The sequence below is a fragment of the Hibiscus syriacus genome, unplaced genomic scaffold (assembly GCF_006381635.1).
Source record: "Hibiscus syriacus cultivar Baekdansim isolate YM2019G1 unplaced genomic scaffold, ASM638163v2 tig00111128_pilon, whole genome shotgun sequence".
Taxonomy (NCBI): domain Eukaryota; kingdom Viridiplantae; phylum Streptophyta; class Magnoliopsida; order Malvales; family Malvaceae; genus Hibiscus; species Hibiscus syriacus.
The window spans coordinates 11,375-72,322 of record NW_024062989.1 but is presented as its reverse complement, the minus strand read 5'-3'; the positions used below and the strand labels follow the sequence as shown (position 1 = coordinate 72,322).

Here is a 60,948-nt window from a genome sequence, read left to right as displayed (position 1 = left end):
TAGTTTCGAAATCTCAAAAGATTGTCATATCCTAATTAGTAGTGTCCAACTCAAACTACAATACAATTTTTAACGAAAAAATATGAACTTAGAATACATGAATAGTCAAATGATTATTTTGTAATTTTTTATAATCGAAAAATTCAATAAAATAACTCTTTATAGGGGACTATTTTGTAATTTAGAGGTTGAACAAATCATTGCCCTATAATCAAGACCATCCGAGTACTTTATCCAATAAGTGCAAGAATAAGAATTAGGGATCAAAAGAACAATAATCGATAATAAAAATAAGAGAATAACAACAATAATAGCACATTATACAACGTTACCAGATCACTCGGGATCGGGGGGAAAAGTGGGTAAAGAAATTATAATCGGAAAAATAAATAATTTTTGGATTTCTCCTTTTGCTCGTAAACCCCTTTGCAACACACCATGAAAGAAACACTCGTACTCACAAAATATATAGGAATCGTTTTGGCAATCATTTGTTAGGGCAATCCCTTGCAAAATGGCCTTCATCTCCACAGCTAAAACATCGTCCCCCAGCTCCTCGGCCATCACCATTGCCGCTGCCGTATCCTCTACTTCCACCATCGTCTCCACGGCCACCTCGGTATCTCGATCTTCCACCACCTTGATAACAATCCCTCGCTAAATGTCCCGTCCTCCCACAATTATAACATGCGCCACTACCTCCGCCGTCGCCGTCGCCACCATAACCTCCTCTCCTGTAACCTCCACCACCACCCCTACCTCTGCCGCCAAAATGTTCTCCTCTTCCACCGCCACGACCACCACGGGGAGGGCGACGAGATCGGGACATAGGTGTTACTTCAACTGCCTTTGCTCGGCCATCTTCGCCGATATCAACGGAGAACTCAACGGGTTGATTATCAGAGAGTGTACGAAAGCCTTCGGAAAGAATAGAGGTTTGGTGGACGAAAAGGTCGTCGCCTCCGCCGTCCGGAGCAATGAAACCGAAACACTTCTGGGCACTGAACCATTTGACTGTGCCAGTGGATCTCTCGGTGGTGGTCGTCTCAGCCATCGCCTTCGAGAAGATTCTAGAAAATGGCTAAAGAAGTTTCTCCTCCGGGGCCTTCTCTCTTCTTTATTTTGTTGTGGTTTTTTGAGTGCGTCTATAATAACGAGGGGCGGGCCTTTTTCATGTGTTGTTGGATAATGATCGGAGGGTAGAGAAGATGGGCTGGATTGGATCTGACGGTTTGAATGTTTTGGTGGTTTATCCGTTTGGGGTGTTTGACTGGCTTCTCTTAAATATGAATGGATATGGATTAGCTTTTCATTTTGTGTATGGATGACAGAGAAAAGTTAAAATATAGCGTTTGAAGCAAAAACTTATTATAGATAATAACTTATTAATTAATAGTAATATTTTTATTAAAATTAGGATAATATCGTTATTTTTAAATTATTAGTTATGAAACTATATAGTGTATATGTTTTATCATTTTGGATAGTCAAGTCTAATGTTAATTTCTTGGTACCATAATACTAAATTCGATAAATAATGTTCCCTGGTCTCATGTGTATATTTGATAAGCATATGAATTATGCACTAATCTTACTAAATAAGGTGGAAGTTTGGCATGAATGTCCAATGTATTATAATGAAAGGAATAAAATGAAAACCAGTACAGTTCCATTTTAGTAATAAAATGAAAAGCTTGAGTTTGCTGAAAAAAGATTAGATAGTCCCATCCCATCCCAGTAGGTAAAATGCTGGTCCAACCATTGACCCTGACCCAACAGACACGAGCCGAGACATGTGGCTGGGTTCCACCAACTGCCAAAGTTCTCCTTTCTCTTTGTTTTGCCTTGTTGCTTGCTGCCTTCACTGCCCTTCTTTCCTTTTCCTCTCATGTCGCGTTGCTTTCTTTTCCTCTCAATCGTTTTTATTTTATTTTTTCACATGTAAAATGTAATAATATTAAACATAGTACGATTACATAACATGAACATGACATGTAAATACATGAATCATCATATGTAGAGTGCATGATGAAATGGGGCTTGAGCTTCAAGCATCTGTGACGTGGTATTGTTTCCTTTTTACTCTTCTCCTTCACTGTACAACTGATGAAAAAGCCTGAACAAAAGCTACACAAAGCATGCATATATGCCATGAGAGCCAGTACTTTACGCCTCTTTCTTTGGCGCCAAATCCGTAGTTAGTTTTGACCATTCATGCATGCAATACTATTTTTTGAGGGTGATAATAAACACAAAATATTCTAATTAAAATTTTGAGTTAATTTTTTTTGGAGGTAAAAAATACCATTAAAAAATTATTTTAATTATTGTTTTTGCACTGTCATCTCTAATATAACACAAAAAGTACCTCGCTGTACGGAAGGGGAAGATGGGAAAGAGGGTTGTTTTCTGCACTCAGGGTGATTTTGAATCAAGGATTTAACAGAAGTTGTGGAGACAAACCGCAAATCAGAAGCATCTTCAGTAATGTCTTCTTATATGCAGCAATAAAAACCCAAAATTTGTCTGGGGGTTTTATTTTATGTTTTGTATTATTCACGGTGGCTTGAACAACCTGATCAAGAGACCAGACATGTCAGGTCAGGCTCTGTTCAGTGTTCCAGATCTATGGAGAAGAGTTTTATTCCAAATTCCCAATTGTACTTCGTTTGGCGTTAGCAAATGGAATGGGAATCCGGACATTGATGTGACAAAAACAATGCCACTTGCTCACATAATTCTCTGTTCACTAAAAATTCTTTTAGCTTCTTCGATGATTGGAATTAAAAAACTGTCTGATTACATATTTTTTTCATTTGGATTTAAAAATAAGATATTTCAAACAATTTCAAGTTCAGTCAGCATTAATTCATCCAATGCGTTATAGAATTTTTCCATGTGCAAATAAAAAAAATTCCACCTGTTGGTATTAAACATTACATTTAAACATGCAAAATTCTAAAATCCTCTATAGATAACAACAAAACAAGGCAAAATAGCCCTAAGATTAAACACAAACAGCTCATACAAATCGGAGTAGACCCCAACATCACCGGCAACCGAGTCGCAATCCTCCATGTTACCGTCCATGTTCTTCTTCACTTTCCCAGCAATCACTCTACAAACGAGCATTGCCCTCTTCTCACAACCCTCATCTTCAACCCCAGTTGCCTTATCATGAGCTTTGCCACTGGTTGCTGTTGTTAAGATTCCTTCTCCATTGGTTTCTTGAGCCACCTTGAACCCATTCTTTATAATGCTACAGACATTGAACTTTGGAATCGCGTTGCACAAGTTGGTGGAACCGCTGACGCCGAGTGAACATGCGAAAGTGGTGCAGTGAAACCTTAGGAGCTCGTTACCGTCGGCTATGCAACGTGGGTGCTTCTTGGGGAGCTTGGTGGCTTTGGATTTGATGGAATCACGGTATTCTTCGAACCTGGAGATGGTTTTGGGGGTGTTATGGACCTTAAGGATGCGATCGATTTGGCAGATGGGTGTTTGTTTCTTCAACCAGCTTGACTGGAATATGATTTCCACTATGTTCTTGCTTGTGTCCTCATGACCCAGTTCAGATACTGTTTGATCATACACAAAAGATGAGCTTTAAGTGTTTTTCTAGTGCTAAATCAGGGTTTTCAGGGGAGTAAGTTTTACCTGCATGGCTAACAGCTTGATGAAGCTCCAAGTTTTCAGCTTTCAAGAAAATCTCACCACATTCAGGGCAGGAACAAATGGTGCCCCTAAAGGAGGGGTCTTTGGATATTCCGAGGAGAGGATCAACCACCATTTTGCACTCATAACAGCCGGATAATCTCCTAAACGGCGTTCCTCCAAAAGGACCGCCGACTGAGGAGGCTGGTGCGGCTGAGGATACTGAAAGCACTGAAGAATTAGAGGAAGAAACAGGCAGTCCGTTGAGTTCACGCAGAGGAGCTTTCATGGATCTGGTAGAAGCATCATTGGTTGTAGCGAATGATGCCCTTTCTTGTGAACTTCAGGGGAAGCTACTTCAGGCCTCTGAATGACCTTTGTGTTGCTACATATGGAACCTGAACACCTCAATTTCTTGCATTTCATGCCTGTTTCTTTTGCTTCTTCATCGTCTTCTTCTGCTGCTGTAATGGCTCTTGCTCTTCTTGTTGTTGTCGTCGTCTCTGTTTACCAAAGAAAAGGCCTTTGAGAACCGCCCAAGAGGGTGGTTTGTCAATCTTGTGAGGCCACCTGTTTTGGTTTTGGTTTTGGTAAGCTTCCATGATGGGTTTTATTTGGTGAGACAATCACTACAACCAAACGAGAAATCAAGAAAAATAAGACCGAATGACTACCACCAAACCTTAACCAACTTCTCTTGATTTGATAAGATCACACCTTCTCTTTGCTCAATTTGAAAATCATAAATCAAAGTAGAGTAACATTAAACCCTAAACCAACAACACTAAGCCTTCCCTAATTGCAAAGAAAACATGCACACCACTCAACGACTTGAGTAAAAAACCAACAATACAAAATAAGACAACAAATAAACTAAACCAACCAACATAATATTACACCCTCTCACGAATTCATAACAAACTGAAGCGACGCTCTTCATTAGCAACCAACCCCTTCATCAACACCAAATTTATAAATTTACCACCAAGCTCTAAATAAATCTAATTGCAACATTTACCTCACACCAACAGTAAGGTCAATTGATCCCTTCCCCCTCCAAGTCACGGTTCTTAAAAAATCTTTGAAGAAATTCTGCTTCTCTATTACACTTTTTACTACAATGCAAAATAAGACAACAAATAAACTAAACCAACCAACAGAATATTACACCCTCTCACGAATTCATAACACACTGAAGCAACCCTCTTCATTAGCAACCAACCCTTCATCAATACCAAATTTATAAATTTACCACCAAGCTCTAAATAAATCTAATTGTAACATTTACCTCACACCAATAGTAAGGTCAATTGATCCCTTCCCCCTCCAAGTCACGGTTCTTAAAAAATTATTTGAAGAAATTCTGCTTCTCTATTACACTTTTTACTATCAGGTCCTTTCAATAAAACATCCTACTAATTCTGAAAATTTAAAAATCACGATACTAGACTCCTTCGATTCTGTCATGACCCTCTAACACCCTCAACGCACCATTATTCCATGTATAGTAATCTTCCCTCACTACTTTCCTTTTATTGTCTATAATTTTAATCCCTAATTCCCCCCCCCCCAAATTCAACATATTCTCAGCCTCCTTAATCGAAGCTACCTCAAATCTGAATGGGATAATTATTCTATATCGAAGCTACCCACCTCACTTTCAAATCTAAATGGGTAGTTGTTCCATATCTAACACTACATATTTGATTACTATTAAAATAAAATTTCAAAATTTGAAATTTATATAAAATCAATCATGGAAGTCTTTTAGATTTTGTTTGGGGTGGGGGAGAAAATGAAGCTGGGCGAAATGATAGAAACGAATATAAATGGCGAGAAAAAAGGCTTTCATAAGTGGAGAGTTGATATGATATGAGCATAAAAAATGAAGAAAAAGGGGGAAACATGCAAATGGAGAGAAAAAAACGCTTTCATAAGTGAATAACAGATACTATTCACACCTCAAATCAAATAGTCAAGCGTTGATGGCGACACGTTAGAGGCCTCGACAGCTTCGACCGGTGACAAGCAGTACTAGTTTTGCATGGATATTTGGCTATTCCGACGGAGATGAGAAAGAGGAAAAGGGGATTGTGGGAACAGATGGAAAAAGGGAAAAGGATTCACACGATTAACATTATCAAATATTACGGCGTTTGTAAACACAAACACCACCATTTATCATTTAATAGCTGCGTTTTCTAAAAAATGGGTAAAGTACATGTTTTTTGCGGCATTTTCTTATAAAGCCACTGAAGTATTTATCTTTAGCGGCGTTTGTTGGAAAACACCATTAATGTTACCATTTAGTGGCGTTTTTAATATAAACGCCGCTAAATGTAAAAATGTCGTAGTGTTTTCTTTGGAAACACCGCTAAAAACGCCCTTAATTGCATTAAAATAACTTAAGGAAATCAACATAAAAGAAATCGTCCAAAAGAATATGTAACAAAAAACCCCTAACAACAACTAAAATTTTAAAATTAACCAAGTAAAAAGTAGGGATTTGAACTAGAAGAACACTAAATTTAAAGAGGGAAGAGAGTTGTACGAGATAGCGATGAAAAGTCGCTTGAACATTTTAACATTTACATTATTAACTCATTATATTTTGATCACATAAACCTTAATTCTAGTTAATTTGATAAGGTGACAAGTTAATAAAAAGAGTTAATTTTATCGAGTGATTTTGGTGGTAAAGAAATAGATCGCAGATTCAATTTTTGAATTGAACAAATTCAACTCTTTGACTCAAATTTTTAACGAGCTGAAGTGAGCTACTTGATATTTTACTCGAAAAATTCACATGCAACTCTGAAAATAATATATTAAATTTTTAGATATTTTAATATTATTAATATTAAAATTTATACGTTATTCTTTTAAAAAAATATACAACTATGTTATGATGTTTGTTGGAAAAACACCGCTAAAGCACTACACTGTTGCGGCATTCGTGAGAAAAAACCACTATAGGTGAACCCTATTATGACATTTGTATAAAAACGCCGCTAAAGTTCTAATCTGTTACGACATTTATTGAAAAAAAATGACACTATAGGTGAAACTATTATGGCGTTTGTATAAAACACCGCTATAGTACTAATCTGTTGCGGCGTTTATTGAAAAACACCACTATAGATGGACCTATTGTGGCGTTTGTATAAAAATACAACTAAAGTACTACTCTATTGCAGCTTTTGTCAAAGAAATGCCGCTAACGTTACCATTTTGTGGCGTTTGGAATGTAAACGCCGCTATATGTTTAAAGTGAGTGGTGTTTACTCTCAAAACGCCGTTAAAGAACGGTTTTGCAATAATGATTAGTTGTTAAGCTCCTTAAGCTTCATAGTTTGAACTTTAAAGTCTGCTTCATAGTTTGAACTTTAAAGTCTACTTTGTGTTCAATTTAACCAATACATTCACTGATATTTAAAATATAAAAAAGGAAAGAAAATGATAATCGGATAAATGAGCTTATAAATGAGTCGATAAACAAGCTTGTTCATGAATATAAACGAATTGAACACACCTATATTCATGTTTGTTTATTAAATGAGTATAAAAATTTTGTTCATACTCGTTTTTATTAGTTAATTAAACAAACATGAACAAACATTATACGAATGAATCACGAACAATTCATCAATCGTTCTGTTCATTTACACACAATAAACAAAATTTATTTGAGTAATAATTGTTTAAATTTATTTTATTTTAAATTTTATATTAACTATATTTTAAAATATATAAAAGTATATTCAATTATATATCAATAATTAGTTTTGATTTATCATATTTTTATTAGAGTCCAAAGAAAATTGGAACTACTTATTGCTAATTTGCTACTTTCTAAAGAGAATGACTCTTCAACGTATTAGCTTTGTTCAACCTGAAGCTCATGCGAGCTAGTTGGCTGTGGTATATGTATTAGGCTTTTTTGGCCTTGTTGGGATTTTTGAAAGCTCGAATCGACAACCGGAACAGTTTGCAAAGAGGGGTCGGAATAGTTTTATGTTTAGGGAGTAAGGAGATTGAAAGATAGAGAATTGCACATCGATTTATAGTGGTTCGACTTTCTCAACCAAAGTCTACATCCACTACTTTAGCTCCTCACCAAGGATTTTCCAACAAATTCACTAATTTGTTCTTTCTTTTGAGGATAAAGAGTAACCTTACAAACCCCCTAGTTTTTCCGGGCTAAACTATAACCTTTCCCTAGCTTTTACACAGGATTAGCTATAACCTTTCCCTTTTACAAAAGGATAAGAAATGTAAACAAGAAAACCTCTCTAAGGTAGGTGTTTACAAGAATTAAGCTCACAAGAACAAAATATTTAAAAGAGAAAGATGAAATAAGAATGAAAAACTCTTCTCTTGTGTTTGATTGCTTGGATGGTTGTTCTCTTACTTCTTCAAGTGTCATTATCTTGTATTTATAGCTTGGAATGTGTTTAATGTCGTATATAACCATTGGAGATGTTTTGGCGCCGTTTAGGGATGATTTTTCTACTAAAAAAGGCTGCCCATAACATGGTGCATCGGTGCACTATCAAGATGTATCGATACCCCTTCATTAAATTCAAATAAACTAGTCGTTACAGCCTTGGTGCATGGATGCACAGCAGGATGCATCGATGCACAACAGGATGCATCGATGCATAGCAGGATGCATCGATGCACTAATTGCATTCGAAATGGAGTTCATGGATGCACTACATGGTGCATCGATGCACTAGTGGCATGTTCATGGATGCACTGTAGGGGTGCATGGATGCCCTTTGACACCCTTTAGCATTTTTGCTCAAATCCGAATTTAATGGACTTTGAATTATTTTTGAAACCTTTTCAAAACTTTGAATAAATTCAATTCATGTCCAAAAACATTTTGCCTTTAAATTTGTTATATCGAAACATAATTTAACAATCTCCCCCTTTTTGATATAACAAAATACTTGAAAAATTATTTTTGGCAAAACTCCCCCTTAATAAAATGTTTAATGAAAAAATACCAATTGTTAACAAAATGATATCAATTGTTACCAATTGTTTGAAAATATATGAAAATGTTAAGCTCCCACTTTTTCATTAAGAAATTGAATTTTTCAAACCAAAACTTCTCCCCCTTTTTGTTATATAAAAAATAATTCAATCTTTGAAGTTCAAAATAACTTTGGAGAGTAAGTAGTAAATTTGAAATTTTAAAAATCATTTGAAAAATCAAAGCTCCTCATCACTAAATGCATTCCAAACAAAATTAAGCTTTTAGGATCATGACACTTAAACAAAATTGAATTTCAACAAAGAATAACAAACATGTTAGTAGAACATGAAATTCAATATATCCAAGTCTTAAATACTTTATGCAATTTTAATTATTGAAATTAAGTGCATATGCATAAAGTTTTCCAAAAATGTTATGCATTTGAAAATTTTGATACCAATTGTTAGAGAGATATCATTTTCATTTAAATCACATGCATAAACATTTAAATTTAGGTCAAAAAAATTAAAATTTGAGCAAATGTGAGAAGAAATGAAATTCTTACTTTAATGCTCTAAACGTAAATTACAATTTATAAGGAATAAATTCTCTAAGTTAGTAAATAATTCCTAAGATCAGGGAATTAAATTAGTTGACTATTTACATAAGGCAAACTCCTACAATTAAGAAAAAAGATATTGTTCCTTGATTCTAGGAATTCCAACACCCCCCCTCAAGCTGGTGTATAGATGTTCATCAAACCCAGCTTGCTAGTGAGATCTTCAAACATGTTATTGTTTAGGCTCTTGGTAAACAAGTCTGCAATTTGTTGTTTAGTTGGTAGGTAGGTTATGCATACTTCCCCTGATTTGATCTTTTCTTTGATAAAATGGCGATCTATTTCTACATGTTTGGTACGATCATGGTGAACCGGATTGTATGTTATGCTCAATACTGCTTGATTGTCACAGTACAGTTTCATAGGTATGGTGTGAGGCATTTTTAATTCCCTCATTAGTCGTTGTATCCAAATTCCCTCGCATATACCATGTGAAACAGCTCGATATTCAGCTTCAGCACAATTGCGGGCTACAACAGATTGTTTTTTACTTCTCCATATCACAAGGTTACCCCACACGTAACTGCAGTAACCACTTGTAGACCTTCTATCATTCACCAAACCTGCCCAATCAGCATATGTATAGATGTCTACATATCAGTTATTTGTTTTCTTGAAGTATAGACCCTTACCCGGGGTTCCCTTCAAGTATATCAACACCCTATGGACATCCTCTAGATGTTTCTCCCTTGGGTTATGCATATACTGACTGATAACACTCACACTGAAAGCAATGTCAGGACGAGTGTGGGATATAGATAAGTTTTCCCACAAGTCGTTGATATCTCCCCCTGTCTACTTCCTCTCCATCTTTATTATTTCCAAGTTTCAAATTGAATTCCATCGGGGTCTCTGCAGGTCTGCAACCTAACATGACAGTATCCTTCAGTAAATCTAGAACATATTTTCGTTGATAGATGGAGATACCTGTTCGAGACCTTGCTACTTCCATTCCAAGGAAGTATTTTAGATTTCCCAAATCCTTAAGCTCAAATTTAATGCTAAGGAACTCTTTTAGGCATCTGATTTCATTCGAATCATCTCCTGTTAGAATGATATCGTCAACATAGACTATAAGGATGGAGAATTTACATTGCTTTGAATGTTTGTAGAACATGGTATGGTCAACTTGTCCTTGGGTATATGCCCTGCTGGCCATAGCCTTGGCAAATCGACTAAACCAAGCTCTTGGGGACTGTTTCAACCCATATAGTGATTTCTTTAACCTGAATACCTGACCTTTTTCTTCTTCGAATCATGGTGGAAAGTCCATATACACTTCCTCGGCCAATTCACCATTTATGAAGGCGTTTTTGACATCCAACTGAGTCAAAGGCCAATAGAGATTTGCAGCAAGTGATAGAAGAACCTGAATAGTATTAAGTTTGGCAATAGGTTCAAAGGTCTCATCATAGTCGAGCCCATATGTCTAAGTAAATCCCTTTGCCACAAGTCGAGCCTTGTGCCTCTTAATAGTTCCATCAGTTTTGAATTTGGTGGTGAAAATCCATTTGCAGCCTACTGTTTTTTTCCCTTCAGGCAGATCTGAGATTTCCCATGTTCCATTGTTTTTTAGAGCATTCATTTCTTCCATTACAGTATGTTTCCATTCGGGTGATTCAAGAGCTTCCTTCACATCCATTAGAGTTTTTATATGGTCAATATTTGTCACAAAGTTTTTGTATGACTTGGATAGATTTCCATAAGACACAAACCGAGAGATATTGTGTTGGGTGCAGGCCTTTACACCTTTTCGAATAGCAATTGGAAGATCAATAGATGTAGAATCAGGGGTTACCTCAGTTGTAGAACAGTCCACGGTTGTAGATGAATTTGGCATTGCTATGTCAGTTTCAGGAGAGTAATGACGCCTTGAATAAACCCAGAGTTTAGGAGAACAGAGTTGCTGAGTTTTAGGAGCAAGCTGTTACTGTTTCTGCAGACTAGGATCATCATTGTGCTGCTAGGAAGAGGGCTGCTGTGAGGGGACTATGAGGATGTCATTAGGTGGCTGCTGTGAGGGGACTATGAGGATGTCATTAGGTGGCTGTTGTGAGGGGACTATGAGGATGTCATTTGTATGAAAATTTTATGGTAGATTAGGATCGGGTGGTGGAGTAATAAGAAGGGTATTGAGATTATCATCTTCATTGAGAATCTCCCCCTGAAGATGAGTTGCTGAAAAATATGGTTCTGTTTCAAAGAAAGTTACATCTCGGGAAACAAATGTATGATGAAAAGTAGGTGAGTAATATTTGAACCCTTTTTTGCGTAAGGGAGTAGCCAACAAAAACACAAGTATGAGCACGAGAGTTAAGTTTAGATAGGTTGGGTTGATGGTTATGGACAAAGGCTTAATACCCGAATAATTTAACCGGTAAGGTAGGAATATGGAAAAGAGGGAAAGCTTTTTTAAGGGTATTTAGAGGTGTTTGAAATTTAAGGACTTTGGATGGCATTTAATTAATTAGGTAGCATGAAGTTAGAACAACCTCTCCCCATAGGTATTTTGGGGTATTTTTGGTAAACATTAGGGCTCGAACAACATTTAATAGGTGCCGATTTTTCTTTTTCGAAATTCCATTTTGTTGTGGTGTGTCTGGATAGGAGCTTTGGTGTATGATGTCTTGTTCTGTAAGGTAAGGACTTAAAATTGAGTTGAAGTACTCTCTTCCATTATCGGTGCGGAGCGTTTGTATGGTGGAATTGAATTGGGTTATAATCATTGAATGAAAATTTTGGAATACTTTGGGTGTTTCAGACTTTTCTTTGAGGAGATAAACCCAACAAACTCTAGTATGGTCATCAATAAATGTTATAAACCATCTAGCCCTTGTAATATTTTTCACTCAGCTAGCCCCCCATAGATCATTGTGTATTAAGGAGAAAGGTTTGGATTGGATATAAAGTTTTAATGTATAAGGAACAGGAGTATGTTTTGAGACACACTTTAGGGAATTTGGATTTTTATTTCGAAATAACAGTGGAAATACATACTTCATGTACAAGAAGTTTGGGTGTCCTAGCCTTTGGTGCCACATCATAATTGTGTCCTCATGAGAAGTAGATAACGCCAAACTTCCTTTCTTATTGTCTTTATTCCATATGTAGAGTCCATCATCAACTTTAGCAGTGCCAATCATCTTCCCCGATTTCTGTTCCTGTACAACACAACCACGAGCAGAAAATTCAACAAGAGCATCATTATCCTCAATTAGTTTACTAACTAATAGTAAATTACAGGATAAACTTGGAACATGTAAAACTTTGTCAAGAGAGAGTTTTTCAGTGAGTTGAACTGCCCCAGTCCCAGCAACAGGCGAGTATGAACCATCAGCTATTCAGATACGAGATTGATTGTGACAGGGGATGTAGCTATAAAACAGGGATGAGTTACCTGTCATGTGGTCGGAGGCACCTGAATCCAGGATCCAAGCGGATTGATTAGTTGAATTCAAAGTAATATTAAAAGCAGTACCTTGAATAGCCAAGGATCCATGAGCAGTAGGTGTTTCAAGTATCTTGTGTAGAGATTCGAGTTGAGATTTGGTTAGGCGGACATCAAAGGTATTTTTTATAGAGGATGAAGTGTTAGATGATACAAGGGCTGAGGATTTAGATTCGAAAAGATTTTCTGGTTGTTCTGCCATAGGAAGAAAACAACGTAAGAACAATTTCTAGAGGAAGAGCAGAATAGGATCGAATGAGTCCTACAACTCTGATGCCATGAACAAATGTGAGAAGAAATGAAATTCTTACTTTATTGCTCTAAACATAAATTACAATTTATAAGGAAGAACTACTCTAAGTTAGGAAATAATTCCTAAGATCAGGGAATTAGATTAGTTGACTATTTTCATAAGGCAAACTCCTAGAATTAAGAAAAAAGATATTGTTCCTTGATTCTAGGAATTCCAACAAAATTTGTAAAATCAAAATTTTTGAAAAATTGATAACAATTGTTAGAGAGATATCATTTGCATTAAAACCAATTTTGACCAAAATTTTATTATGATGAACTACAAATATAAAAATATTAAAAATTTAAAATGTTCATCATAACCATTTTTTTTAAACATACATGAGATTAAAAACAATGCATAATCATTTAAAATCAAAACTCATGCATGCATAAATACTATGAGCAACCAAATAACTAAAATTAAAAACATTAAGCTTAGAGGTTACCCATTCCTTTTCATATGTGGCTAGAGCATCTTGAATATCATCATCTTCATCACCATTGCTCCCACACACCTACAAGAGACATTCATTTCGATTTTGGTATCCAAATTGCTTTGGATCCTTGGACGTTAGTTTCAATGCCCCTTGTTCCCTTAGGAACCCATACTTATCTAATTTTAAAATGTTTTCCTTTCTTTAAAGGACAAGTATGTTTCAAATGACCATAAAAATGACAATGTGGGCATTTTTCCATTTGTAAACATAATAGGTTATTTTTAAAAATTAATTCTTTTTTCTTTTGTGAAGCCTTCAAGCTTAACTCCTAACTCAAAATTTTCTTTTTCTAAATCATTTATTTTGATTTTTGAAAACTCTAAATTATTTTTCAAAATTTCATTTTGATATTCAAAATCAACTTTTGCTTTCAAAATCAAATTATCTTTAATTTTGAGTTTTAAAATTAATTTTGTATATTTGGAATTCATGGACTCAAATCCCAAATACAACCTATTATAAGCATCTTGTAACTCATCAAAAGTAAATGAATTAAATTCATTTGAGTTAGAAGATACCTCGAATTCTTCTTGAGTGGTCATGAGGCATATGTTGACTACTACGTCTTCATCATTGGAATCATCTTCATCACTCCAAGATGAAACAAATGTCTTCTTCCCCTTTTTATTTAGAAGAGGACGTTCATACTTGACATGCCCCTTTCTTTGACAATTGAAACATATCGGGGGACTCTTCTTCTTGGTTGATTCATGTTTCACTTCCTTGGAAATCATGACTCTCTTGAGTTCCTTCAAGAGCTTGACCATCTATTCTTCTTGTTCATCATCGTCTTCATCCACCTCATCACTTGAATCTTGATAGCTTTCATTGGTGGATTTGAAGGCAATGCCTACCTCATTCTTCTTCTTGTTTTTCTTCTCTTCTCTTTCTTAATCTTCCTTCACCATCATCTCATGAGTGAGAAGGGAACCAATTAGCTCATCGAGAGTGAGAGACTTCAAGTTTCTTGCTTCGATAATGGTCATCTTCTTCGATTGCCACTCCTTTGGAAGAGAGTAGATCATCTTCCTCACAAGCTTCTCATTAGGTATTACTTCTCCATATCCCTTTAGACTATTGACAATCACAGAAAATCTATCTGCCATAGCTTTGATGTCTTCATCGAGTTTCATCTTGAAGTTCTCGTAGTTATGGTTGAGAAGACTTTTCTTTGATTCCCTCACTTCGTCGGTTCCTTCATGAGTGACTTAGAGCTTATCCCAAATCTCTTTGGCACTGGAACAAGATGAGATTCTTCCATATTCATTTGGACCTAAAGCACATAATAGAATATGTATAGCCTTAGAGTTAAGCTGGAAATTTTTCTGCACTTCTCTACTCCAATCGTTGTACTTGCCAGGTGGAGAGGAGTAACCGTCCATGATTGGGTTCCAAGCTCCTAGATTGTAGGATTGAATAAAGTACATCATCTTATTCTTCCAATGTGCATAATTTGCTCCATTGAAGAAGGGTGGCTTGTTGACCGGTTGTGAATCCATAATGGGATATTCTTCAAGATAATAAGCACAGAAGGAAAAAGTCATTTCTTTGTCGGTTGAGTCGGAAATTGGTAGAACTTCTTCGAGGATCGTCTTAAGGTGGTTAAACCTTTTTAACGATTTAGGCTCTGATATCAATTGTTGGGATTTTTGGAAGCTCGAATCGACAACCGGAACAGTTTGTAAAGAGGGGTCAGAACGGTTTTATGTTTAGGGAGTAAGGAGATTGAAAGATAGAGAATTACACAGTGATTTATAGTGGTTCGACTTTCTCAACCAAAGTCTATGTCCACTACCATAGCTCCTCACCAAGGATTTTCCAATAAATTCACTAATTTATTCTTTCTTTTGAGGATAAAGAGTAACCTTACAAACCCCCTAGTTTTCCAGGCTAAACTATAACCTTTCCCTAGCTTTTACACGGGATTAGCTAGAACCTTTCCTCTTTACAAAAGGATAAGAAATGTAAACAAGAAAACCTCTCTAAGGTATGTGTTTACAAGAATTATGCTCACAAGAACAAAATATTTACAAGAGAAAGATGAAATAAGAATGAAAAACTCTTCTCTTGTGTTTGATTGCTTGGATGGTTGTTCTCTTACTTCTTCAAGTGTCCTTAGCTTGTATTTATAGCTTGGAATGTGTTTGATGTCGTATATAACCGTTAGGAATGTTTTGGAGCCGTTTGGGGATGATTTTTCTACTCAAAAAGGTTGCCCATAACATGGTGCATAGGTGCACTCAAGGTTCATCGATAACCCTTCATTAAATTCAAATAAACTAGCCGTTACTAGCCGTTGCAGCCTTCGTGCATGGATGCACAGCAGGATGCATCGATGCACAACAGGATGTATCGATGGACATCATGATGCATCGATGTACTAATTGCATTCGAAATAAAGTGCATGGATGCACTACATTGTGCATCGATACACTAGTGGCAGGTACATGGATACACTGCAGGGGTGCATGGATACACTTTGACACCCTTTAGCATTTTTGCTCAAATTCGAATTTAATGGACTTTGAATTATTTTTGAAACCTTTTTAAAACTTTGAATAAATTCAATTCAAGTCCAAAAACATTTTGCCTTTAAATTTGTTATACCGAAACATAATTCAACAGGCCTAATAGTGTGTTTAGAATAAAAAATTAGGGCTTTACACATCCTCAACTTTTTATTAGGGATCTACGATATTTACTACAGTGTTAAGTGAACTTGTTACCTCGAGGTGACGAGTTCCTTTAAGTATGAATTTTTAATCGACTCGGATAAGTGGGTTCCACGTGGGCCATTAATTTATTGTTTTGAAGCGAAATCGTCACGTCAAGGTGACGAGTCCATTAATTTTTTATTATTGAAAAAAATTAAAATTATAAATTAAAAAAATGGGAACTCGTCACCTCGAGGTGACTAGTTCCTTCAAATTTAAAAAACTAATTATTTTGTAGCAGTTGGGTAACAGACATCTGCTACGGTCACTTGGAACTCGAAAGCTCAAGGTGACGACTTCCACCATATTTTTGCATTATAACCATTGGAATTGGGGCTATAAATAGGGATTTGGGGTTTTGATTTTTTATCAAACGCTAAATCTATAAATATAACACCCAAACCCATATCTGACCTGGATCCGAGTCTGAGATGTCACATTGACTTTTTAAAACCTGTCTCTTATAAAAAAATCATGAAAATCAAAACTTTCATTAAATAAAATTTATTATTTTACATAAATTAAACCGTTTGGTTTTACAAAACCTATCAGAGCATATTCAACTCAATCTATTAGTACATGCCAACTATATTCAAATTAACAAAATACATCTAAAATATCTCTTTTCTAATCTGAACTTTGTAAGGGAGATGTTGACCTGTCTTGCTCCTCTTAGCTTCTCTTCTCGCTTTCCAAAACCTACATTTGAAACACTCACACGCAAAGTCGATGACTTAGTGAAGCGAATAAACATATAATGCATTTTATAACATTTAACAATACATGTATACTTTATTTTATCGTGCTATACAAACTTACTTCATTTCATCACATTATATAAAATCATATAGAATTACATATCAAGAAATAAATACATATATAGAGATCATCATTAACATTCTTATCTTTGAACCCCATACTCTTATACCTAACCTTCTTAATCAAGCACTATACACACACCATCATATTCTTTCTATAACATATTTCAAATCATAACATATATTTATCATTATCTCTTTATTAATTCACGTGCAAACGTGATTAAATACAAACAATAATAACCTGATAACATACAATCATGCAAACACTTTGCATATCTTTTATAGACCCATGTATATTACTGAGAACTAAAGATACATGAGTACATAGAGGTTGTGCACTATGTTGTCACCACAACTCGTATAATTGCCACTAGGGGAAAAATTTGTCACGAAAGACCACTATGTCCCGAAGGACCACTATTCATATGTCCCAAAGGCCATAGGTAATCATGTCCATATGTCCCGAAGGACATAGGTAAATTGTCCATATGTCCCGAAGGACATAGGTAAACCCTCGGCTCTTGGCATGCCAACTATACCTCTAGCTCTCATTACACATAACATGGGCATTGCCACTTATGCTATTTCACATATACACATTCATATCACATAGCTCATATCACTTTGCATGGTTTCACATATATTTTCCATATAACTCATATCATATGATTCATATCTTATTCTTATATCATCATATATATCATCTATGTTTATTCACTTAATCTCTTATGTTCATATATCACATATTCAGATCATTCATTATGTCAATATCATATAACTTAGGTAAACATATATATCACTTATATCGGTTTCTCTTTCTTATTACACTAGTATATATTCATACAAATCCTATTACACATACAATAATATATAACTTATACACTCATAACAAACACATGCTCATGTTCATGAATTCATGCATAATACTATAGGAAATAGACTTGTCGCAAGTCTTATTTCCATTACACATCATATACTTCTAATATACACTCACTTGGCCTTACTTGACTCGAATCAATTCTAGCACTTTATCTTTCTCTTCATCGTTTCTAATTATTTGATTGTTCCGGAACAAGGTTATGTTCAATATCTTTTGCTTTGGCTTCACGTATGAAGGAAGAATAAGAAGAAGAAAACTCTAGATACATTTCCCTTATTTCCCACGTTTTTATATCCCATAAAAAGAGATAAAAATATTTTTTTAGAAAAGACTATAATACCCTTATTACTTTCAAACTTTACTATTGAATCCAATTATCAAAATTCTCCAATTAAATCCTTGAACTTTTAACTTTCGAAATTGAGCACAAAATTCCCAATATTTACATTTTAGTCACTAGCTCTGATTTTTGGATCTTACAAATCTCCCCTCCTTTTAAGAAAATTTGTCCTCAAATTTTCATTGCACACACCGATAAGAACATATCTTTTAATGTTCTCATGTTGTTTTTTCTACTTTATTCCTTCGTAATTTATAATCAATGATTTGCCTTCAATTTCCAAAGAACCCAATCCATTTCTGTCTTTTCTCTCATTCGATTCTACATTTTTCTTTGGCCTTTTTAAAATCCATATAATGTCACTCATCATGTAGACATTAACATCCATTCTTATCACTCAACATCATAAATCCATCTCTAATTACCTTATAACAATAACCAAACTCTTATCCCATCATAATTTGACCAAGAACACAACCTTAAATCTTCTTCAAATGTGACTAAACATATACTTTACGGAATCAAATAATCGTTTCACATCACCTTGCACACTTTTCTTACTTCTATATCAAACTTATCATCTACACTTCCATATAACCTTTGTCATATTTAATCCTTTAAACTCAATCTTTTTATTTTCCTTATCCATTTATCCTTTCATAATCAAAATCTTCTTCTAACATAACTAAACCATATCTTTCGTCCATACTCTCATACTCTTTTCATATCACTTATACTTGTCTCAGATTACCCCTCTTTATTGCATCTTCGTAACTTTAATCATTAACTTCACTTATACAGAATCTCATTCTTCACCATCTCTATACTTGTATTTTTCTTCCTTAAATCCCCCTTTTAAACATACAAATATTTTTTTCATTATCTACATCATATCTATATGATCAGAATACACAACCACATCCAGATCCACATCATACTGGATTAACTTAACTTTATATTTTCTTCAAATCTTATAACTATATTAGTCAACATTGCTTCTTCCAATCTAAAGCATAACCTTCATCGAACCATTCATATACATTCTTTCCAATCAGAATTAACCTATCAATAACTTATTTAACTTATCAAATCCATATTCATTCTCATCACATAACTTTGTTAACTAACGCCAACTTTTTCAATTTATGATGCAAACCCATATCAGATTCACACTCTTACTTATACCCAATACTATCCATTTGTTTCAAATTCATAACTCTGGTTTCATTTATCTTATAAACTTGTCACTGATATATCTTGAACTCTTCTTCAAATTCTAACTACATCATTTGATCTTTTAACTTTCTTATGGTGACACTTGTTCACCATATTCTATCTTATCCATGAAATAATGAAACTACTCTTTATTACTTTTCCAATTCAACATAATAGAAATCCTCTAATACTATTCTAACATGATTTCAACTTTCTGAAATCCATCTTTAATCTTACAAGGTACTTCCTGAGGTGTCCATTCTTCATCCTGTCTGGCCAGGGCATGTGAATTACTAACACCATCAAGTTTATCATCTATCGACTCACTTCGACAATTCTTATAACCAATTTCTACTTTATCATACTAATCTTATTCTATTAGCAAGACAACATACTCCTTACACTATCAGATAAGAAATTATCCACTTTTAGTTGTCATGTACACATTCTAAAACTTCTTTGACTTCGGTTTAAGCCTAGAATCAGCTAAACTAAGCTCTGATACCATTAAATGTAGCCACCCAACCCGTATCTGACATGGATCTGAGTCTGAGGTGTCATATTGACTTTTCAAAACTTGTCTCTTATAAAAAAATCATGAAATTCGAAACTTTCATTAAATAAAATTCGTTATTTTACATAAATTAAACCGTTCGGTTTTACAAAACCTATCAGAGCATATTCAACTTAATCTATTAGTACATGCCAACTATATTCAAAATAACAAAATACATCTAAAATATCTCTTTTCTGATCTGAACTTTGTAAGGGAGATGATGACCTATCTTGCTCCTCTTAGCTTCTCTTCTCACTTTCCGGAACCTACATGTGAAACACTCACACGCTAAGTCGATGACTTAGTGAGGCGAATAAACATATAATGTATTTTATAACATTTAACAATGCATGCATACTTTATTCTATCATGTTATACAAACTCACTTCATTTCATCACATTATATAAAATCATATCATATTACATATCAAGAAATAAATACATATACAGAGATCATCATTAATATTCTTATCTTTTAACCCCATACTCTTATACCTAACCTTCTTAATCAAGCATTATACACACACCATCATATTCTTTCTATAACATATTTCAAATCATAACATATATTTATCATTATCTCTTTATTAATTCATGTGCAAACATGATTCAATACAAACAATAATAACCTGATAACATACAATCATGCAAACACTTTGCATATCTTTTTTAGGCCCATGTATATTACTAAGAACTAAAGATACGCGAGTACATAGAGGTTGTACACTATGCTATCATCACTGCTCGTATAATTCCCACTAGGGGAGTGTAGAATTTGTCCTGAAGGACCACTGTGTCCCAAAGGACCACTGTGTCCCGAAGGACCACTATGTCCCGAAGGACATAGGTAAACCCTCGACTCTTGGCATGCCAACTAAACCTCTAGCTCTTATTACACATAACATGGGCATTGTCACTTATGTTATTTCACATATACACATTCATATCATATATTCATATAAACTCATAACATCGTTCATATATACATGTAATCACGTAGCTTCTTTTCATGTAGTTCATGTTACTTCTTATATGATTTCATATTCATATATCACATGACTCATATCACTTTGCATGGTTTAACATATATTTTTCATATAACTCATATCATATGATTCATATCTTATTCTTATATCATCATATATATCATCTATGTTTATTCACTTAATATCTTATGTTCATGTATCACATATTCAGATCATTCATTATATCAATATCATATAACTTAGGTAAACATATATACCACTTATACCAATTTTTATTTCTTATCACACTAGTATATATTCATATAAATCCTATCACACATACAATAATATATAACTTATATACTCATAACAAACACATGCTCATATTCATGAATTCATGCCTAATACTATAGGAAATAAACTTGTCGCAAGTCTTATTTCCATTACACATCATATACTATCTAATATGCACTCACCTGGCCTCACTTGACTCGAATCAATTCTAGCACTTTATCTTCATCTTGATCGTTTCTAATTCTTTGATTGTTCCGGAACAAGCCTTATTACTTTCAAACTTTACTATTGAATCTAATCATCAAAATTCTCCAATTAAATCCCTAAACTTTTAACTTATTTCAAAATTGAGCACAAAGTTGCCAAAATTTACATTTTAGTCACTAACTCTGATTTTTGGATGTTACAAAAAAAATTGTGAAAAATCATACTTTATGTGAAAATCCCGAAAAATAGATTCCCGAGCAAGAATGTTGCGACTTAAAAACGTCCATATTTCGTCGATCATACTCCTGACGAAAGAAGAACGGAGTATTTATCAGCACGAGATGATTTTGAGAGATCCGCATAAGCGGATGCTGATATATCTTCAGAAATCTGGTCTATTTCCAGCCATATTTGTACGTGACTTCAAGGTGTACCCAGCTGTTGATTGAGGCTCTGATCAAACACTGGTGGCCCGAGACGCACACATTTCATTTCTCGAGTGGTGAAACAACGGTTACTTTGGAAGACGTTGCTTACCAACTTGGTGTTTCTGTGAATTGAACCTCCATGGTGAGGTGGAACAATTAAGACCCCAGGACGTTGGTCTATGAAGTTTTGGAAAGTTGTCACCATCCGAGTTCATCGATGGATATCGGGTATGAATGACGTGGTTGGAGTCCTAATTCCAAGTGACAGCCAACTCTGCCGATGAAGAGATTTTTTTTGCGTCTCGAGTATATCTTCTCCAACTCATCGGAGGGGTATTATTACTAAATAAATACGATAATTTGGCACACACTTAGTATATTCGAATATTAAATGACTTCGCTAAGTGCCGCAATACCAATTGGGGCTTAGTGATTTTAACATTTATGTATCGGGAGCTTTGCAAGGCTGCAATTATCGAACGAGGTCGAAAAGCCGATGTAGAAGGCTGTATAATATTGCTACAATCCTGGTTTTGGTTTCGGTTCCTATTTTTTACGCCGATTACAATAGCCCTAATCGAGTTTCCTCTTGCTGTAAGGTAATTTTTTAACATTTTTTAAAATTTGATTAACTTTTTTTATCCATTTCTAATCTTTTCTATTTTTAAATATTTTAGATGATGCCATAAAATAACCAAGACGAATTTGTCGGATGCCACTACAAAAGATATACAAATGAGGATCGACAATGCCAGTCGATATACGTTATATATTTGTTCTTTTATTATTATTTTTTTAAAAATTAAACTTTATATATATCAACTTTGATATTTAATATTTATAAATTTATTGGCTTCTGTACGCTAATGACGAGATCTACCGTTATTGCCACTGTAATTTTTGAAGGGTCCAATTTATGGTGTGTCGCGACGCCATTATTATATTTTTTAATTATTAAGTAGCACGCTGCTGCTAGAGTAATTTTTTATTGATAATATACGTTTCACCAATCAATTCATTCTCAAATCGTTGAGATGGACGCACTCCATAGAATTGATACGCATAGGAAACATACCGAAAATTGGTCGGCAAAACACGCTTACCAAATCGAGCTATGGAATTAGAGTCACCTATTGCTCCTCCCGCGTTACCAGATTACACCATTATACCTAGATTTCGACCATTCTCCCTATCTCTGAAATTACAAAGTAAACGGGAAACCATATCTCATGACACCACAACAGAGGGGAGAATGAGAACAAAATTAGGCCAAACTCCCCAAGTCCAAGAAAAAGTCATCGACATCTTCTTCTTTTGTTTCATCATCTGCAGCTGAAGTTTACTATTATGCATCTCATGCTAGTTTCGGTTTCTATCCTGCATATCATACTTCAACCGAGACTCAGCCGACTTGGGCTGGAAGTTCATGGGATGCAATGCAACACACTCAAACATCTTCGACAGAACATGCAGGTGAGGGTGAATGGGATCATATCGTATATGATTAATAACATAGCCTCCAAGTCGATTCAGTAACGACAATGATGACATCAAATACCATAAGCTCATCACCGTATTTCGAAAGTGGATCTCAGAGTGTGTTAAGTACACCTCCTCGGTAAGATGAATACAGCGACGATGATGATGGTGGGTTGTCGAATCCAACAAATAATAATACTTGCTTTGAGAAATATAAATTGTAGTAGCGATAAGCAAGGTCGAATACACAGGGATTGGGTAGACTTATTTTAATGAAAATTAAAGTAAATAAAGGGGGTTTTGAAATTGATAAAAATAAAAAGAAAAAGCAATTATAATCAACTAAGAATTTAGAGAAATCAATATCAAGCAAATATCCAACTAAAGGTATAATTTCAGAATTGGTTCAGAGAATTAATCATAGATGCAATGATAAAATCTTCTATTTTTCACTAAATTGGTTATGGTTATTGAGAAGCTCTAACAACTTGTCTCTCCTTAGTTTCTCAATAATCAAGAGAAGCTCTTTGACTATTTTCCTTGTCAATGAACAACCCTAGACAAGCGCTTAAGATTTAATCCACCAACAGTATTAACCACTAGAAAGACCACCAATTTTAGCCAACAAATACACAAGCTCGATTCATTTAGACTAGGTTATATACATTCATAACATAATCAAAATCAACTATGTTACTTTACCACTAGTATTAGAACGTTTAAACAATTATGAATTTAAAGTTCTAAATGGCAATTTATCAACCTGATAATTGAAAAAACGGATCCTTTGCACAATCAATCAAGACAATAATTCTTAATAAAACAGAAGATATATAAATAGCAAAAAAGTAAAAGAACAATGAAAATTATTTAGATCTCACAATCCTTGAAGAACCAAAACTTCAATTATCGTCCAATTGGAACAAAAGTATTTAGCTACTCATAATTGAAAGAAAACCAAAAGAAAATCTTAATGAAAACTTGATGTAAAACTAATGCCCTAGCTCCCATTTTATAAGGATTTTCCTACTCTAGATAAGGAAGTTTCCCTTAAAGAAAATCCCAAAAAATAAGAGTTTTAAATGCCTTCATCATTTTCTATAGATAAGAATAATTCAAAAGAGTCTCTCAACCGTCATTAAACTCTTTTTTCCTTGTAAATTTGTAACCCTAATTTATGGTTGTACATACTGGTAAGGCGCGCCCACGCCTTAACTGAAGACTCGCCCACGCCTTAACTGAAGACTTGCCCACGCCTTAATTGAAGACTTCTTCTGCGATAGCTCATGATGAATAAGTCGTGCCCACGCCTTATGCGAAAACCTCTTCTAGTCTTGCCAACTTCTTGAATTATGATTTTTCTTCATTAATTTGGGGATTTTGTGAAGATCATGTTAATCATTAGATTTTGAACTTGTTTTTATCTAAATCTTCAACCTAATCCACAAAATATGAAATATAATCAAAATCCATGATTTAAGCAATTTTAGTTATTCAATTATGAGGAAAATATCATATAATATATGTCTAATATGCATCTTATCAGATGATCAAGACTGATGACCCCTGCATACTCAACGAGCCCCGTGCCATTATCATTCGATCACTCCTCGACATTGTCAAGAAATTAGAAAATATAAATAAATTTTATTAGTTTGTAAACAATGTTATTTTAATAAAATTATTATTATTATTTAATTCATTTATTTTTTTTAAATTTAACCCGGGCGAACTCGTCACCTCGACATGACGAGTTTCATTGTGACCGTTACACAACTACCCATTGACCAACGATTACAAAACGACTAGTTTTTTGAATTTGAAGTAACTCGTCACCTCGAGGTGACGAGTTACCCTTTTTTAATTTCTAATTTTAAATTTTTTTCAATAATAATTTTTTTAATTGATTCGTCACCTCGACGTGATGAGTCTATCTAAAAATAATAAATTAATAGTCCACGTGAGACCTACTCATTCGATACTATGTTGTATATCCCTAATTAAAAATTTAGGATGGGTAAAAACCTAATTTTTTATTCTAAACGCCCTATTGGGAAAAAAAGCCTATGTTTTATGCCCTAGTTTAAAAGAGTAATTGGGCTGTTTCTCAGGGGATAAAACAGAACAGAACCGTCCTAGAACCAGAAGAAAGCAATGGCCCATCCAATGAAATATTTAATTTAATTTAATTTAATTTAATCTAATCAATAAATAAAAAAAATACTAATGAGAGCGGTAAATAGGCATTCAAACTTACAAAATTTTCACTCTTTCCATTTCTCATGGAAAACGAAAATACTACCATAACCCTAACCTGAGTCTTTTTCCTCCATTTCTGAGCTTTTACTTATCTCTTCATTCTTTCTACCGGAACTTCCCCTCCATAGACCGGAAATGCCGCTGAGATCCGCCCATGGAAAGGGAGGCTAAGCTTCCGCTCCCACCATCTTCCAATCTGGTGCGCTCGATCCCCAATCAGGACACGTCATCCTCCATCTCATCCTCTTCGTCCCCTCCTGGCTTCATCCGTGATGTTCAAGCCGCCTTCAAGCGCCATCGATCTCTCGGTACACCTCTCATCTCTCTTCAAATTTAGTGTTCTTCTACACCAGATCCCTATTTCTTGCTTAGTTAATATTTACAATTTAGTTTCTGTTAGTTTTTTTTTTCTGTTTGCCTATTGTTTGGGTAATTTCCTTTAGCTACATAGGGCTTCAAAGCTATTTTAATTCAGTCAAGGGAAGTAGAAATTTAGGTTCCTACTCATATTGATTTTACTGTTTATGTCTATTAAGACTGTCAAGATTTATTGGATAAATTTTGTTAACTAACGAGATTATTATGCGAGTGGTTTAGATTTAAGTTTATGTTGGATTTTTTGAGGAGTTTCCAGGTACAATACAGACGAAAGGTATAATGCCAAGACGAATGGTGGTTCCCCAGCGTGCCGCTTCTAGAAATATGGGTGTCAGTTGTGATACTAACAAGTCTAAGGATTGTGTTTTGTTGAGTAATGGTCAGTTAGTCAAGGAGAAAATTAACGCCGGGGAGTCTCAAGAAGATGAATTTATTACTGCACCTTCCATCAGGGGAACTACTACCAAAACCTTTGATGAAAAGTTCAACCCATTTGATGTGGATCGAGATCAACACAAGGTGGTTGATGCTAAGAAGGAGAATAATCTGATCCCTTTGCAGGATGTACAGTCTCTAAATGTCGATGGTCAGAAAAAGGTTCAGTTTTTACCTGAACACAATGCAGTTCCCCAGGGTAATATGTTTTACAATGCTTTTAAATTGCTAATTTATGTTTTTTGTGGGGTTTTCTTCTCTTCCATACAATGTGCCATTGTGACGGAAATGGTTGAATTGTAGCTGATTATCAGTAGCTTCTGAATTTGTCACTATGCCCTACGATGCATTTCTCTTCCTTTTAAATCTGCAGGGGCCGATGATGGAATGGCCTCTGGACTGGAGAATTTATCATCTTATTTGGATTCTCTTGCCTTGACAGAAATGGAGTGGAATGCAGTCAATCAAGTAGAGTCTTCAACAGTTGTCAATAATGAGTCAAAGCACCAACCCTTCCAAAACCCGGAATCTGAAATCAATTTGAAGTCTGATGGTGGGGTCTCTTCTTTGGCAAAAAGAGCTACTATTGTACAAGATCAGATACATCATTTAAGAAACTTTTTAGGGCAACCCGTCACTCAATCTTCAGTTGTGGGGTCATCGTGTGCTACCACAACATCTGTCCATTCTAGTTCAGCTCCAATGCTTAACCTGACAACTTATTGTTCTCGTTCCCATGAAGGAGTTTCTCACGTCTCAAAAGAACCCATGGGAGATTTTGATGTGAATCATCAAAATCTAAATCAAGGGAATGTGTTGCAGCAAGAATTTTCTTCAGGGAAGGAAATGAACAGAATGCTAGCTGATCAAGCAGCTCAGGCTTCTACTTCTGGTAATAATTCCCAACTGGAGGTCAATGAACTTGACTTGTCCAAAAGGCAAGATGGAAGCTTAGTGACCCGAAATGAACTTCCAAAAGATTCTTCTTCTTAGAATGATAAGTCAATCAAAGGGCAGGAATCTATAGGTGGTGTCCCTAATATAAGATCTCAGTCTCCATTATCGAAAGACTTGAATTCAGATGTAAAGTTAGAACCTTCTAAAGCAGAGAAGCAAGGGAAGGTTACAAATAGTAAAGGAACATCAGCACCTCGTAAACGGAATTATGATCCTGACTTATTTTTCAAAGTTAATGGAAAGCTGTATCAAAGGCTTGGAAAGATAGGCAGTGGAGGAAGCAGTGAGGTCCACAAAGTCATTTCATCAGATTGTACAATATATGCACTCAAGAAAATCAAGCTCAAAGGTCGTGACTATGCTAGTGCATATGGGTTTTGTCAGGAAATCGAATATTTAAACAGGTTGAAGGGAAAGAACAACATTATCAACTTAATAGACTATGAGGTACGTCCTTCCACCTGTAGTAGGGTTAAATTTTGATATACTAAATCTTTTTCCTTTTATTGTTCCAACTTATGCATCAACAGCACAAACTGTTAAACAATCATGCTGGTCAATGTTTCATGCTAAACTAAAATGTTCTTGTGAGGGACTTTATCTCTTTACTATATGGTGTAGTGGCTAGGGATATTGTGGGAAAAATTGAGTGGTTGATTTTGCAGACTAATTTCATATGTTATGGAACCTATCTGCCTTGTTTTCTACAGTTATGAATATTTGGAAAGTTTTATGGTCATTGATGCTGTTTGCTTATTATGTTCTCATAAGTCATAATGGTGGAACCCCAGGAGGGGGTCTGTCACCACTGAGATAAGTTTTAAGTTTTATAGCTCATAGGGTCAAGTGTTCCATAGTGACCATAGGAAAAATTTCTTATAGCACCCTTGCAAGTAAAAGTAGATCTTGTTTGGCAGGAATGATTATCATTTGTACTTTTTTTTTCTTTAATGATAAATGACTTGAACTTTGATGTTATATCTTGTCAGCTTTCTTGTTGATGGTAGTCTTTCTTGATATTAGGTGACAGATAAGAATTTGCTCCGAGAAGTGATGAATGGCTGCATGTCAAATAAAGATGGAAGAGTCAAGGATGATGGCTATATATACATGGTACTCGAATACGGAGAAATTGATTTGGCTCACATGCTATCCCAGAAATGGAAGGAAATGGATAGCTCTAATCAGACTATAGATGAGAACTGGCTTCGATTTTATTGGCAGGTTTTAAAGCTATCCCTTTGAATATGCGTTGGTCTTTGTTAATGATATTGATAACCTTTTCTAATTATATGCATTAATTCTAAAAGCATTTTAAAGCTAATTTGAAATTGTGTACCATTCATGAGTCTTAGCTTCATCTTATATAATTAATTTTATGTAAAAAGCTGAATATTCACTTTAGTTTGGTGAGCAATTTGCAGCAAATACTTCAAGCTGTCAACACTATACATGAGGAACGTATCGTGCACTCTGACTTAAAGCCTGCTAATTTTCTTCTTGTTAAAGGCTCTCTAAAGCTTATTGATTTCGGTATTGCCAAAGCCATAATGAGCGATACAACCAACATCCAAAGGGATTCACAGGTATTCATTACCCAATTGTTCTCATCAAATTTAGATTTATGGTCCTATCACTTTTATCAATCAGCATTCTATTTTGCATTTGTTTTTCATATTTACTATTCTGCATTCATTTTGATTTTAAAAGAGTATTTCACTAAACATGAAAGTTATATTTGATACATGGGCCAAACAAGTATTTTTTTATAAGAATTGGAGATATTTAATCGATTATTACATGCAAGACAATGGTAATTAATGCACTTCCATTTTCATTTATTGTCACTTTGGTACTGGTATTCATATATGATCTGGAGCATCAATTTCACAATTCCTCTTAAGTGGTTGATCATTTGATCAAAGAAAGTACTTCGTGAAATTAACATCAAAACCTTTCGTAAAACTATGAATGCAGGTGGGAACTCTGAGTTACATGTCGCCTGAGGCATTCATGTGCAATGAGAGTGATGCAAATGGAAATACAATAAAATGTGGCCGACCTTCTGATATATGGTCCCTTGGGTGCATACTTTATCAAATGGTTTATGGGAGGACACCTTTTGCGGATTACAAGACTTTCTGGTCTAAGTTCAAAGTTATAACCGACCCAAACCACACAATCATATATGAACCGGTTTCTAACCCATGGCTTCTTGACATCATGAAGAAATGTCTTGCATGGGACCGTAACAAGAGGTGGAGGATCCCTGAGCTACTTCAACACCCTTTTCTTGTTCCCCCAGTCCCTCCCCAACCATCTTTGTCTCAAGACCAAAGCTTTCAACTGATTGAACTTATAGCCAATTCATGTTCAAACAATCAAGATGCTTCGATGTTATGCTCTCAGCTCACTCGGCTACTCAGAGATCCAATGTCACAGGTAACGTCAGAATCACTAACATCACGAGAACAACAATGCAAATTGCTCTCTCAAATGTCAAAGCTATGTTTTCAGCTCCAACAAAATCTAAGCCAGTCAGGGTAAGAGTTTGTGAAAAAGTGATTGTTTGCCACAGCATTTTTTTTTAGTGTTGCGATTGTGGGATGCCAAAATTGAGCTTAATTTTGGTCTCTTTGTAATAATATGTAAAAATTTAACATTTGTGGTGCCCGTGATGAAACATTGACCTTAAGAGATTTCCATCAAACTTCCTGTTTTATAATTCTAAAATATGACCAACAGAGTGATATTTTTGTTAAGAGTGTATAAAAAATGAGGGACATAGTATCATTAAGAAAATGAAAAATATTTTTCAACCAATTAATATTTTAAAATCATAAAATAAAATAAAATAAATCTTACAATCTAAAGTTATTATGAAAAATAAAAGTGTAAACTACACAACTGGTTACTAATGTTTTAGTAAGATTTTGTTTTTCATATTGAAGTTTTAAAAGTAACAAATTGGTCACTAATATTATTGATTTATAATAAATTGGTCGCTTGATGTTAACAGTTGTTACTATTGGTGACGGAAAATTGTGACACGTTAGCTCCTAACTTGGTATCGAGTCTTTATTGTTGGTGACAGAAAACTATGACATGTTAACTCCTAACTTGACACCGTTTGATAACCATTTTGATTGATTTTTCTCTTCCATCTCCATTTTATCATCTCCACACTCTAAAGAAAAAACATTGCTAAAATATAAAGAAGAGGTTTCCTTTATTCTATATCGGGAAAGCAGAGGTGAAAAGGAAACCATGGTTCTAATCTTTCACCGCTTCCATCTTATGCTCTAGCGTCGCCGCCACTGTTTTGGTTACTCACCTAAAGTTTCGTCGTCGTCCCGGGATAGATATGCCATTACCTTCGCTGCTCTATTCGGATTGTTACAGGTAAAGCCATGTCAAGGAACCAATGTAGTATAATCTTTGTTTGTATTTTGTATAATATCCAATATGCCTGAAAGTAAACAAATAGAGAATGATGGTGATGAAAACATAACAAAATAAAACAAATGCTATTGTATTTCAATTTCCACAATAGTGAACTCACCCATAAGCTGAGTAAGGAATTGAATATTGACTGATAGGTTGTTGTTAGATATAAGCTGAGGGACCATGGTAGCCAGGTGGTTTCAATTTACGTGTCCTTCTCAATTAAAAAATTATATTTATTAAAAATAAAAAATATTTTAATCTCGTTATCATAAATTTCTAATTCCGCTCTTATAATGGAGATACAAATGCTTCCCTAATATAGAAAAAAAAACCTCTTCAGAAAGGATATAAATGGATTTTTTTTAACATTTGAAATACCACTACCAAGCTCAAACATATCACATGCTCTCGTTGGCTCGCCTTCCATCAATGATAGGTGAAGGATTTTGACATACTCTCGTAACTGCTTCTGGATCCTTAACTGTAACCTCGAGAAAAAAGATGAAGAAAAGTTACTTTTCATTGTCATAGCATGACTAACAAAGGAAAAAAAAATCAAGGCTTTTGATCAGTTGAAAGGGATCAACCAAGCATACAAAGCCATATCCTTGGGATTTCTAGGTATTTTTATCTGAAACAATCGGAATAGAGCAGCAAAGGCAATGATATATCTATTCCCGGACGACAACGAACTTTAGGTGAGTAACCAAAATGGTAGGTACCAAGGACGAATGCAGAATTTTATGTAAATCGAATGAACTTGAACTTATAAAATTTTAGTAGAAAAAAATAAATTTTCAATAAAAAAATATATAAAAAATTTAAAATATATGTAATTTTATATTTTTAGGGATAACCGCCTCACCCACCCCACCTAGGTCCATCTCTTACAACGACAACATTAGAGTATAAGATGGCAACCACGAAAGCTTAAAAATATAAATTTTTTTTCACCTCTGCTTTCTCGCGATATATAATAAAGAAACTTCTTTATATTTTAGCAATGTTTTTTCTTTAAAGTGTGGAAATAAAAGAGAAAGATCAGTCAAAATAATGGTTAAGTAGTGCCAAATCAACAGTTAATGCATTACGCCATTTTTCTTTCACTCACGATAACGGCAGTTAATATCGAGTAATCGATAAATTTATTATTTTTGAAACGTTAGTAGAGGAAAAGAAAAAGTATTTAAACAGTAATGATCATTTAAGTAGTTTTCCCAAAATAAAAACTAAAATTAACCCAACCTAACCATGTACCCCTCCTTTGCATTGTTTTCTCCGTCCGGGAGAACCTCTCGTCTCAACCGTCAAAAGTAAACTTCACTAAATACTCGTCTTTGACTTCACTTCGCCAGAAGCTGATTCTGGATGTTAGTACAAAGCAGCCGCTTTGGCTTCCTTTTCCCTGCCATTCAAAAACGTATTCCTTCAAGCCTTTCTATCTTTGTCGCTTCCTCAGCCATGGATACGGCCTCGCCTTCTGCGCTGTTTTTATGCGGAAAATCATCAGCCGAAACAGAAATTGCCAAATCATTGAAAATCAACGACGTTCTTAATCTCCCAAACGCCGGTAGAATTTTAACTCATTTACAACCGGAGATTAATAGTTCCCGATTTGGTGAAGATGCTTTTAATGTCCAATTGTTTTTTAATTTACTCTCAACTGAACGGTTCGGTCGGTTCCTTATTTGGTCTCCGTTTTTGCCTTCCACGCATGACATCGTTTCTCAGTAAGCAAACCATTCTTCTGCCTATTGAAAAAAAAACGAATTTATTAGAATTATGGATTTATTTTTTAATGATAGTGTCTAATATTTAGTTTTTGAACAGTAATTTTTGTGAACTTCCAGTTGGTGCAGTTTGTGTAGCTGATACTCAGTTTAAAGGGCGAGGTAAATACTATTTATGGATTATTAAAATTTGAATTTCTGTTTTTGTAAAATGTTTCGAGATTTTTTGCAGGTCGGTCCAAGAATTCGTGGGAGTCTCCGAGGGGATGCCTTATGTTTTCATTTACATTACAAATGGATGATGGAAAAATTGTGCCTCTGGTGCAATATGTGGTGTCTCTCGCTGTGACAGAGGCTATAAAAGATGTTTGTGATCGAAATGTAAGCCTCTCTTCTTTCTCTATTTTAACCCTTATGGATATGTTTTTTCTTACAATGCAATGGAGAGGTACCGGCTTTGTGCCAATTGTTGGGCTAAAGAAATTACTAGGTTAGCTTCTTAGAGTATGGAAAACAATCGTTAATGTTTGAATCTTTAAAATTCATTCCAGTAGGCAGAGCAAGTCCATAAAATTAAAAGATTAATTTCGCTGGAAAAGAAGGATATTTACTCCATTATTTTTTATAAGTACCTGTCAAAGCTAAATCATGGAACTTTAATTGCTCTTATCATGTGTTGCAACTTGCAACTAGGAAAATGTTAATTTTCTTTTTGGTTTATGTCACTGGTACTTAAACAATTCAGATTGTACACCATTGAATATATTTCAAATTATTCTATAGTGTAATTCTGAAGTTCAACTTCTTCACAAATGGTTTCAGGGATTTCCCTGTATTGATGTTAGGATCAAGTGGCCGAATGATCTGTACTTAAATGGCCTTAAAGTTGGAGGCATTCTTTGCACGTCAACTTACAAATCAAAGAAGTTCAATGTTAGTTCTGGTAAAAAGACACAATCCTTTTCGGTGACAATATTGCAAATTCAATCTGACAATGTATACTTCTCTCTGTTTGTTTAAAATTTAAATCCCCAGATTAAGTAGCTGCACCACTGACTACTTATAAGCTTGACTGTTGTGACCCTCAAAATTTCTTAAAAGTTAATTTCTGATTTTTGAATTTCTCTTATAATTTCAAAAGTACATTGATTTTGACCCCCAATAGTTCTTCTATGCCTTTGCACCTTTGAAGGCATTTCAATTAGGATCCTTACTTCTCCAACATGGCAAATTCTTGCTCCATTGGGGGGTATATTGCTGATCTGTTGAATCTTAACGTTCAATTGACAATAGCATGAAGGAGCTCTTTTCCTCCTTCCGCTGATTAAGGAGCTTTTTACGAGCTCCATTAATCATGAAGATGTTTTTTAACGAGGCCTCTATTCTTATAAAAAAAAATTGACAATAGCATATTGCTTTTCTTATTTTATTTATACAATTTATGTGCCTGATGATGCTTACAAATCAATTGATGACCATGCAGGTATAGGTCTGAATGTTGGTAACGAGAAACCAACAACATGTTTGAATACAGTATTAAAAGAGCTTTCTGCTAGTTCTAATGAATTTAGAAGAGAAGATGTCATGGCTGCCTTCTTTAATAAATTTGAGATGCTGTATGATATTTTTATAAATCAAGGTGAGTCAATCTTTTGGTGCTCTCTACAGTGTCCTGGTATGTAAAACTACTATATAGTATTTTCTCTGTTGAGTTGGTCATTCTTATAAATGTAGTACAATTTTCATACATGCTGAAACTATTTATATAAATTTCTGACATACTGAAATGCTAGAAAAGGTTTTTTTTTCTTCTTTTTACTATTTCCTTAATTATAGGCTTTGAAATTTGTGTGAGTTGCCTTTGGCGAATAAAGCAGTTTCATCTTCCTGACTCTTACCTCCGATAATTATGCATTACTGTCGTCATTCACATCCTCTGTCTCCCTTAGATGCTCTGATAGCTCATTATTTAGAATGTACTCTTCAGGAAATTTGTGTAAGCCCCAAAAGTTTGTCTTCTGTTATCAATACTCTGTCCACTGTTTTCTTTTATCCTTTTTTGTTTTCTGAAGAGGTTTCTTTAATTTTCTAAAATGTGAAACCAATTGTTTAGGGGTCTTCTTTTTTGACAAAACAGTGGTGTTTTATTTTTGCTATCTATTAATTATAGTCCATAGCTTTCAATACAATATTAAGTCCAAGTTTACTTTTGGATGGGGGGGCTATAACATGCAGGGTTTCAAACTCTTGAGGAACTTTACTATAGAACATGGCTTCACAGGTGAATTCTCTTTTACCACTTTCATCTTTCAATATATGCATTTGGTCTGTTATGGAACTTTGTGGATTTAATAATTTAAGAGAAGAGACTCTTAGTTACTTACCTGTTATGATTAAAGTGTGATCTAGGTATGAGTGGGCTTTGGTTGTGGCAGTTATGCACATAATTGCTTCTTTTTGAAGATTAAAGTTAGGTGTTAACTTATTGACCTCAATCTCTTTTTATTGCTAACATGTAACACCCCAACTTGTACTCGACCCGAATTCGAATCTGAGATGTCACATTAACTTTTTAAAACCATATTCTTATAAAATTTCAAAACATTTGAATTTATATTAAGAAAATACGATCATATATTGTTGAATTGTATTCGTTATAACCAATTTAAGAAAATATACGTTTTATGAGCAGTAAAATACGGTATGAACAGTACCGTGAACAGTGCATCGATGCATTGCTACAGTGATTTTCGTAAAATGTACATAAAACTCGTAAAAATTTAACCGTTCATTACTATACATTTACATTTACATAAATACGTTTAAAACATTAGAAAACTCATTCATATGATTTTACAAACCAATTAGAGCATATCGTATTCAAATCTTTATTACATGCCAACCACTATAATTATTACAAAATACATACTATTAACTTCTTTTCTGATATGATATTTGGAAAGGAGAAACTGACCCGTCTTGCATAACTTTTATCAATCTTTCGCTTCTCGAAACCTATGTGTGAAACAATCACACGTTAAGTCATAGACTTAGTGAGGCATATAAACATATAATGGAAACCGTTAAACATTTCATAAATAAATACACTTAACCTCATATAATTCATATCAAATGCATGAACATTTATTACGATCATATCATATATAACATATACCCACATGCACATATATCCTGATTAACACGTTTAACATTTCATATTCATTATCATTAATCCTTATAATTAACAATCTTATACATAACGTATCATGCATTAACCAAGCAATACACCGTTACATAAATCCTGTGATCTATTCCATATAACAAATCACATATACATATCATATTTCGTATACTTATTAAATCTCTTTATTAGCCCATGTATACTGTTGAGAACTGAAGGTATGTGAGTACATTGAGGTTGTGCACTAATGCTGTCACCACAACTCGTATAAATTCCCACTAGGGGCATTGAATATTTGTCCCAAAGGACCGCGTAGAAATGTCCTGGAGGACCACTATGTCCCCAAGGACCATATATCACATATGTCCCGAAGGACCACTCCTTAAGAACCATATACATAATACAATGGACTAAATAAGTGTACCGAAGTACCACATACATGTTCCACAGAATTACATATATGTCCCGAAGGACCACGTAGAATTGTCCCGAAAGACCGCGTAGACCCTCGACTCTTAACATGCCAACTATACCTATAGCTCTCGTATCATATAACATTGGCATTTTTCTTTTGCTTTATATATTCATGTACTCATATCATCGCTCTTATGATCACATATCACATGTGCATATAATCACATAGTTTACTTTCATGTAATTCATGTCACTTTTCATATGAATTCATATTCATATGTCACATAGCTCGTATCACTTTGCATGGATTCACATTAACATATATATCATTTGATTCATGTCTTATTCTTATATCATCATATATATATATATCATCTATGTTCCATCACTTAATCTCATATTATATAACATATATCACATAGCACATAGAATAACATGTCAGACATAACTTGTCACTTATATCAATACCACATATAATAACATACATCAATTTCTATGTACTAATGCACACATAATAATCACATAGTATTTTAGAAGTTACTTCTTACCATAGTAACTCCATCACTGGCTCATCGCAAGCCAATGTTTGTTCAATAACCTAAGTACAAATTAAATTGCACTCACCTTAGTCTTGCTTGCTTTGATTCAATCCTAACTCTTCGATTGTTCCATAACTCGTTTAGGCTCGATATCTACATAACATAAATTTCGAGACGATTTTCAGAAGTCTAAACCTTATAACTTGATAGTAATAACTTAAGCTAATTTAATAAACCAAAAATTCACTTTTCCTTTAGGAGTGTACCGATGCACTATGTACGCATCGGTACCCAAAATAACTTCGAAATTTCCATGCATCGATGCACCTCTTAATGCATCGATGCACCTTCAAAATTGTTTTAGTGCATCGGTGCTCATTCATAGTGTATCGATGCACCTATCCAAGATAGGCTATATTCACCCGAAATTCATAAATACTTCACTCAAATTTTCATGTATAATATCCTTATCATGCTACTAAACTCATCTATAACAACTTTAACTAATTTCTATTATTCCAACACTTTATAATCTCTCATATTTTATCCAAATTCTTAAAGCTAAGAATTATACCAAATTTTCCATGTTATCCAAACTTAATTCTAACACTTCTAACTTCTTATTTTCATGGATGACAAGTCAAATTCATCCTCCAAATTCATTTAAACCTTCTTATTCAAAATTTCACTTAAAAACCCATATTCTTTAATCTTTCATAACTTCTTCATCTTTTGATTTTAAGATAACTTAAGCTTTCCTTAAGCTTAGTTATCATCTAATGATCAAAACCCAACTTAAAATTCAGCTAATAATCAAAAATTAAGAAATCCTACCTTTGCTCTCTTGTTCACGATGGAGAAGAAGAAATGAAGAAGATAACTTCCCCCTTCCCCACGTGATTCATTCATATATAGGGAAAAAATATCTTTCCTGTCAAATGATTATTTTGTCCTTTAATTCCTTTGATAATTACTAATAACTTCCAGAAAATATTTCCAAATAAATCATTGAACTATTCAACTATTCTACTTTTATCACCAAATTCTGAAATTTTACAATTTAGTCACTAACCCATAGTTTGGGATGTTACAAATCTCCCCTCCTTTTAAGAAAATTCGTCCTCGAATTTTCATTGCGCCTCTTGATAAGAACATATCTTCTAATGTTCTCATGTTACTTTCCTTACTTAATCTTTCTTGTCATTATTAGAAACTTGCTTTTCAATCTTTTAGCTTTTCAACTTCCTTTTCCCATTTATACATTCATCTACTGTCACTTATCATATAAACAGTAACAAATACTCTCAATTTATTTGTCTTTTCTCTCTTTTATTCTACATTTTCGTTTGACCTTTCTAAAATTCCATATAATATCACTCATCACGTAAACAGTAACATCCAATCTTTACTACTCAATATTATGAATCAATTGATTTCTTTCATCATTCTTTAATTATTAATAACTTCCAGGAAATATTTCCAAATAAATCATTGAACTATTCAACTATTCTACTTTTATCATCAAATTCTGAAATTTTACAATTTAGTCACTAACCCATAGTTTGAGATGTTACATAACAATTGCCCCTGGCTGCATTAATGTGAAGTCAAACATTTTCGTTGTTTTCATCTATGGTCATCAAAGCCAGGATAGGTTGGCAGATGTTATGGTGTTCTTATTTGAATCTAAATGTCTTTAAATAAAATGGAGAAACCTTCAAGAAAGTGGTTTTCATGGATTGCCATATCCAGAGAATAAAATTGGGTTCTGTTAGTCTTCCAGAGCTGTTAAATCATTATAAGTCTGATGAGGTTTCTTCGTGTCATTTAGCTGACTCAATAATTTAATTGAACATGAATTGCCTATTCAACATGTGCGCCGGTGTGTGTATTTCCATATTGATCTTTTCTTATAAACTTTAGTGTTTGTAACATGTTTTTCTTAGTTGATGCAACCTAACTAAGCTTGTCTCTCTCCTTTGTATTATGAACATTGTTAATTGTAGTGAAAATTTTCTATCATCTGTGTTGTGTCCTGTATATTATAAAGCTTTCTTATTATAGGTGTGTGATTTTATTTTGAATTGGCTGTACAGTGGGCAAAGAGCTATTGTACAGGAAAAGAATGAGAACAACGTTGTTGAAAATGTGGTTACAGTTCAGGTATGGTTCCATGTCTACTTGTGGGTATAGACATGAAAGAAGAAATGGTAACGTTTCTGTTTCCACGACTTAATAGTCGTGTTCTTCTAGTAAATAATTTTCAATATCTGCAAACTTACCACGTACGTTTATTCCCACTCTTCTCTTTGTAATTTATATTTGCTAGTAATGATGGTTGGAGAGAGTTATTCAAGACTTCATTTTACTTGGTGAAATTTCATTTACAAATCTTTATGGTGATAGTAAACGATGCCATGAAAGAGCATCTTCATTTTAGAGATCATGCTCGTATATACAGTTTGTTTATCTAGAGCTGGTCTTTACCTTTGTACACACGTGGATCTTCTTAGTGTGGAAAGGGTATAGCCAATGATCTTGTGATAAACATAGGAAGCTTGGTGTGTAAGCTAAGTTGAAGAGTGTCTTATAAGTTACATGTACAAAGTATTTATCGCTTACTTTTTGGCAGGGTTTGACATCCTCGGGATATTTGTTAGCTATTGGTGACGACAATCAAATGTGTGAGCTTCATCCCGATGGAAACAGGTATCTAGCTACCATGGTTTTTCTTGCTAAAGTAGACCTATGAAGATAACATTAATACATTGCAGGGTTCAGCTCTATTTTATAGGTAGTGTCTAATTTGACCTCCTCCTAGAACATACACATAGAAAACAAAATATTTGCATGGATCCTTGAAGCTTTAATGGCTTCCTCTAAAACTGGATTCTGCGAGAACTTCAGAGGATACCTAGTTATTGACACTGCTATGTGCTATTCTCATTCCTCATTAATCAAAACAGAGAGACCGTTTTAGCTTCAAAGTTTTAGTGCTAAAATAAGCAAGTAATATAACAAACTGAAAGTTTAGGACGTTCGTTTCGATTTATAACCTCTCCTGACTTCAATATCTGCTAAGTAAAAGATCATTGGATATGATATCAACGATCCAGACTTCTTATGATGTTAAATGTATAAAAAAATACATGTATACTCTCTCCCGAGGATTATAACCTTTTAACTACATATTTTATTTACTTCTTTCTTTTGATTATCGATTTAAGAAGCTGGAAAAGAATATGCTTTGTTTTGCCGCATCCTGAGAGCATTAGATTCCCTTGTTTCTGTTTTGGTCGAATATAAAACATGTGGTTTCATTGGCAGTAGAAGTTTCCATGTACTTTCACATGTCAGTTTCAAGCTGTTTGTGATTTCCTCGTTCACTATAATATTGCCTTTGATTTGGCCACAGTTTTGACTTCTTCAAAGGACTGGTCAGAAGAAAACTTGAATGAAGACCATGCCATCTTCGACCGGAGCCCAACTGTCACGTCGCAACATGTACGGAGCTGATATACTCAAATCTTTTCTTCTTCTTTTAATTATGTCCAAATATTGAAATTTGATAGAATGAAATTTTGGTCAAACTTAAACAGGTTTTTTGCTTTCATTATTGAGGTTAGATGTTCTTGGACAGAAACTATTGTACAAAACTCATGAAATGTTTAATCCAAATATGGGCAAAATTAAAAAAAAATTGTGGGCGTAAAAGAAAATTAGGGAAATAAGGCTGGTGGAAAATTATTTAAGGATCTATCATTTTCTAGTGATTTGGAGCTCGTCACAAGGGCATGAGGATTGACGAGTTTTATAAAATATAATTTTTTATTAGAATTTGTCACGAGAGTATGACGAGTTTCTTATACAAATTCCATAAAATATACTTATTTTATTAGAATTTGTCATATCCTCGTGATAAATTTCAATAAAAAATTATATATTTTATGAAACTTATCATGTACTTGTGTGTTCGTGACGAATTCTTAATTCACTGTGACAAATACCTAGAATCTCTAAATAGTTTTTTTCCAACAGCATATTTCAAATTACTTTTATAAAATACTGTTGACGCCAGCATTATTGTTCTAATTTTGTCTCTAAATATGCATCGTTAGAAATTGAGTCTCATCTTTGTTGCCTTTTTCTTTATGAGAATAAATATCAGTGTTTATTACTGTTAGATTAAATGTTTAAAGTATTTTTATATTCTTGTATTTGTATTTCTTGTCATATATTTACTATATTTTCTGTTTCGTGTCCGGCATTAGCAGGTATGATGCACCAATATCCCTACACAGCCTGGACATTGTTCCTTGGTTCAACAACAAAACTATTTGTCCTAAATTTTTCTTTTTGGGAAATTCTACAATACTCGACGAGTATCGATCAACACCACTAACAATGAGAACTATTAATTTAATTTATAAAACTTTAAAACTATAAAATTAATTATAAATTAGTTAAAAATGTAAACTTAAATTATTTAAAATAAAATATTAATTACATTATTTTCTATAATCTTATTTTAAATAGAATTAGATTTAATATTAACCCCTAAATTAAAAAACCCTACATTTTTTCTTAATTTAACGTGACTAACATTGATGATAGCGGTAGCAGCAACTTTGACAATAGTAGCTACAGCGGCTACGATGATGGCATCAATGGTAATGGTGGCCATGATGGCAATAACGGTGGTGATAACTGCAATGACGGTTTCAAAGAAATTTTTTTTAAGATTTTTTAATTTAGAGATTAATATGTGATCTAATTATTATTTAAAATAAGATTATAAAAAATGATATAATTAATATTTTATTTTAAATAATTTATGTTTAATTTTTTAGTTAATTTATAATTACATGTTGAGTATTTTATAATTTTAAAATATTATAAATTAAATTAATGATGCTCATTTATACTCGTCGAATGTGACATAATCATCTTTTCTTTTTCATGCAATCTTTAGATATAAAGAGATTTTATATGAAGTAATTAATCTTTTTTCCCATCTGAAATAGTTTTTATTTTTATGAAAAAAATATTTTGATATAATCACGGGTATCTGATCTATTGATCATTAATCCGAAACAGGTATTGCAGAGGCAAGAGCAATCCTCCCAATCCAATTTACTTCATTAATAATCATCAGTATTTGAACCCTTGACATTGCTTAAAAGATCTAGTGTCCCATCCCATTTGATTAACTGGTTGTTGATCATAAAAAATATTAATTGTATGTAAACTCAAAAATGTATTTATTTATTTTACATGTAAGCTTGTAAGAGGGGTATATATATATATGTGTCTCTCATTGTGTGTTGCTGTTGTTGTAGAAGTGGTATGTGCCACTGTCAATATTTGGGATGGGCATGGGTCAGGTTGGGTCGGGTTTTTGGTCCATCGGACCCGACCCGAGAACAAGAGAGCATCCACCCGAGACCCGACCTGACCAAAATAAGGTTTCACCCGACCCGACCCGACCTAAAATAATAAAAAAATATTTTTATTCAATAAAAACAGTGACTTAATTGAAAAATATTATATATAGAGATGTATTATTGTAATTATCCCTAAATATATAGGGTAAAATTATATATTTTTAAGGCCGGGTCGGGTCAAAGTTTTTCACCCCAAACCAGAATCCAACCTGACCCGAATCCGATTTTTTTTTTAGAAAAACCCAACCCGATCGGGTTGAATTTAAATGCCCATCCCTAGTCAACATCGTTTAGCAATTTGTCATTTGTCTTCTATAACTTTTGACACCAAAAAAACAAAAAAAACGAAACAGGCAATTAGGATGGCATATATGGTCACAAAAAAGACAAAAGAGCTAAAGTAGTTTGTTGCTTTGATTTAACTAGTAATCTCCTCTAATTCTTGTAGAGACGATACTAACTCACTCTATATTGCTTGTTCAATTTTGTATACTTGCACATATTTTCTCATAATTTATAAGCACTCAACAATCGCGCAATAGCGCACGGTCGTGTCAAAGACACATATTACCACGACCATGACCACGACTGTTCGTGCTTGTGAGTGCTTATAAATTATGCGAAAATATGTACAAGTATACATAATCGAACAAGTAATATAGAGTGAGTGAGTATCGTCTCCACAGGGATTAGAAGAGATTATTAGTTAAGTTAAAGCAACAAACTACTTTATCTAAGTATAGCTAATGGTATGAACAAATGGTTATGTCAAGGCAAAATGAAATGTGTATAGATAGGGTAGAAATGGTAGTGTGAATGGGTGGCAAATGAGAATGTCGTGGAAAAAGTAATTGTTTAAAGTGAAATCAAATGAAAATGCTAAGGTAAAACAGATTGATAACTTGGGAATTAAATAAGATGACTTGATAATCCTCACACAACAAATTATTACGAGAATGAATGATGGGGTCACTTAGGAATCTTAAGTCTTATATTTTAGGATGGTCTAAACTTCTATGTCTTACTTGCTCGACAGAGTTTACTACGAGTATCCCTATACTATCTCTAGTCATGGGATCTGACATATGAGAATGCCAAGGCAAATATGCTAGACGTTTCATCTTCTTCAAATCTTGAGAAATATTTGGGACTTCCAGCTATAGTGGAGCATGACAAGAGGAGACATTTATGGGTATGAAAAACAAGATTATAAGCCAAATTCGAAACTGGTGTATATATGTGTTGTCTCAGGGAGGAAAATAGGTTTTCATCAAGTTCGTTCTCCAACCCATTCCTATTTTTGCAATGAACTGTTTTCTCTTGCCAAAACGTTGTGTAGGGAACTTGAGAGTATTATGAGTCAATTTTGGTGGCAAAAACCTGAACACAGACGAGGAATCCATTGGTGCTCTTGGGAATTCTTAAGTAGACTAAAAGATAGAGGCGGTTTGGGGTTTAGGGATATGGCAAAATTTAATGTTGCTATATTGGCCAAGCAAGGGTGGAGATTGTTTGCGAACCCCTTATCGCTAGCAAGCCGTTTGCTTCAGGAAAAATATTACCATTTGGGGGATTTCCTCAATGCAAGGTTAGGTTCCTCGCCTTCTTACGTTTGGAAAATCATATGGAGTACTCGTTGACTATTGAAAAAGAGGCTTCGATGGAAAGTAGGTAACGGTCGCTCCATAACAGTTTGGAACAACTATTGGTTGCCAGTTGAAAGACAATGCAGGGTTGAATCCTATCGATTTGATGGGGGTGGAAGGAGTTTCAGATTTAATTGAAGAGGAATCGAGGACTTGGAAAGAGGATTTGGTTCGTCAAATTTTTATTGAGAAACAAGCGAACCAGATAATGGGGATTCCCATTGGCCAATTTTATCATAATGGCGTTCGAATTTAAGGAGGAGAAAAAACAGGCTTATTCAGCTTAGGAGTGCCTATCGATTGTTATTGGACGCTGATAACTCTACTCCGATAGACAGAGATGTGTTAAAAACCATATGGGCTTGCGAGTGCCAAAACAAGGTAAAATTGCAGATTTGAAAATTTATTTTCAATTTTATACCTACGAATTACAATTTGTATCAGCAAAGGATCTCGAATAATCAGTATTGCCTAAAATGTTCATTAATCATCGAGACCGGTGTTCATGTGGTAAGAGATTGTTTATTAGCTACACAAGTATGGCAAGCCCTGGGTTATGTTTGGCCCCCATATATTGCAACGTTGGATTTTGTTGAATGGTTATCGTGGTTATTCCATCACAATCATACATCAAAACATGCAGAGATAATGGAAACGATTTGGTTGTTATGGTATGCTCGAAATAGTTTTTTGCATTAAGGCAAATTAACTAGAAGCGAAGAGTTATTTACCTCAATTCGAGCTCAGTGGCAGACTACTCCAAAGCAAATGCTCGTCTTCAAGCCACGACCTCGGAGGCAACTGTTTGTTGGAAACCGCCCTCACATCCCGAAGTAAAGGTGAATTTCAAAGCTAGATTTGACCAAACCAAAAGAGAAGCAGTGTTAAGAATAGTAATTAGAGATAAAGGGGTTTTTATTTTGGGTGCTCATTGAAAATCTAGTAAGTAAACTAACCGTTCATGGCTGAGACTTTGTTAGCGAAGCACACGGTGGAATTTGCAGCAGACATGGGTTTTCATAGAATCATTCTCGAAGGTGATTCTCTTTCAATCATGAATAAACTACAATCCGAACAACCAAATTATTCTTGTTATATAAGCTCAATTTGTGATTCTCGGTGGAATTTTAAATAAGAATTTAGATGATACAAAATTTTACTCAAACTTTCTTGACTATTACTCAACTCAGCATAAACCAATTTGTTATATAAGCTCAATATTCAATACATGAACAAACTAGAATTTATTTATTTTCATCAATAATGAGATACATATATACAAAGATATACTTGTATAATTGTTACAGCAAATTATCCTATAGCTAATGCTTCACCTAATAACCCAAAAAAATATAAAAACTAAAAAAAGGGCTAAATCAATCCCAGATCTTACAAAACTATGACAAGAGAAAATAACCTCAGTGACAAAAAATGTCTTATAATATACGAATTTAACCAATTTTTTTAGATTTGCCAAAATGACCAACAAATTCGCAACGCGAACTCCAATTTCGCAACCCAGTTTCCAATTTCGCAACGTGAATATGTAAATCGCATTGCGATTTTCCAAATTCACAACGCGAATATGTAAATCACAACACAGAAGTCAAATTCGCAACGCGGAATTTCAAATTCGCCACTGAATTTCAAATTCGCAACGCGAATTTAATTTCGCAACAGGTTTTAGTTTCGCAACACAAATATTTTGGGTATATAACAACGCAGCAGTAGCAACTCATAACCTAAATCCCTAAATCGCAACTCATTCCATCTTCATCTATCACTCTCTCCGGTGACATCCGTTCCTATATCCAACGACATCCTTCCCCATCTCTAATTTTTTAATATAATTTTTCAATGATTTCTCTCCCAAATTATCAACTATTAACTTAATAAAGGTATGTTTTTCTCTAAGTTAATGATGATATCTAGTTTATAGCTCGTTTGTTTAGTAAATTAATTTACAATTTATAGAATGAAATCATCTAATGTTGATCATGTTTTGATAGATTTGAGTTTTGGAGGGTCATGGGAGAATGTTCATGGTGTTTTACAATATGTGCCTTTACCCATGAATCTTCAACTAAAACTATCATTAAAAAAGTTAACTTATGAAACTCTAATGTTACGTGTTGCAAAGAAATTGAATTTAGAACCTCTAAGTGGATTTAGGCTATCTTATCAGAGAAAAGGTAAAGTTTATTTGTTAACCGACAATGAAGATGTTGAACGATTCATTGCTTACATTAGTGTTTCGCAAGAAGATGATGTTACATTGTATGTTGTTGAACCTAAAAGTAGTGAAGTTGGGTCAGTAGCGGGTAGTAATCAACTAAGTTCTTCAACCCAAAATTTAATGGTTCCACCACAATTTCATCACCAAGCAAATTTTATTTCACCACATTTCCAATACCAAACACAATCTCAAAACCCACAACCTTTTCCTAATCCAAATCACAATCAACTTTCAGCACCAAATTCCGGTTTTCGTATTGACTAGTTAGATGATTATGAGCCAACAGAAAAAATTATGAGTACTAGTCAGTATTCGAAATTTGATCTTGGTCAATACCCGAACTTTGATCTTGGTCAATACTCGGATTTTGATGATGTGATGGAAGAAGAAACATACCCTGCATGTAATGATTTTGATATTGGTCAATACCTGAATTTTGATGATGAAACAGCCGCTGCCGAGGAAGATGTTGTTGATGATAATGAGGAGGAAGTTACGATTGTGAATGAACATGTTGAACATCCATTATGTAATTCATATAACCCTGAAGAAGAAGAAGAAGAAGAAGTCCCCGAAGAAAGGAAAAAGAAGAAAATGCCACGGAAGTATAACTAGAATATGCCAGAATTATTTCAGATACCGGAAGAAGAGTTGGTAAAGATAGCAGTTGATTGTTACACAAAAGTTATTCATATCAAGAAAGATGATTGTTTTGATACAAAGGAAGATTTGAAGATAGCTTTGTATACGAAATGTGTGAAAGATGACTATCAACTAAAAGTTAACAAATCAAGCAAAGATCATTTTGAAACAAGATGTATGATTACAAAAAATGTACGTGGCGTATGATTGCAAAGAAGATAAAAGATTGCGAAATGTTTCAAGTTAGGACTTTTATTGATAAACATACATGTTCAAGAACCCAAGTTTTTCCTCACCATAGACAGTCAAACAAAAAGGTGTTGGATGGTTTTCTGGATGAGTTAATGTTTTTGAATGGAAGTGTATATCGGGGACATGAAATTATGACTGACATGAATGCTCGGTTCAAGATTAGTATCTCATATTCTCAAGCTTGGAGATCCAAATGTTATGCCTTGGAATTGTTGAGGGGGTCGCCAGAAGCATCATTTGCCCAACTGCCGGCTTATTGTCACAATTTAAAGCTGAAAAATCCTGGGTCGGTAACTCATATCAAAATAGATAGAGATTGACGCTTTGAGTTGCTGTTTATCGCCATTGGTGCTACGGTTAGTAAATAATTATAATTTTTTTGACTCATTTTTGTTAGTTGCATGCATTTCACATTTAAATGATTATATTTCTTGTGTATATGATTTTGTAGATTCGTTCGATTATTACTTGCATGCGCCCAGTTATTATAGTTGACAGAGCACATTTGAAAGGTCGATACCTTGGAGTAAACTTATTAGAAGTAACCATGGATGCTAACAATGAGATACTGCCAATAGCTTACGGGGTTGGCAAATCTGAAACCTCTGATTCATGGACATAGTTTATGGGGCATCTTAGGGATTGTATAGGTTCTATTAGCAATCTGACAATCATATCCGATAGGGCAAACTCAATTGACAATGCTGTTAGAAGGTGTTTCCCATATGCTTTTCATGGACTTTGTGGTGTTCATTTGTACAGAAATCTAAAATCAAGGTCTGCTGGTATAAAAAATCACAAATAGACATACTGGAAGGCTGTAAAAGCTTATCGGGAAGTGGATTTTAATAAGCATATAAATTGTTTAAGACGTGTTTTGCCTCAATGTGCTCAAACACTAGAAGATTTTGGGTTTGAAAGATGGTCAAGAGTACATCAACTTGGAGCAAGATATGGTTTCATGATGTCTAATAGTGCAGAATCAATCAACGCTCTAAGTCGTCATTCCCGGAAATTACCCATTACTATGTTAATGGATTTTTTTCGAGCCTCTATTCAATAGTGGTACTACAAGAAAAGAAACCATAAAGGTATTATTTCTTTAAATTCGTAACTTATCATATATTTTACTAAGTATTATTTATTTAAATTTACAGGAACATTGGAACGTCGTGTTATACCATTGACTGAAAAAAAGATAACAAAACGTGTTGTGAAGTCAACGTCATGGAGAGTTGAACCATGTTCAAACACTTTGTTTGAAGTATTGGATAATAACTTAAATGGGCTTGTCGATCTAAATGCAAAGATGTGTAGTTGTAAGAAATAACAAACATCTGGTTATCCGTGTGGCCATGTTATAAAGTTGCTCTTCATCTAAACCAAGATGATTCAAGCGCATACGCTATGGATTGCTACACTACAGAAGTATATCGACAGACTTATGACGAGATTGTCTACCTATGTCCACATCCTTCTGAGTGGGACATACCAGATGACTTACAAACAGTTTTACCACCAGTCATGGACAGTAGGCTACCTGGCCGACCAAAAAATCACGATCGTATACCGTCTAAGGGTGAAGATAAGAGGATATAGACATGTAGTCGGTGCAAGGAAAGTAATCATACAAGGTTGACCTGTGGATCACCAGTGCCATCACAATCATCTTTTCCTCTACCAAAAAATTGATCCTCATCAAAATCCAAAGCTCATATGATGCCAAGCAAAAGGAAATCAAAATCGCAATCAAAATCAAAATCCCAATCACAACCGGCTTCACCTTTTGGGACTTATTAATTTAGGTGATTTTTAAATGAAAACGTTATGATATGTGTATTTTATGTGTGAATGCATACATTTTCAGTTAGATATTCATTAGTAACTTGAGTTTGAACATTGCTATGACCTGTTCAGTTGTTATCATGTTGGGATTTTCTCTTGTGTTTGATTGCTTGGATAGTTGTTCTCTTGTTTCTTCAAGTGTCCTTAGTTTATATTTATAGCTTGGAATGTGTTTGATGTTGTATATAACTTGATGTTGTATGTTGCGATCTACGCGAAAGTCAAATTCGCAACGCGAAATCGCAAACCGAATTTGACTTTCGCGTTGCGAATTTGACTTTCACATTGTACATTATTTGAACATTGTTATGGGTACATTATTTGGAAAATAATGTTCCGAACTTCGTTAGAAATAACCCTTTTTCATCGGATTGATTTCGTTTTTGTGGGTAATTATTTGAACATTGTTATGTATAAATTTGTTGTGTATGTATATTTTGGTTTGATTATATTGTATGTATATTTTTATTCAGATGAGATGGGCTGTGTATAACAAAATAATCTATCTCTTCCAACTGAGTACTTTATTCCAACCATGTGACAAGTGTGACAACCCCATCAACTCACAACTCAGCTTTGAACTCAATCAATATTGTCTTTTAGCTTGATGGTTCATAAAGCATGTTACTTGAACAGTATGAATCAATTATGCAATTTCCATGTTCAATTTAACACTGCATTTCAAATTCATTTCATATGTAATTGGAGTTTGAATTTATATTTAAATTTGAATTTGAATTTCAATATAAATTTCGGTTCCACTATAAATATTAGCCCAAACCAATATGCATGTTATCATTGATTATTCCTAATTTCCATTGTTTTTTTTTCAACTTTAAACGTGAGGGAAATCCCGACCATCGTAATTTTTGGTCAACTTTAAAGCGTCAGAAACGTTTCGGGCGTATGATTTGGGTGGTATACGATAAATGCAACAAATGGCAACTAAAAATCCCGATAATTGAGGGTTACAACTTGTAATAATAACAAAAATAATAAGTCTGAAATGCTTCCGAGTACCACCCAAATCATAAGTCTGAAATGCTTCCGATGCTCATCAAAATCCAAAGCTCATATGGTGCCAAGCAAAAGGAAATCCAAATCCAAATCTCATATGGTGCCAAGCAAAAGGAAATCAAAATCTATAACTTGAGTTTGAACATTACTATGATCTGTTCAGTTGTTATCATGTTGGGATTTTCTCTTGTGTTTGATTGCTTGGATAGTTGTTCTCTTGTTTCTTAAAGTGTCATTAGCTTGTATTTATAGCTTGGAATGTGTTTGATGTTGTATATACCTTGATGTTGTATGTTGCGATTAACGCGAAAGTCAAATTCGCAAACCGAAAATCGCGTTGCGAATTTGACTTTCGCGTTGCGAATTTGTACCTTCAACAGGTCTTTTTTGCCTTCAAACATAATGTAGATTGAATTTTTTAGAAACAACAAATCAACTTTTACAAATCAATTAAACAAGAAAAAAATAATTCTTATTTACACATCAAATTAAACAAATCAACTTTTACAAATCAATTAATCAAAAAATAAATCTTATTTCCTCATCAATTAAACAAATCAACTTTCAATGTAAAATTCAGTTAAACAAAGAAAAAAAAAGTGTACCCCAGACTGTTGTTTATGCACAAATACATCAATTTCACGCAGCTCACTTCAGGATTAACCTGCAGAAACCAAACATTTGCTCAAACAACACTTTCTACACATCTAAAACCAACAAACAACAAATTACTGAATTCTAGGTACTTAACCAAATATTTTCAAACCAATTAAAGAGTATATATGTTAACAACACTTGCTCAAACTTACCAATTGTTTATGCACACTTTCAGCACGCGGATGCAGGTAGGCAGCGTCTCGTATATATCGATCTGGTCATATAATGCCGAAACCACAAGCCTATTGCACCTCTATCTCTATCTGTGGGAGGTAGAAATTGTTTACTTCCTGTCGTCAAACGTTCCAAGCACAAGCATACGAGAGGACCACAATCTCCTCTGGCTCTCGTCTCTGATTATTGTAATTTTGAACTTCTTTGGCTTCTTGTTTCCAGAATTTGTCCAATAATCAATCGCATCCAAGTATTTAGCCAAATGATCGCTCCATCCCTTTGTAATAATATCTCTCAAATCAGACAATGGTATGTAATTCAACATGCTGTCATATACCATTGTCTTCAGGGATGGGAGCTGAAGCTCGACGAGAAGCCAATGACGACGTTCCAAAATAGGGATAAACACCTGCAATAATAAATAATTGTGCACATCAAATAAAATTTATGAAAACCTTTAAAATATTCAAAAAATAAATACTAACCTTATTGACCTCTTACCACGCAGGATAAAGTTTAATTTTTCCATTACCCAACGTATATGAAGCATCTCTCTGATCCTTCAAGTGAGCTGCGTGAAAAGACGTCGACATAATAGTCCATCGAGTATTTCTTTTCCTCAATTTCCTTATTATTAGAAGACGTGACACCCATGCATCAATATGCTGTTTTATAAAAAAAAATATATATATATATATTAGTGAATTTATTAATAATTTAAAAAAAATTAATCAAAATGCAATATAAGAAGAATATAAGACTTATCACCCATCCGAGATAGCCATTATCTTCAACCTCTAATAAAATACCCCACCAAGACCGATCAAGAAACAAATGAATGGCATCATCGATTTGGCATAGGTCAGAATAACACCCCTTGCTCCGCTCATGTAGATAAAAATCAACTGCAGTCTTAGCCCAAAGGGTATTATCCGTAATTATTTCCGGTAGTGTTTCCCTCTCCTGCTGAAGAATAGTATTGGCCGGTAACACATACGAAAGGCAACTCGCATCTATCATATTGGGCACAGGAGGGGGTTTATCAATATGTCGACATATGACGCCATGTGAATCGGGCTCTTGAACGGTAGACGAGATCTCTTGAACGATGACTGGGCCTCTTGAACGGTAGGAGGGGCTTCTTCGATGATGAGAGGGGCCTCTTGAACGATAAGAGGCGCCTCTTAAATGATGATAGGTGCATCGGGCTTATTCTTACGGAGTCTCGGCACTAGTGGGGTGAATGAAGACGTAATGACACGTGTACGACGTCTGATGCGTGAACCATGTCGTGCAAGAAAAACCCAACGTAAAGCATCTACCTTATCGGGCCGGTGAAAATAAATTAATACATAAATCAGTAAATAAATAAATAAATAATGCTGAAAAAAGGTTATTTGCATTTTTATTATAGTAATAAACAAATTTACCTTATTGTGTAGAGTATGAACCTCATTCTGCAATAATGAAACAATCTCGCGTAGAGCGGCAACCTCATCACGTAAAGTAAATACATTACCACGTAGCGCACCATTTTCATCGCGTAAAAAATCCACCTCACCACGTAAAGATCGAACCTCATCACGCCATGCACTATTATCTTAACGTAAAGTACCGACCTCATCACGTAATTCCCCTAACTCATCCCTTGGAGGTGGAGAATAGGGAGATAAATGTCATGGCCTCTTTGTCGGTCGCCTATCATGAGGTGATGGTGGAGAAGAGGCTCGATGATGTGATGGAATAGGTGATGGTGGAGGTGGAGAAGAGGCTCGATCAGGTGATGGCTCCAGGTGTTGAGCTGTAGAATCGGCCCGATCAGGTGATGGCTCTCGATGTGGGGCGTGCTCATAATCCGCCCCATCAAAAAACCGCTTACTAGCTTGCCACCAATCAGTGACAAGCTCAGCCTCTGTGGGTGTCAGCCTCTGTAATGGATAGTTGGCATCTTAACAATATAAAAGCTCAAACAAAGTTAAACTTGTACTAGTAATAACTTGTTTATATATGGTATTATTTGTGTGTTAACTTACATCATTCATCGTCGTATATGGGAGTAACTCTTCCCAATCCAACATGCGGATCCTCTTCCAAGTAATAGCCCTAGGAATATCATTTGATCTTTTTATCGCATATGTCCACATGCTGGGGAAAGCCTCAAATATCCAAATCTACAAACAATATAATACACAAACATTAGTAATTGTTAAATAATTAATTATAATTTTGGAAACATTATATAAAAATTCTTACCTTAAAGGCCCAAGTAAAGCCTGTCAAAGTGTATTTAGAACCATCGCCCCGCAAACTTTTTCGGTCCTCAAAGGCAGACGACAACTTCTTCCAGGTAGCTTTCCATAGATATGAACCCCACGGAAACAGGTTCCATGCATTTAAATCCTTTGCCAATATTATTAGGTCCTCAGAGATAGGTTGTCTGCCCTCTTTGTCTAAATAGCCGGAATGCAAAAGTAATAAATGACATACTCGGACAATATCAAGGTCATCTATCCGAGTAAAACCATCTTTATCAAATAATCTCTTCAAGTCATCGACGTGTAAACTCGGCTTCGACTTTTCCAGCTCAGGAAAAACCCGAGATAACCATGATGGGCGGGCGATATGACTAGTGTATCGACCTACATCATCGTGTCCGAAGCGTAGACCAGTGATTAAGCAAAACTCTTCCCGCCCAAAACAAGTATGTGCCGGAGGAAAATGAAACCATATCTCCTCATCACCACGTTGTATCCCCTCGGGTAGATCGTTAGTCATGGTCTGAAGAAACAAATGTGTCAACATAGCATCTCCACCCGTATGTTGCACAATTTTCTTTGTAGAGGTGTAAAGACGCAATTTTAGTGGCTAGGCTTAATTTATTCCGATCAATGCAACCGAAAAAAATTCTACAAAAACAATAAACATATAGTTAGATATACCAAAAACTCCTTATTATACACTATAAACAGACATGATATTAAACAGTGAAAAAAAAAGACAAATATGTTTCAAACTAGCACGGTATTTACCCAAGTCATTATTCCATCATAGTTCACAAAATGCATCAGATAACATTACAAAAGTAAGCACTTATATAAACATTTAAAAAGACAACATATAGTTTTAGTGCAGGTTCAAAGACAATATAAAGAGTAATAGTTTATTCTTGAAACTTAAATTAGCAACACTGTGAAGTTAGTATTTGTCTTTGTTTTTTGGTTGAAGTAATGCAATTCATTCAAGTTTCAATTTGCAGAATAAAAGAAGTTTCTGAAACTTAAATTCGCAACGCGAAAATGAAAATCGCAACGTGAAACTAAAATCGCGTTGCGATTTTCATTTTCGCGTTGTGAATTTGGTGTTGCGATTTAGGGTTTCTTCAACAAAAAGACAAAACAAAGATAAATACTAACTTCACAGGGTTAAACACTAAACAGTTTAGCAGTATTGACAGCAACCGAATGAATTTACTAAGCAATCTGAGTGAAATGATTAATCTATATATATTGAAATTACCAGTAAATTTATCATCAATATAAGAAAAATCTAATAATAATACAAAAATTTCAAAATAAAAATAAGAGATTAAAAAAACTAACCCTCGGTGGTTGATTTTCCATTTCTGACCGTGAATGGTTCTGAGGGTTGCTCTGAGAGATGGAGATAGACGGATTTCGTCAGAGATGGGGACGGATGTCGTCGTAGAGAGTGAGAGATGGAGATGAGACTGAGTTGTGATTTAGGGTTTTAGGTTAGAGATGATTTGCGATAACACTGTTTACATTTGTGTTGCGAAATTAATATTGTGTTTCGCATAAAAACATTTGACTATCACGTTGTGAATTTGACTTCTGTGTTGCGATTTACAAATTTACGTTGCGAATTTGACTATCGCGTTGCGAATTTGACTATCGCGTTGCGAATTTGACTATCGCATTACGAATTTAACTTTCGCGTTACGAATTTGACTTCTATGTTACGATTTACAAATTCGCATTGTGATTTACATATTTGCTTTGCGAATTTAGAAAATCGCAACACGAATTTGAAAAATCGCAACACGAATTTGAAAAATCGCAACACGAATTTGAAAAATCGCAATGCGATTTACATATTCGCGTTGCGAAATTGGAAACTGAGTTGCGAAATTGTAATTTGTGTTGCGAATTTGTTGGTCATTTTGGCAAATCCAAAAAAAGTTGATTAAATTCGTATATTATAAGGTATTTTCGATCACTGAGTTTATTTTCTCTTATGACAAACAATTTAACATCAGGAGCAGTTATGCTCTCTACATCATGGAGATTTAGATCTATGTTTTTTTTATAGAACAGATTTAGATCTATGTCAATGCTTTAGAATTGTTTTCAGCCTACCAGATTTCAAACTCTTTGAAGTCTGTAGGGGTAAAACTAAAGGAAGTAACATAGGAACTTGAGGAGGCAAATTTGTCTTCTACCCCATGATGAACTGTGCTGGCTTCATACAAAAGCAAAAACATCCATGTAAAACCTAAAACAACCGAACTCCGTCAATGCTTAACTTTCTGCACACAAATACGAAAATAAAGTTCTCAACTGATAACAAAAATGCACCCATCATTAAAAGGATATGATATATAGCTAATATGTTGTGATAAATGCAGAGAGATAAACATATGACGAGGGGAACATGTATTGTTTAACTGATCACTTGTTGCAATTTAGTTTCAAGGCTGAACATTCAAAATAGGCGACCAATACGAGGAGATGATGGGCCTGAGTGTGTTGGAAGAATCCTCTTTACAAATGGATGCTGTAATAGTACAGCAGCAGTTGTGCGAGCATCAAGATTGACTTCTAAGCATTGCAAGATAAAATCTCGGGCATCTTTGGACAAAGAATCGGGAATTGCTGCTGGCTGACCTCTTCCAATTCTAAACAATGCTTGCATCTGTTTCAATTTTCACCAAAGATGTCATTAAACACACAACAAGTGCATGAGAAAGGAGAGCATCAAAACTAAATTCAACAATAACACTTCTGCATAGATCTTATAGGGGGAAATTATATGAAACAAATGTCCGTATCAGGAAATTTTCAGAATCTTTTTTTTTCTCTCCATTTTAATTTTACATTAACTTATAATAAGCAAAACTAATGTTTGCACCAGGAAGAAGAGGTACATACGCATTCCAAATAATGGTATGGAATCTGACGAGTTAACATCTCCAACACAGTACAACCAAGGCTTCATATATCAGCAGGAAGTCCATATCCATAACCCTTCTGATTGACAACCTGTACAACAGTCGATAATCAGAATTCAGGAAGACTTGTCATCATTGTTAGTCAGTGAATCTGTGTCGCAAAATATATTACTACTACTGCAGCAAGGGCAACAAGAACAGTGTGTTTATATAGAAAAAATATACTGGAACCCATCCTACTAGGAACTTAAGAATTCATGTATGGTTTAAGAAGGGGCCAGCAGTGTTTCAGAAAGGGAGAACAGACATTATCAAACATTAGCTATCAGTCAATGAAAATTGCTTAAGCAAATACTAATTTGCTAGTTTTATGGTGATCTAAAAGACAAAAGAAGTGTTCATTGTAAGCTAAATATTAAGATCCAGGCAATGAATGAAGCCTCAGAAAAAATATAATAGATCAGCAAGAGTGATTTACACCTTTTGTCCACTATACAGATATATCTGCAAAGAAGGTCATCATTCTTTTCATGATTGAGTATTCTGATAACTTGAATACCTACAGTACTCTAATATAGAAGAAAAATATTTACTAAGAATGTATGCCATCATTTCTTTTTCATAGTCATGAGTCAGTATACCTCAGCTACACAGCGAAAGATCTCAAGCACAGGGGAAAAAACAGATATTTTCCCTTTTTTTATTAGGGGCATAATTGAATTAAAATTTTGAGTGCGGGCGGAGGATGAAGGTTTACCAATTTATAGCTTTACAGTTTCTGTAGGGTAATTTTACCCATTTTTAGCGGGAAAAAGGGGGGGTGCACAGTGTACCAACCCTGCCCAAGCAGTATTTCTAATACCGAAGAAATTGATATTCTACACAAATCAAACAACTATAACGGGTTATCACTTCTGAAAGAAAAGAATAGAGAGACAAGCCTCGGGGGCATTCTAGAATGCTGTCCCTTTACATGATTTAACATCATTCAACTTGGTTGCCTGAGAACATGCACCAACACCGATATCAAGACTACTGTTGATTTGACTTTCTTAAAAGATACAAAAAAAGAAACATGATTAAAGTCTTAGGATTGGATAAAAACCTTTGCCAGCTCAAAATCTGCAAGCTTTACCGATCCACTAGCATCCACCAATATGTTTGCACACTTAACATCCCTGTATCACCAAACAAGTAAATGAGCCTTGAGAGCAGAATATTCAAAGTGTCTGATGACTTAGGTAGAAGATAGTAAAAGCACTTTTATTTTTAATGTCATAACTCATAACTACAACAGATGCCACATTAGGAAAGAGACACCCAACCTTAACCGTAAGGGAAAAATAAATACAATATAATAAGTAAAATGCTGAGAAAAACTTCTATGATCAAATTACATCACATTATTGACTCCAAAGTCTAAATGTCTTCCAAGAAGATACATTATTTATGCAAACAAATCATGATTCACTAGAACAGCTTCGATTTCGGTGTTAGTCAATGGGGTTCCATCGGAGGAGTTTCCAATGACCAAGGGCCTTCGACAGGGCTGTTCACTCTCACCCTTATTATTTAATCTAGTAGGGGAATTGTTGAATTTATTAATCCTAAGGGCTGTTTCTGAGGGATTATTTTCGGGTATGACTGTTGGAAAGGCGGAAGGGTCCTTTAATCTTACACACTTGCAATTTGCGGATGACTTAATAATTTTTTGTGGAGCTTCGCAGACTCAGATTATGAATGTGAAGAGGGTGCTTAGAGTTTTTGCGGTTATGTCAGGGATGCAACTAAACCTTAAGAAGAGCAGACTGTTCGGAATTAATATCTCTCAAGAGGATGTTCAAAGTTGGGCTGATTCCATTGGCTGTGCAGTTGGAAGTTTCCCCTCTAACTATCTAGGCCTTCCCCTAGGTGCTAGTAAGAATTCATCAGTTATTTGGGAACCGGTCGTGCAGAATTTTCACACAAAACTAGCAGATTGGAAGGCAGCTACTCAATCTTTAGCTGGCAGATTGGTATTGATCAAATCGGTTTTGTGTTCACTGCCTACATACTTCTTGTCAATGTTTAAAATTCCAGCTTCAATTCTTAAGTCTTTAAATTCAATTATGTCTAATTTTTTATGGGGAGGGGGTAATGGAATTAAGAAAATACACTGGGTTAATTGGGCTGAAGTGTGTAAATCGAAGAATGAGGGAGGTTTGGGAGTCCGGAATCTCAATTCTATGAACAGAGCACTGCTAGGGAAATGGGCTTGGAGGTTTGCAAATGAGAGAAGTTCTATTTAGAGGAAATTTATTTGTAGTAAATATAACATTGATTCATCAAGGTTATTGTTTGATAGCAAGATTTCGCCTACTACTTCTTGGCAGTGGAGAGCAGTGGTTAATAACTACTTCAAGCAAAACTCCTTTGGTTCAAAGTTTCGTAGTCTTTATAGTTTTTCATGTTGGTGATGGTAAGAATATCCATTTTTGGCAAGATATTTGGGCTGCGGAGTATCCGGTACAGGTTTTTTTTCCAAGAATGTTTCAGATTGCTTCTAATAAATCTGGCAAGATTTGTGGGTTTGGGGATTTTCATACATCGGGCTGGATTTGGGATGTGAGAACAAGGAATTTAAATGATTAGGAGCTAGAACAATGGTGTAATTTGATGAGCATGATTTCTTCTGTTTCTCTGTCTAAGGATTTCAATGATAGCTTGATTTGGAAAGGCAGTGGGGATGGGGTTTTTACAGTCAGTTCTTGTGTTAAGTGGTGTGTGACAGGTCCAGAAGAGGTTCGGTTCTGGAAGAAGATTGTTTGGAGTGGTTTGGTACCCTCAAGAGTTGAAACATTAATGTGGCAAATTGTGCTGCAAAGACTTGCTGTTAAAACAGAATTGGTTAAAAAGAGGAGTTCAAGGCATTGAGGATGATTTATATCCTCTTTGTAAAAAGGTTGAGGAGTCTTCCTCGCACTTATTCTTTACTTGTTCGGTAGTGTGGTCCCTTTGGAATAAATTTTTAAAATTTTGGAGGTTCAGTTCTGTTTTTCATGAAGATGCTAAAACTTTTCTCCTAGCTTGGGATGAGTTGAAATCAATTCGGTTATATGGACATTCATTCCTGGGGCAGTTATTTGGACAATTTGGAAAATCAGAAATTTTATTGTTTTTGAAGGGGGGAAGCTTGATTAGACAAAACTATTCTTCTTAGCAAGAGTTAGGCTTGCTACTTAGTTCCTAGCTAAGCATAAGGATATTTCTATTCCTAAGGATGCCTTAATTTTTGATCCTTCAATAGGGGATTCTTATTCATCCTACAATTTTCTGAAGTCTTCTATTATCCCTCGGTTACCTCCTCCTATGGGCTTCATAAAACTGAATGTTGATGCTGCCACTAGTGGTGATTGGAAGAAAAGTGGTCTTTGAGGTATTTTAAGGGATCATTCATGTGCTATACTAGGATCTTTTCAGGACTCTGCGGGTTCGAGACCTCCAACATTGATGGACCTTAAAGCTATTCAAAGGGGTTTTTATTACTTTGCCTCTATCCAAGGGATGGCTAAAGATCGACTGATTGTTGAGAGTGATAGCAGGGTAGAAGTAGACTAGATTAACAATGTTGATTCTTGCCCAGTTCTGTATGCTTCTATTTTTAGAGATATAGTTGTTACACTTAGAATTTTTTAGGGGTTGTTAGATGGGTTGCAAGGACAACAAATATGGATGCTGATGCTTTAGCTAAGGCTGGTATAGGCTGAATTTTATGTTATAAGCGTGGTTCGATTGGGTTTTTGGGTATTGTTCAAAAGGGGGTTGTTGCTTTTTGTAAGGGTTATTTGTTTTATCTTTTGTTGGGGTGTAATTCTTATTTCTTTAATGAAGTTTCTAAGGCACTTTTTTTCTCCTTCCGCTGATTAAGGGGCTTCCATAAAAGCTCCATTAATCAAGAAGGAGGTTTTTAATGAGGCCTTCAAATCTTATAAAAAAAGGGTGAAGAAATGTTTATATCATTTTTCATATTTGGCTAGAGGAAAAAATAGAAGTTTTAAGTGGTACATAGATAATTGCACAATAACATGCAGTCGCTTGACTTACCTGTGAACCACATTTTGGTCATGAAGATACTTCAGTCCATGCAGAATCTACCTTGTATATGCAGAGACCTGAGAATCTCTGAGATGATGCCTCTGATACAGGTTTAAAAGGGAGCCTTTGGTTACAAGCTAAAGAAAGATGTATAATTTGGAGTCATCCTGCAAAGACCATAAAATCAAAAGAAAACATTAGACAATAAAGAAGCAAAATTACAAGGTCTATTGCCAAGGTAAACGTCATAAGTTTGTACCTTTTCTGTGCCATAATACTGAACTATGTTTTCATGTTCAAACTGACTTAAAAGAGAAATCTCCTGGAAAAGAAAGGGAATAAAGAAATTAAATCAGACAGACAAGAAGATGGATGTTTCAAGAAAATGAACATTTAAGGAATTAAAAGACAAAGTCTGACTTACATGTTCAAGTTGGATAATACTTTGTTTCCCCCGACTTCCTTGATCAAGCAATGAAACTTCCATCACGGCAAAAAAAGAATCCATCGCTACAAGGAAATGAATTAAATAAATAATTAGTAAAGCATGACTAAACGGAAAACATCTCTTTTAAAAATAAAAGCAAGACATAATCCATTAGACAAGTAGATGACAAATTAATTGCTAGTAGGATAAAATGGGCTTTTCCTAGCAATTTTGGAAATAGTATCAATAGATATTCCTTCTGTCCCTAAGAACTGAAGCCAACAAATAGCTTAGATGCTAGACCCTTAGATAATCCAAAATCTCAACAATTTACGCCATATCTCAAAGATCCTAATGCAGTGTGCACCCCTAGATGCTTAACTAACACCAAGAACAACTCTTACCCTTGGATGCTTTCTAATCTCTAAAAGAGTGCCGCCCCAAGCGACAACACGATGATTGTTGCACTTAATCCCAAACTAGGTTGCACACATCAAAAGATAAATTAACTTCATTTTTTTAAAATAACTACCTAAAAGCATTTAACCAACCCGGAAATAAAGTTGGACAATAAATAAAAGGCAGTATTTCATCACTTACTCAGAAATCCC

At 34.7% G+C, this 60,948-nt stretch overlaps 2 protein-coding genes and 3 pseudogenes across 4 annotated transcripts; 2 read left to right on the top strand and 3 right to left on the bottom strand.

The window, feature by feature from the left end:
• Window positions 1-289: 289 nt before the first annotated feature.
• LOC120154323 (cold shock protein 2-like) lies at window positions 290-1,107 on the bottom strand. Its single transcript, XM_039166113.1, has one exon. It carries the CDS (start codon window positions 1,052-1,054, stop codon window positions 488-490), a length of 567 nt encoding a protein of 188 aa, XP_039022044.1. The 5' UTR covers window positions 1,055-1,107; the 3' UTR covers window positions 290-487.
• A 1,851-nt stretch (window positions 1,108-2,958) lies between these two features.
• LOC120154326 lies at window positions 2,959-10,416 on the bottom strand (annotated as a pseudogene).
• A 15,237-nt stretch (window positions 10,417-25,653) lies between these two features.
• Window positions 25,654-30,134, top strand: LOC120154299 (annotated as a pseudogene).
• A 2,027-nt stretch (window positions 30,135-32,161) lies between these two features.
• On the top strand, window positions 32,162-40,331 carry LOC120154372 (biotin--protein ligase 2-like). Of its 3 annotated transcripts, none has more exons than XM_039166149.1 (9): window positions 32,162-32,601; window positions 32,702-32,763; window positions 32,834-32,982; window positions 33,424-33,544; window positions 34,085-34,276; window positions 34,837-34,882; window positions 38,832-38,898; window positions 39,368-39,444; window positions 40,151-40,331. In XM_039166149.1, exons 1-9 carry the CDS (start codon window positions 32,240-32,242, stop codon window positions 40,191-40,193), a joined length of 1,119 nt encoding a protein of 372 aa, XP_039022080.1. In that variant the 5' UTR covers window positions 32,162-32,239; the 3' UTR covers window positions 40,194-40,331. The 3 variants fall into 3 exon arrangements, with proteins under 3 accessions (XP_039022080.1, XP_039022082.1, XP_039022081.1); XM_039166151.1 differs by having other exon boundaries at window positions 32,162-32,441; window positions 32,722-32,763; window positions 40,151-40,327; XM_039166150.1 differs by having other exon boundaries at window positions 34,085-34,240; window positions 40,151-40,325.
• Window positions 40,332-55,355: 15,024 nt separating this feature from the next.
• The window catches only part of LOC120154373, a 6,639-nt pseudogene continuing 1,046 nt past the window's right edge, over window positions 55,356-60,948 (bottom strand).

What these genes read in the sequence shown, in the direction of transcription:
- LOC120154372 (XM_039166149.1), top strand. Translation starts at nt 32,240, where the DNA reads ATGTTAGTACAAAGCAGCCGCTTTGGCTTCCTTTTCCCTGCCATTCAA. An exon ending in ACGCATGACATCGTTTCTCA is followed by an intron (nt 32,602 to 32,701) that starts GTAAGCAAACCA and finishes GTTTTTGAACAG; the next exon opens with TAATTTTTGTGAACTTCCAG. An exon ending in TATAGAACATGGCTTCACAG is followed by an intron (nt 34,883 to 38,831) that starts GTGAATTCTCTT and finishes TTGGCTGTACAG; the next exon opens with TGGGCAAAGAGCTATTGTAC.
- LOC120154323 (XM_039166113.1), bottom strand. Translation starts at nt 1,054, where the DNA reads ATGGCTGAGACGACCACCACCGAGAGATCCACTGGCACAGTCAAATGG.